Consider the following 72,089-nt stretch of genomic DNA (forward strand, 5'->3'; position numbering starts at 1 on the left):
GGGTATTGTTACATAAGTTCTGCCCTTTAATAACACCACAACTGTGATTCAGTTTATTTAATCTATACCCTGAATAAAACTATATGACATTCATAAGGACATCCAAACAAAACCAGTACTCCGCTCCCCCCAGGTATTAGTCTATAATAAACAACTTGGAAAAGAAACCTTGCTTTATTTTGTAAGCTCCTTAGCGTCAATGAATAGAAGAGCTTTGTACAAGCTTTCTTCCTCCTCCCTCACCTCCATATTTTATCTGTGTCTAAGGCTTCTGTATTCACTACCATCATCCAATTGGTTCCCACTTGTAAACATCATACAGTCCTCATTTTAGCTTGACCTCAAGTTGACTTTTACATGACAAATGCAAGGAGAGAGAAGCTGAACTAGGAACACAGTGATTTACTTAACTTAATGCATACTTCACTGCCTGTTTAAACTAGCACACTGCAGTGTTTACAGTGCTTCACTAATACATTTTAAAAAGTAATTGGCTAGTTCTAACTACATGAAATTGCTTATACAAGTGTAACAATGCAGTACATTGCTATAAGCATGTTTTAATCAACCCTACGTAGAGTTCATGTGGTAACTAATCTCAGAAGAATATGCTTCATTTTTTATACTATAGGGGGAAGGTTTCCCATAAAGATTCAAGACATACTACCTAAAAGAATTTATTTAGAGCTTAACTGAAGCAATCAAACAAAATGCCATATGACCTGAAATAGAGATTTTATTTAAAGGAACTACTATGTAAGTTAGCTTTACAAGAAAGCTGTGAATCATCATTGTTTATATGAAAGCAAGACAGTATATTTGTTTATATGCATCCTCCAAGCAGTCACCTTGTACAAAATGGAGGTGAGTTTAATTACAATAAAACATCTGCTCCTCTTATAAAATGAGAGGCAGCTTCTAACAAATTGTGCTTTCTTCCCACACGCTGTAAAGAGGTTTAGAATTTTAGAAACAATGGATTCCAAAAAGGATGTGGAGAATTCATATTTTTTTATTGGCATTATTTACAAACTGTAGTTCCTCTTTTGCAAATGGCTTAATAATAATAATGCCTACTTCTTATACAGTGCTTTTCAGCAGTAGATCTCAAAGAACTTCACAATCTTTAATATGTTTAAATGAATGTTTGACCTTGTCTGAAAGAATTTGATGCAGAGGAAGTCTGCCTTTAGGGCAGAGTTCAAGACCACTTATTTCAAGGACACTTTTTTGACCAATTTGGGGCTCCATCACTCTGTTGTTTGCATCTGTTTTCCACATCTCTCTTACTAGCCAGATATTGACTCTTCTGAGGATGGGTTGTTTTTTTTAAGGTCCTTGGATAGGATGTTTTCTAAATGGACACGCTTTGAGAGTTTGGTTCTTTTCTTTTGTATTTTGTAATGCTTTGAGTCAGTTTAGTGCTCATGAAAGGTGGCGGCCTAGTGTTGACATCTGGCGCCCTCTGTTTATCTCTGTGAACAGGTACAATGGCAATACAAACTTCTCCATGCCACCCTGCTAATATAGCCCAACAATGTGATCAGGCACCATTGTAATTCAGTCTTTGGTCTCTCTTTCAAGAATGCCAACCAGTGTGCCAGTTGTGACATTGGTTTTTGTGATGTGAACATACTTCTCCTGATGGTCATGTAGCTCAGATGGTCATAACTTTCATGCACCACCAGCAACCAAGAGGTGAAAGATTCCACAGCCTGTTGCCAGTTCCCCTCAATCTGTAACCAAAGAGATGCAGAACCTTTGAGATTTACTCCCATAAATCCTCCCATAACACATTGTTGCAACTGGGCCATGTCCAGGCATCTGTTAATGGATATTCTCACAAGGCTCCACTGTTTTGGAACCCTTACTTTGTCAGCAACTCATTTCCATCAGGCTCATCCAACATCTGCATCCTTCTCAACACCCCCAACTATCCATATGGGAAAAAAAAAACCTGAGGGCATTCAAGTGGTCCCTCCAGGATTCAGGCCCATTGACATGGAAGTGTGTTGCATGTACTGCACCTAAAGAGACGATTTCTAACTCCAGGGCTGTCAATCTAGCACCTTTCCCAATAGATAAATTCACTACAAGAACTGAATAAATGATTAAAAATGTGATTAAGTACATACATATCATTCTTCGTCTCTAAAAGGCAAGATACATCATCAAGGTACATGAAATGTGGTAAGTCGAGCTGGTAAATCACATACCTACACACTGCTGGAGATAAAAGGGGAAAACCAGGGGTAATGTGATGGTAGGGTGTACTATACAGCACCAAATCAGGAGAAGGAAGCAGATAAGGCATTTCTAAAACAAATAACAGAAATACCCAAAACACAAGACTTTATCCAGATATCTGCTGAAAATGTAACATGACAAAACAGAAAATGTCCAATGAATTCTTGGAATATAATGAGAACAACTTTTGTTTCAGAAGGTGGAGGAAGTAATTGGGGGCACAGTCATTTTACATTTGATTATGACTAACAGGGAGGAATTGGTTAAAGGTGAAAGGTAACTTGAGTGAAAATAATCATTCAATGATAGATTTTATGATTCTAAGGAAAAGAAGGAATGAAAGCTGCAGAATAAGGACAATGGATTTTTAAAAAAAGCGGGCTTTAACAAACTCCGAGAACTGGAAGATAAGGTCCCATAGGAAGACAATCTAAGAGAAGGAGTTCAGGGGAGCTGGCAGTTTTTCAAAGAGACTTTGTTAAAGGCACAACAGGAATTATCCTGATGTAAAGGAAAGATAGGAAGAATAGGAAGAGGCCAATATGGCTGCACCAGAAGCTATTTACAGTAAAAGCTTTTTTATCTGGCATGTTGGGGGTTGCCAGTAAGTGAAAAATTCCAGTTAACTAATAGGGAGTGAGTTTGGGTGCAGGAGGGGGGTTGGGGTGCGGGAGAGGGTACGGGATCAGGGCGGCACTCACCTCGGGTGGCTCCCTGCAAGTGGCGACCTATCCCTGCCTCCGCCCACAAGCACCACCCCTGCATCTCCCATTGGCCGTGGTTTCCAGCCAATGGGAACTGCAGAGAGGGGGCAGTTCGCAGAGCCACTTAGCCGTGCCTTCACCTAGGAGCAGCAGGGACAGGTCAGTGTTTGCAGGGAACCGTCCTAGATGAGTGCTGCCTGAATCCAGCACCCCAAAACACCTCCCATATCCCAACTCCGTGCCCCGACCCCCTCCTACACCCCAAACTTCCTCCCAGAGCCCACAACTCATCTCACGCCCCATCCCCTAGCCCCTCAGCCCTCCTGCACTCCAAACCCCTTGTGGCTGTTCCTCCATCTAGGAGCAGCAGGGAAATGTTGCCGCTTCTGGGGAGCCATACAGAGTCAGGCAGGGAGCCTGCCCAACCCCACGCCTACCAGCCTACCAACCAGACTTGCAATGAAGATCAGAAATGCCAGTTTATAGAACCTTCTGGTTGGTAAAATGCTTGGTAACACAGCTTTCACTGTAATTACCTGAAAATAAAAAAGGAATTGTACACAAAGTGGAATCATGAACAAATTCCTAAGGATGAGTACAAAAGAATAGCACAAGCATTTAGGGACAAAATCAGAAGGCTAAGGCACAACATGAGTTACACCTAGGACATGACATAAAAAGCAATAAGAAGAAACTGTAAATATAGTAGGAGTGAGAGAAAGACAAAGGAATATGTAGGTCCACAACTTACTTGGAAAGTGGAACAAATAATTGATGACACTGAGAAGGCTGACGTATTTAATGCCTATTTTGCTTCAGTTTTCACTAAAGAGGTTAATTTTGACTGGGTGCTTAACACAATTAATGTTAACAAAAAAGGGGAAGAAATACAAACCAGAATAGAGAGGCAACAGATTAAAGAATATTTGGGCAAATTAGAAGTATTCAAATTGAAAATCACCCTAATAAATGTAAGGAACTACCTGAAGCAATCTTGGAACATTAGGGTTATAAATAATAGCCAACATGGGAGTGTCAAGAACAAATCATGCTAAACAGACCTAATTTCATTCTTTGACAGGTTCGCTGGCCTAGAGGCTGGGGAGAAAGCTGTAGCCATGATATAATCTTGATTTTAATAAGACTTTTGACACACTCTCATATGCTTGCTCAAAAGTAAACTAGGGAAATGTGGTCTAGATGAAATTACTATACGGTGGGTACAAAACTGGTTGACAGACCATACTCAGAACACTTATAAATAGGTTTGCTGGGGAGATCTATCAAGTGGGGTTCTGCAGGGGTCCAGTACTATTCAATATTTTCATAAACAACTTGTATAAGGAGTAGAGTGTATGCTTATAAAATTTGCAGGTCATATCAAGCTGGGAGGGGCTGATAGATGGAAGAAAGGCTGAGAATTCAAAATGACCTCGACAAATTGGAGAATTGTTCTAAAATGAACAGGTCAATAAAAACAAGTACAAAGGACTACACTTAGGAAAGAAAAATCAAAGGCATAACTACAAAATGGGGACTAACTGGCTAGGCAAGAGTACTGCTGAGAAGGATCTGGTGGTTTTAGTGAATCACAAATTGAATATGAGTCAACAATGTGATGCAGTTGCAAAAGAAGCTAATATCATTCCATGATACATTAACAGGAGTGTCATGTGTAAGAGCTAGGGAGTAATTGTTCTGCTCTAATTGGCTCTTTGTGAGACCTCAACGAGAGTATTATGTCCACTTCTGGGCACCATATTTTAAGAAAGATGTGGACACATTGAAGAGAGTCCAGAGGAGAGCAGCAAGAATGATAAGAGACATGTCTTATAAGAAAACATGTCTTATAAGGAAAGATTGAAAGAACTGGGTATGTTTAATCTAGAGAAGAGAAGACTGAGGGGGAGACATGGTAATAGTCATCAAATATGTAAAATATTTCTATAAAGAGAAAGATGGTCAATCGTTGTCCATGGTCCTTGATGATAGGACAAGAAGTGATTGGCTTAGTTTGAAATGAGAGATTTAGGTTGAATATTAGGAAAGAAAACCTTTCTGACGATAAGGATAGTTAAGTACTGGAAATGGTAATCAAGGGAAGTTGTAGACTTCCATCACAGGTTAGACAACAGGTTACACAAACACCTTTCAGGGATGTCTAAGTATATACCTAGTCCTGCCTCAGTGCAGGGGGCTGGACTAGATGACTGCTGAAGGTCCATTCCAGCACTATATTTCTATCATTCTATGATTTAAGGCAATATCATGTTCTCAGTTGGTATCACTAGGAACTGGTGATGTGGATTGAGCATTTTATGGCTGTTAGTGATGAAACGGTTACTGACAAACTTGAGCTAACTTTTCTGAGCACCTTTCTCCACATCACCACAAATATGATGAATCTTTGGTCTTTGTTTCAGGACCAATGCTGGGTGACTTTTTTATCATTTTTTTTTCAGTGAAAAATGAAGATTCAGTAACAAAGCATTTTGTGAATTTCTGATGATTTCTCTGAATTTTGTCTTGGTCTGAAAACAAAAACAAAATCTGGAAAAAATCTAACTATTTCATTTTGACATTTTTTACAGGAACTATTTTAATTTTTCCTTTCAAACCTACTCTTTGTTTAGACTTTTCCTTTAATTTTATATTTTTAAAATAAAAAATGCTAAAAATCAAAACGATCTGTTTAGTTTTGGGTTGAACAAAACAGTTTATTTTAGCAAATAGAAAAATTTAAACAAATGTTTTAAGTCAAACAATTTTAAAAATTCAATTTTGATTCAATCCAAAATTATTTTTTTCCCACTTTTTGGAATTGCCAGTAAGCTGAAAAATCTGTTGTTCACCTGGTTCTAATCAGGACCAAAAATAATTTTGTATTCGGTTGAATGTGCCTTTTGACTTTCCCTTGTTTTTCATCCTCCCTAAAAGATAAATGTAAAGTCTTATTGTTGCAAAGTAAAAAGTAGCAGAACTCAACTGGAGAATGAAAGGTTTAATCTTTTGCTTTATTGCAAAATTTAGCTACTTCTCTAAAGTCTCTTATTGTGCTTTGTGTGTGAAAATTTTTGTACTGCTCCGTTGAAAACTATCTTTACAGTACCCTGTTTAATTTACCATGTCTTTCATTTCCTTCCCTTCCTTCCCCACTATAATTTCTTTCCTTCAGCTAGTGAAGATGCAACATTATTTTACTGACCCCAAATCAGCCCCCGAGGTTGACAGGCGTTCCTAAAGGGTGAATCTCTGTTTGCACAGTCTTTTGGTAAATGCTTCTCTGGAAGTCTGACAGATTTGCTGGTTTTGCCTTTTTGCTCTGTTCTTGTCTCAGGGTTTTTTCTCATCCGGCATCGTGGTAATTAAAGACAAGAAAGTCATGCCTTAAGTTGGATGAGAGAAGATGAGAGAGTGGGGAAGGAAGCACAGTCTTTAAGCCCTTGCTTTGTTCCCGTCTATCAAAGAAGAAATTGCCATATGTTTTCCACTTATTTGTTGCTTTGTATATATTTTTAAATATGTGGCATACATTAAAATATATAATGCATAAAAAGAAAATATATTTTTCTCATTTAAAAATCGGTGAATATTTATATCCTCTATAATTCCTATGGTATTTCACAATATAGTAAAAGCATACATGATTTCATAATCAGACCATATATTTTACACTATATTTACATTAAGTGAATAGTGAATATTTTACATATAAAGTAAATGAAAGACATTATGGTAAAGGTAGAACAAATAAATTGAGCCACATCCTCAAGTGGTGTGAACTAAGGTAGTTTCATTAAAGTCAGTGGAGTTTTGCTCATTTACACCAGTGGAGTGTGAGAGAGAGACCTAAGGATTGGGCAGGTTTCAAAGGCAAGTCTGAGATGTTTTTTGAGCTGTGCCAGATGCTATGGGTGCATGGGTACTCAGACTATTATCTATAACTGTGATATTGGGGTTGTGGTCCAGTTCTATGGGGAAGGGTTATGGAGCTTCTTTCCACCCACTCTCTGACAGAATCAAAGCCTAATGACTTATTCAGGCCCTCTTACAGGCTACAGAAGTCAGTCACTCATTCAATCAGAGAACAAAACCTTTAACATGTGACTTAGATGACCTATCAGATCTCCAGTACAGAACTGAAAATAACCAACATCCACGGCAATTCTCACAAGAGACAATCTGCAATCATCAGTAGTCTGAAGTACATTCCAACAAGATAGTGTTTGAATAAATGTGAGCCTAGGACAAATCTGCAAACTCTCTTGCCTGTTCAGGACAATACACAAATAGAAAAATGGACCAAATTTTTGAAAGTTATGTTTTACCCACAACTGAATTTTTAACACTTTGGTTCCTTCTAGGAACAGAAGTGCATGGATGAGTGAAAATGAAAAATAATATAAAAAAAACCCTTTTTGAACATGTAAAAAATGGGTTAGATTCAACTTCTCAGTGAATGGGTTGCTCCTTATTTTATCCAAACAGATCCCCCCCCCCCTTGCCCCCCCAATTCTGTTCTATTCAGATTTTTATACCATGCTATCACCAGGCAGTCTGTGTGTCTTCTTATCCCTCCTTCTGTCATTACCTAGTAGGCATGCAAGTTGTGCATTGACACCCCATTTCCTTTTTCCTTGCATGGTGATTACAGAATCACTCAGCTTCTCTTTTGTTATATTAATTTGGAGGATGGGGTTCATTGTATTTGTTTTCTCTATCTGCTTGATGCAGTTAATTTGAGATTCATCTGGGTATATTTTGAGACACTATAATTGTCTTGCTTGGTTTCATTTTTTTTTTTTTTTAATTTCTTCATGGGTGATTGGCGGGTTCTTCATGCCACCATATGCTTTTCATGTTAGCTCTGCACTACACTTGACAGGTTTAACTAACATTTTTCTCCCCTGTGGTTCCTGCATGTTAGGTTACAGTGGGGATTCAAAAGACTAATTTATGTCTATTGTATCATATTTAAACAGACTAAATTGTCTGTTCAGCTAACTCATGAGATTCAGACAGAAATGATAATTTTGGTGCTTGGTGATATGTATTGTATCTGATTAACTAATGTTACCGGTATATTAATAGTACAGATATTTACTGCTTTTCCAACCGGTTCAATTGAACCTATTCCTCTTGGTCAAACCTTTTGTAGATATTAGATGTTAATGTTGTGAAATAATATCAACTGATATGAATTATGTAATGTAGAGAAGATCCTTTAGCATTTTCATCTCACGCATTAACAGTGAGTAAAATCATGTGTTCCCAAGATGACCAGCATATTATTGTGCATCGAGCGCAAATTAGTGAATCCACTTTGCTACTGAATTTTCTTTGTGAGGGCTTGCTTCTGAAAGTGCTGAGTGCTTGGATCCTGATCCAGCAAAGGATTAAAGCACATGGTTATTATTCACTAGTTCTATTGACCTTTGAGAATATGCAAATGCTTAAAGTTAAACATATGCTTTGCTGGTTTGGGACTTGAGTGACCAACACCTTGTGTCATTGAGCCCTGAGTAGCCATGGATTCACTTCTCTGGCTTGTTGAGGCCTTGAAACTTATCAATGAGGTCTGACCCTTACCATTCATTGTAGTCAGCTAGTCTCAGCCAGTCTGAATCTGCTTTCAGGGCTGAGACTTAATTCTGTGGTCTTGGCTCCTTTTCACTTTCAAAGTAAGTCAGAGAGTATTTAGATCAAACAAACCAGCAGAAACCAGCATAAAACAAAGGTGCCATTTAGAGTTGAAAAATGTCTTCTGATCTTTCAAATTCTTTTATGACCAACAATCATTCAGAGGCCTTTTAAAAAGACATTTGCTCTCCTTTATATTTGTATCTTAATGAAAATAACCTGATGCTTTTTAAAAAAGGGAGTCACATACTTAAGCAGATACCTGTTTAGAGTAATGTTTGAGGAGATTTATTTTAGTTGGGAGTTCATCCATAATACATTATCTCTTTCCCATTAACAGTGGAGATTTTCAGTAAGTGAAGTATACTTGGGTTCACAATTCCAGTTTATTCAAGTTTCATCTACATTTCATTTGAGACCTACTGCATCTGCAATCACTTTTAAAATGGATTCATGCAGAATTGATTGCAGGTTTCCACTGTTGCTCATTATACTCTTTACATTTTTTGCCACTTTCTAAGTTTATGGACTGCATAGTGAGGTAATCTGTTACACTTGCTTTAGGGTAGAACAGGTAAATAAGTTATGGATAGTAAAAATTAAAGAATAAATAAGGTAGAGATTGGATATCTCTGTACACAGTAGCAGCTGCTGTCACCCACCCACACTCAGTCCTCATATGCATTGGAATCAAGTGAGAGCAGGATTTGAGGAGCCTTCATGGAGCAGAGATTGTGCATGGTTGAATATATAACATGTTGCCACTTGGGACTGGGGTGGCTGTTTGAAGGTGGGGCTATTCTGGTTGAGCCATCACTGCACAGATCTATCAGACATTCTCCTTTATTGCAGCCTCAAGGTGTCAGTATCAGGTACATACTGACTGCTGAAGTTCCATAGCCCTGGGATAGGGAGGAAGGAATCTCCCAAAGCATGGCCTGGTCACTTCATGTTCAAAGTCAACATAGAGTTTGTTTACATGGGAATACTCAGGAAAATTAATCCAAATTAACTAAAGGCGTGAATTTAAAGTGGATTAATTAAACTGCATGAAAACCCTTTAATTAAGCTAATCTGAATAAAGGCCACTGAATGAGTGTGTCCATTCATGGGTTTCATGCAGTTTAATTAAACCAATTTAAATTCACACTTAATTTAGATTAATTTTCCAGATGTCCCTATGTAGACATGGCTATATGGTAATACTTTCTTTACTATCCTCCAATCTAGCAGGAATCACCACCCGGAATTTTTAATCTTCAAAATCTTCATTTTTACTACACAGTGCTCGTGGGCCAGAGCTCTTCTTGGGAATGATCTAAAACAGTGGCTCCCAAACTAGGGGCGCTGCTTGTTCAGGGCAAGCCCCTGGCGGGCCAGGCCAGTTTGTTTACCTGCCGCTTCCACTGGTTCTGCTGATTGCAGTTCACCGCTCCAGGCCAATGGGGGCTGCGGGAAGCAGCGCAGGCTGAGCGATGTGCTGGCCGCTGCTTCCCGCAGCTCCCATTGGCCGAGAACGACGAACCATGACCACTGCGATCAGCCGAACCTGTGGACGCGGCAGGTAAACAAACAGGCCCAGCCTGCCAGGGGCTTGCCCTGAACAAGCAGCGCCCCTAGTTTGGGAGCCACTGATCTAAAATAATGGTAACTCCTAGTGTGATATATGAGGTATATGCAAAAGCTGGTACCTCTGCATAGTAGACCCCAGCGAGGGGGCGTTTGCTTGCAGTTGCTCCTGGAGACTTACTTTACTCTCACTAGTGTGTCCAAGCAGCTGTGCGGGCTCTGCCGTGCCCCTGCCACACTCTGGGACCTTGCCTCAGCTGGCCTGCTGAACCTAGAGAGAGTAGCGAAAGGCAGCCATGAGTGAAAAGGCACATCTGGTCTCCAAGTGCACAAAAGCCTCCCAGGGCAAAGGCAGCAAAAGGATTTCCAAAATATAATATTGGCAGAAATAGTGCCGAAGCAAGCTAGCGAATAGCTTAGAGCAGTGTTGTGATGGATTATTACACATTGTTGTTTGCAGTGTTGTTGTAGCCGTGTTTGTCCCAGGATATTAGAGAGACAAAGCGTGTGAGGTAACATCTTTCATTTGACCAACTTCTGTTGATTTTTTCGCTAACAGAAGTTGGTTCAATAAAAGGTATTGCCTCAATGATTTAATTGGGGATCGGTCCTGCTTTGAGCAAGGGGTTGGACTAGATGATCTCCTGAGGTCCCTTCCAACCCTGATATTCTATGATTCTTTGATCCACCTTAACATATTTTTATACACAGTAACATTGCCTACATCTGGTTGATTAAATTGCTTAATTTCGGGGGGCGGAGGTCTTCAGACCCCTCTATTCTTCCCTTGGGATGCCTGGACTTGATTGTCACACAAAAAATGGACAAAATGCTTACAGCAAAACATCATGAGATGCCCATTTTACGGCTCTAAACTCTATTTCGTATTTTAATAAAATGACAGGAGTCACTATTTTGAAACTATGCTTTAGTGGTAAGGGCTGAAGTGCATTTGAAAATTTTGGAAACGTATGTTAATAAAACAAAACTACTAAACAGAAATGGCCAAAATGTTCAAATCTGGATGCTTAGAGCCATATTTAGGCACTTAAGCAAGCAGTCTGATTTTTTCAGATGTGCCGAGTCTTCACAGCTCCCAGTGACATCTGCCATAAGAGCTCAACACAGCTCTGAAAGTCAAGCCAAATGTATGTGTGTATAAATATGGACCTAGGTACCTAACTTTAGGCACCCAAGATTGAACAGTTTGGCTTCTATATACAATAGAAAAAGTTTCTATAATCTTCCATCCAGCAATAAGCTGCCAGAAGGTTCCTTCAGTCGCTATGGGTCTTCGGCGGCACTTCGGTGGCACGTCCTTCAGTCACTCCGGGTCTTCGGTGGCACTGAAGGGCGAGTGAAGGACCCGCTGCCGAAGTGCTGCTGAAGGCCCGGAGTGCCACCAGGTGAGTTAAAGTTAAAAAGGGATTCTCAGGGGAGCCTCCCCAGCCAAGAGCTCAGGCAGGCAGGACAGGATGGTCTCGCGGGCCGGAGTTAGCCCACCCCTTTAACAACCGGTTCTAAACCGGCTTCAAAATTTAACAACCAGTTCGTGCAAACCGGTGCGAACCGGCTCCAGCTCAGCACTCCTTCCATCTTCATCCTGCAAGCACTCGTCTCATGGATTACATTTTGATATTGTGACAGTTTTTAAAACACATTTATATCCCTAATGAAGCTGTTGGAGAATCTTTAGCCTTTGCCTAGCAATTTTGCTGTATACAATGCTTCTGAATTCCAGTCTTGCCAAAACCCCGTTTTCTTTACGTGTGCAACAAGTAAAACCAATTGCAATCTGCTCTGGCTAGACTCACAGGGATTTGTTACATTTACAGCTGGGACACTGCACTGTCTGAGAGTGCATTTTTTGAATGAAAGGGTATAATCTGTACAAAAAGCAGTTACCCAAGAGTCATTATAAATTTTCCCAGATGCATTGGTTTCATTTAACAAACAATGAGAATGCTAAAAGAAAGTGGCATTTATTTACTTAATATATAGACCCTATTAAGCTGTTCGCCAGCCAAATGCTGAAATCACACAATGAAGGCACTCGTGCTCATTAATATTGCTAGTCTCTCCCAGAAAAAGTGATTTTAAGATTTCCCAAAGCTACAGCAAAACAAAACAAAAAACCCTTCCTACAACCAGTTTCCCAGTTATTTTATTTCCACTTGCATATTTTCTACCCGAACATATCCCTATAAATCACCTCATGAACAGCAAATGCTTTGAAGGTCATTTGATAAAGACAGAGATTACAATGGAGTAGCCTAGTCAGAACAGGGTTAACATTTCACAGAGAGACTATGCTTTTTATGAAGGAAACATTTCTGTAGCTGTTTGAATGAAGGAGTCATATTTAGTTTATAACCTTGCTGACACTTGCCTGGTGTTGGTAGACTCCGTTTTTGTTGCAAGCTTTAATGAACCCACTGGGCTCATGATGAAAAGTGAACAGGCAAGCAAAGTGGTAAGGCTTGGGCTACAGAGGTGCTTGTACAGTTAAACGTTCAACCCCCTGGAGCCATCTCTGCTGGAACATTAAGGTCATGTTCAGAATGAGAGCAGTTTATCATGATCTAATGGTGACTGGGTATGAGAGGTGAACAGCATGAGACCAGACTGATGACTGTGTCAGACAGACAGAGAAGGAGAAAAATCGAGGTAGGTGTGACCTGAGCATAAAAATATTAAAACAGCACTTCTAAGTGTCTTGGGCACCAAAAACACAAAAGAGAGAAAAGCAGAAACAGGATGAATCTTTGATCTGTAGTTTTTTGAGGTAAATGAATACATACACAAATGGACAGACAATGGGCAGTCTCACCGACCAGTGAGAATGTGTCGGGAATGCAGTATTTCAGTGAGGTAAAGTAGATAGTCTGACATGGCCATGTACAGCATGCAATTGGTGGTTTATTTATACAGTTTGAGTTAATTGTTTTGATTTCTTTAGAAGCACTGGGCCAGATCTTAGCTTCTCTAAGTTCCCATTGCACCACGGAGGTAGTAGAAAAGGAACTAAAAGCTGCTTAGAGAGGGTTGCTGTGGATTTAACTGACATGAGTGAATCCTCCATACAGCTCTGTTGTCATTGCTTGCTCCCTGGAGGAGAGAGGGCGAGAGCCTAGAGAGGGTGCATTGTGGTGATCTCTGGATGGCATAACAAGCCTATGGGGCTGTTACACGCAGGTGCAATTTGGAGCAGTCCTGTGGTTTCACTAAGTTATCCTGGGAGCCAAATCAGCCCCTCATGGCACCTTAAGTCTGGAGAGACAAAATTGTTGGGAAGCCATCTTTTTCCTCTCCCCATCAGGTAAACTGTGTGTGCTGCTCCAGTTCACCTGAAGATTCAATCCGTACGGTCTAAGCAAAGTCTAGGACTCCAGGTCTGAAAAGCAACTTTTAAAGGAGGAGGAGATGAGGTCTAGCAGATGGCATCAGGTATAGAGTTTCAGACTTCGAGGAGGTCTTTAAAAAGATGTGGTGGTGTGCGTGGGAGAAGTACACAAAACAGGTGGTGCCCTGGATGACCAGCTTGGGCTGAATGAAGAGGCCAGGGAAAATAGGTAGGAGGGAGCTAAGTTGTGGAGGGCATGGGAGACAAGAACAAGCAGCATTGAATATGTTGCAGGATAGAACAGGGAGCCAACAGAGAGATTGTGGGGCGGGGTTCAATGTGACTGTAATGCCAGGAAAGTTAAATGATTTTCTCAGCCTAGTTTTCAGCAGACTGGAGAGTGAAGAACTGAGTTTCAGGTAGAGCAGAGAGGAGAATGCTATATAGCAGAGGCATGAAATGTTGTGAGCAAAAAGTAAAGTTGAAGAACTATATATTAAGTAGTTCATCAAAAGTGGTTTGTTCAGCCCTATGTTATCACTCCTCCTTGCCTCTTATCTGCTTTTGTCCATTTTTGAAAGGACTAAGAGGACTACACCTAAAGAAATCAAGAAAATATAAAAAAGAACTCCCTTACAGTCCATCAGATCTTTTGTCTTTCACCTTCTTCCACAAAGACAAGTCAATGATGCCTAGAATTAACTGATGTGGACATAGCAGTGAAATGCAATTGATGGGGATGGATTTAAGAGGCAGGCCACAACTTGTACTAAACTTTAACACAGGGGAAGGAGTTCCTAGCACTCTAACCCCAGGAGGAGAGGCAGAAGGTGCAAAAGGATTCGGACTTTGGCCCACAAAGACCACAAGGACTGACCTCAGCCTGCAAAGACCACAAGGTCTCACACTATCCCATGAGCCCAAGGTTCTTCATTGAAATCCTAGGTCTTCTGGGAATCATTTATTTTATCCCTTTAACCACAATGGAAGTTGTGACAACTTGATCAAGCACTTCAATTAGGTACTAAGCACATTCCTACTTAACCCCCTGTGGCTTGAATATGCTGTGAGGAAGGTGGGGGAAATACTCGCTGATCTTCTGCCAATTGACCTATGGGAGAAAAAATTCCTTCCTGACCCCCAAATGGGCAATTGGCTATACCTGCAACACCTGTCCCATTCCTAGCTCAGGGTGCTTAGGATGGAATGGAGCAGAGCCAAAAGAGGCTCCACATGGTGTCTGCATCAGGTTAAATCCTGGGAGCTGGGGAATGCTGGCCAGTCAGCACTTCTCACCCCCAGCTGGCCAGTGCGTGCCAGAGACTCCCAAGGAGGAAGAGTACCTATCTTGTGTCCCTCAGGGAGTGTTTCTCTCCCTTGCTGTTGTGACTGTCCTTTTTCACCACTGGCCCCACCAAGTTTCCCAGCCCATTGAGTCAGATGGGTGGCATTTTTCAGTAACAGAAAAGCAGCTTTTCTAGCAAAAAGCCTGGTTTTCACCTATGCTCCACACATCTGTTGTGTAAACAGCCAAAATTGCTCACTTTTAAATCTTGCACAATTCTAAACACCAGTGCTTTCTCTTAGGAGAAAGACTCTCCCAGTCTCCCTAGCTCCTCATTTGTTTGTATTTAGACTTTCAAATTACTCAAATCTACAAAGAAGTGGGAAGACTATCTTTAAAATTATAGCATCATCTTCATGCTACTGTGACTAAGATTGTGTCAGCATTTCTATTATAAACTTATCTTTTTCAGTTCAATGATCCATGAACTAGGAAGGGTTTACAAATAAGCCGGTAATAGGTCCAAATAAGCTGTTGACTTCTATTGTATCAAAAATCCTCTTTCAAAAGTGCCTCAAGCTAGTTGGGTGTTAAATATGCTGTTTTATAATATGCATACTGTATCTAGAGATAATTTCTTTCGATTCAATTTATTTCAATGGAGTTCCATCCCCTGTTGCCCATTCCTAGTCTCTGGCAAACAGAAGCTAGGGACACCATCCCTACCCATCCTGGATAGTAGCCGTTGATGGACCAATTTTTTCCATGAATTTATCTAGTTCTTCTTTGAACCCTGTCATAGTCTTGGCCTTCACAACATCCTCTCGCAAAGAGTTCCACAGGTTCACTCTGGATTTTCACCAGGGTAATTGAGAAGACAATTTGCCATGTCACTTAGCTGACCAACAGCAAATAGTGAAGTTAAAATAAGTACTTCTCAACACTATGGGCTGAAAATTGTGCATCCAGACTGTTTGGTGACCATGTGTAACCTTGTGGATACAAATCAGACTAGTGAATGGTTGTGTCATCGCTTGACCTGTAACCCTCCATGCTTTAAATGCTCCGTTACTGCAGCTCCCTGCCTGGGATGCTTAGAGTCAGCAATAAACATATACTCCATCTGTTCGCTGTGCAACACTGATCTAATACTTTGACATCAGCACTTTGCCTCCTGCAACAAAGGAGACATGCCCTGGTTTTCACAAGCTTTGATTACACTTGGCAAGATGACTCCCAACACTCCTTAGTCCCAAATTTTCCTCAAACTGTGTGCTTTGCAATGTCCGGTCCCTTCCTGAAATTGTCAGAGTAATCGTAAGGTTTGTCTGCTCCTCTAAAGAGACAATCTGCATATTTTATCACTTTTACTGCAGTGAACTATCACTTTAATTCAAACACCACACTGGGATGGTTCAGGTAAAACATAAAACAAGTTGAATAACAAAAGGAGGTAGGATTTAAGTGATACCAGGTAGAAGGGATAAAGCTAGAAAGTCCAATAAACAAAATTAAAAAATATGCTTTCTAGTGACTATGAGTCAACAAAACTACAATCCTGGTTCAAGGCAAGATTCTGACCCCACTACCTTCTATCAAGATTGTCAGGATCTCCCACAAAGTTCAAAGTGCTTGGTTTCTTTATTGTCTTAGGTGAAACATAACTTGGTGCTCTTTGTCCCTCGTTTATAGTACAATGGTCATTTGAAATACATTCTTCTGAAGTTACCTCCCAAAATAAAGTTTATTCAATCAGGAAGGAGACATGGAGTCTGGTGGTGAAGGAAGTTCCATGGTGGTTTCTTCCCCTGCTGGTGTTTCCTACAATGCAAATTGATCTGTTTCTGCCCCCTCTGATGTAAATAAATGGGCACTTGACATATGATTGCTAGTTGACTCTAAAGACACCTGGCTGGAGGCATCAGCTTGTCCTTTGTCTGGAAGAACCCAATTTACCCACTTCCCAGACTTATTTGGTAAACACATTTTAGTCCCATATTTCCTTCAGTTTTGTATGATCCTTTGGGCATTTACTGTATACACACCATACAAGAATATTAATGATCAGTGTGTTAGTTTTACATGCCACATATCAGATACAGTTTATGATGTTAATGAATTGTGGTACACTAAACTGGTCAGGCCAGCAGAAACTCTCTACCAGATATCAGGGAGCACTCTGCCCTCAGAAATTGGGGTGCTTTTAAGTAACACCATAATAAAACAAGCTTTCAAAAGGGGAGAAAAACACATCTCACAGAAGGCTTGACATTCGATGCCAAAGTTCATATACAAGTGTAAGTAAAATGCTATAAAAAACCTCTTGCTTAGAACAGCAGCCTGCCCATCCAGTCCCAACCCAGCTAAGATTGACCATAAGTATTTTAATAATTTAGAATTTTTTATTTAGTTTTTAAGTTTTATTGTAATGCTTTTTGTTTTCTGCGCATTGGCTCAAGGCTAAGTTGCTATTAATAAACTATTACTATTCTTCACCTGGAGAACCAACTGCCATTTTATCCCTAGTTTGCACTGTGTGCTCCTTTTTTTTTTTTTTTTTGGCTCCTTTTTACTGTTCAGAAAAAGTAACATTTGAAAGCTTGAATGCAAACAGGTAAACATGCCCGTGATCAGGATATGTAGTTCATAAACTTACCCATACATCTATTATCTCTGCACTACCTAACTCATAATAGGTCAGCGATACTGGACCAGGATACAATTCTAGCTTTAACGTGCAGTTATAAACATTTTCAGTTAATGATATAACTTTAGGCCCTGATCCTGCACTGACCCTGTGCAGGTGGGTCCTTGTACCCATGCACAGCAGGCTGCAGAATCAGGGCTTTAGTCTATTTGGTATGGTTTAGTGAATCTCTTACTTTTAATGTGTGATGATAATTCTGTTAGGGTTTAACAAAAAGGGGACAGTAATGCATAAATAAGTCTCTGGCTTTGAGAATATTAGTAAAAGCTTTTTGCACCGTTGTGCCAGGGGGTGCATTTATTTTTCTTTGTTGTGATTGGCCAAACTGGGGAAAAAACAGAAAAGACTGGAAGATTGCTGTGCCTATTTTGTTTCTCTCTCACACAATTTTCATATCATTATCAGTCCTTTTGGGATATGTAACCATAGTAATGAGGAATGTGTTTCCGGATATCAGTGTGGGAATCACTTATTGAAAAGGATGCTCCCTTTGGGGAAAGTAGATGGAGGAGGGAAAGGTTGTATGAAACTAGATTAATGGCCAGTGCTGGGAGGACTAGACTGCGGAACTGAAATCTAATGACTAAAAGTGGGCGTAATTGGTATCAATGTTAATGAACCAAGGAGGAAGTGAAACATATTAGGGTAAAAATATAGTACCATTACATGCATTTTAACCCATTTTAAAAACATTTCTGGCTTAGAAATCTTGTCTATCCATAAAATTTGTTGATGCTTCTAATTGTTTAAAATCCCAACAAGGCCTCTAATAGCAATGGGAATGCTTACTCTCATCAGATATAGTCCAATAACACACACACGCGCGTGTGTGTGCACACACACACACACACACAGATTTAATCACAATGGTTCCTTAGCAGAGAACTGCTAATGCGGTGTTAGTCTAGATTGCATAAATCGTATTCACCCAAGTACTGCAAATGGGAAAGTACTTAATTCTATTATTATTATTTTTTCTATTTAATTGAAACAGAACCACTTAAATAGCACAATTAGAGTGTTCTCTGGCAGCCTAAGTACAGTTAAGGTTATCAGATTTTATTTTGATTGCTTTTAGATCCAGCATTGCTAATGCAGATGACAGGTTTAGAGTTATTTCCTTTATTCTATTGAATGTTAGCTGCATATGAAATAATTCTTTACATGTGTGAAGTGCACTTATTACAAATTCCATACGGCACTGTCTGTTATGAATTAGCCTTTCTAAGAAATGTTTAATATTCTTACATAGAACAACAATAATTTCGCAATTGGGCAGTTTGGATAAAATGGATCTTTCCCCTTCTTCCCCTCCCTCCTCTCCACACTTGAAGGCATTTGTGGTAATTGCTGAATGAACAAGCTGAGCATGTACACCATACAGCTGCCTGTCACATAGGTGGTGTGGTATGAAAGCTTTCACTGATCTACTTCTCTTCTTAATAGGTCTTGTTAGGGTGACCGTGGAATGACAGTTATTAATGCTTTTTCAGATAAGTCTAACGGCTAGAAAATGCAACTGTATTTTCTAATGTCATTCTTAAAAAAAACCAAACATACATCAGGTGTTGTGTTAGTGTTCAAACTTCTTAATTGTAAAGAGAAAATGATAAACAGTAACAAACCTGGTAAAATTACATTGCCAAAACCTGAAGGAGGGGCACTTCCTAGATATTATGATGGAGTAAAAATATAGAAGGCAGCATCTATCAAATACATTTCCAAGACTTCCATCAGTGTAGTATCAAGATACCAGTATGCAATTAGAATGTATATCAGTGAGACTTCAGGTTTCTTTCCCTCCTCCCTTTTTTTAAAGGTATTTACTTATCGGTAACTAGGTTTAGGTTCAAAGAAACATACCATTGAGGTTATTGGGTAGCTTAGCTCTTAAGGGAGGCAAGTTTTGAACTGTGTTCTAAGGTCTGCCAGACTTTGGGCTCAACATAACGTGTGATGGGAGTGAGTTTCTACATCAAAAGTCCTCCATCAAAGGCCCAAATTGGAGTTATTTGTTCAAGGGAACATGATTCAGAAGGCAGCTGTCTCCAGCTCTGACCCTGTCCCCATCTGCCCTTAAAGCTGGTTAGAAAATGCCGGGAATGGGTGAAATCACAACAATTCTCATGGAATTTCATTTCCTTCAAAGTATTAAAACCAGCTCTGCATCCCAGGCTTCCCTTTGGGCCTCTGCAGACTGACTTTGGCAGACAGGATGGTGACAGCTATTCAGTGCTTTCATTTGGAAAGATATTTCCAGCAGATGCTTCAGCTTTATTTCTCCCCTTTTCTTCCAGTAACAATGAGAAGACTATATATGGTATAATGACTTGTATCTGCTCACTCCAGCTTAAGTACTGTGACTTCTGTATGTACTAGGGGATACTAATTGGGGATTAAATCCCCTTTGTGACCCTGAAAATTTGATCCTAAAATTAATAATGACAGAAAATGTAATTGCAAATCGGTCTGTGGAATTATTTATTTGTATATAAAATAAAGAAAGAAATAAAATAAAACCTATGTTTAAAAGAATGTTAAGGTTGCAAACTCAAGCACTCAAAAGTTAGGAAATGTCAGAATTAAGGTTGTGTGTGCAACCCTAATTTGGCCTTTTCTGCATGTATGCATGATGATTATCTTTAATTACATAATCATATACTATTTTTATACAATGAACCTAATCATAATCTTACTGAAGTCGAAAGCAAAATTTACAATAACTTCAACAGGAACAATGGCATAGTTTAGATATATGCAGTGATGACAGAATCCCATTGACTTCACTGGGCTTTGTATTGGACCCATAAGAAGCATGTTTGTATTAATTTAATTCATTGGGGTATGGTTTGTAACATTAATTTGGGAGTCGGCAGATTTTGTGTAGTAGTAACTCTTGGTGAATAAATAGTATTGTTAGATACTTTGGGTATATTTGAATGCAAAGGCCTAATCATTTCTCTGTCTCCCAATTGGTTCTCTAAAAATGTGTATACTTTATTGATCAGATAATTATCATTTTTGGAAGTTAGTCCTTTTAAAAATCTGATCTTATTAAACAATTCATCTGAGGATGGTAATTGTGGGCTAAGTAGATTGGTACCCAGTACTTTTTAGAAAAAATAAAACAAAACAAACCCTTTGTCATGAAGATATTCACAAAAATACCTTGCCTGGCAATATGCATAATTAATTGTAGGTTTTCAGTGCTTAATCTGTGTTTAAACAGACCTAAAATAAACTTTATACCTTGTTTCAGTCCAATCTGGCTAATATAGTAATTTATTTTTTTTACATTACGAGTTGTGAATTGCATCAGAAATATATTTCATTGCACAAACCAGTTTTTTTGAGTTATAAGTTTTGAAGATCACCTGACATATTGTCTCTACAGGTTGCATATTTAGGTTTTAGTTCTGCTGATAAATAACTGCCACATTTCTACAACTTCTTACTTTGTAGGTGAGTGCAAACAAAGAAAACATTATTTTTTCTCTGGAACCCAATGAGTGTTAAACTACCACAGCCTGGAAATCTTCTGGTAGATGGCACTTTCAGGCAGGTTTGTTGCTCTGTTTACTGGAGGTTGTGATTTTGCAAATTTAATTGAGGTCTTTTTAGCTCTTCTGTATAGAATACCCTGTCCTATTTGGGCATACTTAAAGGAATCACCTGAGACTATAATTAAGTTGAAAGAAAAGTATAATTTTAGCGAGACAAGGTGGGTGGGGCAGTACCTTTTATTGGACCAACTTCTGTTGGTGAGAGAGACAAGCTTGTCTCTCTTTTTCTCTCTAATATCATGGGAAACAACATGGCTACAACAACACTGCATACAGTAATATATACTTTTAGTAACAGATCTGTCACCATCGGCTAAGATTTAAGGATTGATTAATGTGCTAAATCTCAAGCTTTATGACAGATTAATCATATGCTAAATGATGAAGCCTTTAGACAAAAGTTTAAATTAGCCAAAGATACTAAATTAATGAATGCTCAATAAGTTAACACATCATCTACATTAAAGGTATTGATTGGGCTTTAAGGATTCTGCTCACAGAATAAAAGAATCAGTTTTGGGTACCTGGTCTTTGCCCAGTACTAGAAATAGATCAGTGACCAAAGACAATAGTTCAAGTTCTGTTACACCCAGGCCTAAAACCAGATTGAAAGTGGCCAAGGAAATCCAAGGATTCAAACAGAGCAAAACATGCCTCACCACACCTTTTTGAGTAATTGTCCCCTCTCCAGGGGGATCAGAGACAAATCAGTAACTGGCAAGACTGTGCACAAGTTGAAATGTTATTTGAGCAGTTGTCTAGTTGTTATTTGTGAAACGCTGAAAACGCACCTGACATTGCGTAACACACAAAGAATGTTTCTGCCCCAAATTGCCTACATTTGAACAAGACCCTTAGAAAGATTGGGGAACCTCAAATGTTATGTCAACTTAGAATGCATATATTTTAAATTATCACCTCCAGTTCCTGCTCTTGTCAACATTCTCCGTAGCAGTGCCTTAAAAATCCTCACAACGCGAAACACTCATGTCTGCATCCAAGCACAGAAAGATGGTGGGACCAGTCTCTATGTACCACTTGGAATAGTGCTGATGATTGGAACTTTCTGGATGTTATGGGGAAGATAGGGGCTAAGAACTATCCATCTTACCCCTATAACAATCACATCCTAAAAGCCCTGATCCTGAAATGAAATGTGCACAGGTTGAGAAGTCTGCTTGTGTGTATCTCATTGCAAGTTAGAGTCCTTAATTATGATCCAATGCCCATGGTGGTCCTGCTTGCAGTCCCAGAACAAATCCTTCATTGCTGTTCCAAGCAACATTAGCTTCCAAAGCTATTTTCAGCATGTCTTACATTGATGCATGAGGCAAATAAGCTCCTTCTCTCTCAGCACCAGACAGTCCTTTTGAATATATGATGCAGTCAAACTAGAAACAGTCAAACTAGAAATATGATTTTGCTATAGGTGTCCTTTGCTGCTTCCTTCCCACTTCATCTGCATGTGTCATTTGTGTACCAAGATGACCTCTGAGGATAGTATAAAAATTTTGTTTCCAGACCCACAATACTAGATAGCCAAAGACAAAAGATAAATTTGTCCCACCAAGCAATGTATAGCATGGTCCATTGACCACGCACCATGCTACCTGTTCCACTGATGTCAGGCACTGACAGAAGCAAAGGAGAGCTCCAACCTCAAAGCAGAAGTGGCTAAACATAACTCTAGAACTGTGTTTCTCTCTTTCATGTGAACTGAATATTTTTTAATTGAAAATAATGTAGATTTCTTAAAACTTGTAGCTAAACACCAAAGAACATCTAAGGTATTCAAGATTTTTTGTAAGCATTCTGTGGAAAAAAGTGGATTTGAACTGTTTGCAGATCCAATCTTCTCTGCTAACAAGCAATTATATGAAAGATGTGGGTATATTTCAACTCCTGTACCCATAGGGAGAGAAGCAGATACAAAGATTAAATGCTGATCTAAAGGCACGTACTGTAGCATTCTGCATCATCTTCAAGAAATCTACTCTCTTTATTTTTATTTACCCACATTAAATCCCCTGACTAAACTCTTTCCCCCTCCAGGCAACACACTGAATGATGAAAGCTGCTTGTTGTCACCTTTGGTGCATGGGGATTCTACTGATGATCAGATCAGAGCTGGGCATTAAATAAATTGCTAGATTTTAAAGTTTTATGTTCTCATTTGTTAGATCAAATTGTCTGACTGTGGTTCTCTGCTCCTTGTTGGTTAAATTAATGGAGCTCTAAAAATAATTCATGATGAATACTTAAAATATACAACTGTGTACCTCCCAGTTCCCACAGTTTATCTGAAAGGCTCAAGATTCTGACTCAAACAGTATTTATTTTCTTTGTCTTCTAGACAAAAATTCCTGTTAAGTTCCAATGGATAACTTTCCCATTTTGTGTTTTTATTGCTAGGAATTTCAAGATTTTTCACTGTTTGAACTTGAATAATATGCAATTTTATTAAAGAATGCATCTCAAAGCCTTCATCTTTACCATCAGTTGTCATCAGTTTTATTTCTGCAGACATGCAATATTTGTGTACAAATTTGCATGTATAAAAATAAGGAAACCACAGAGAAAAGAGAGACCTTTTGAGAGTGATATATGTCTTGTAGCCTGTAAATACAACAGCTGATGTTGCATAGATGATGCAGGATTGACCAATGAATCTGACAGCTGCTTTGTTTCTTTCTTCCTGTCCCTCAGAAACCTAGATGTGTGTTTCTGAACCTGGAAGAAGATGTCAGGTGAATTAATCAGTTAAAACCCAAGTATTAAAACTAGATATAACGAGAGGGCAAGGACTGAATGGGCTGGAGGCTGAACTACACTCTCAGGATCACACCTCTCAACTCTTCTGCATTAAACAAAGTTTTCTGATTGTGGCTGTGGTTTTGAAAGATATCTTCCATTCCACCGAACACATTCCCATCTTTTCATGCTCAACATTGTTCACATTTCTGTGGGCTTTCCTGGCTCTCCTTCCAAGTACTGTGTTGTTGTTGTAGTATGTGGGTCCCTGCCCAAATGGGGCTTGCAATCTAAGGAAGCTACCCATGACTTAAGGTGAGAATTCCTCTGGAGGGTAAGCAAGGCAGTGGGAAAAATCTACAAATTAAGTATTAAATCTTTCAACCTTCTCATCAGAGGAAAATATTCTAATGAAAGAAAGATTGCCATGTGAGTTGGCTCAGTCCTTTAAGAAAAGTTCTAGAATGTGCATCCTGATAGCTGCCTTGCCAACTGGCATTTGGACAAGAGAACAGGCATAGTCTGCATCAAAGTCAGTTACATTGAATTCCATTTCTCCCATCTTGTTCATGTATTTTACTGCAATTAGAGCAGAGGAGCAACTTCCACCAGGTAGTGGAATATATATTTTATTTACAGAATCTAGCAGTAGTAAAGGCTGCATAGAAATAACAGAAAAGGCCAATTCAATTATTCATACAAGCATAACAAAAAAATGTACTAAGAATTCCAACCACTTAAGTATAATGCATTCAGGAATACTACCCAAGAATAATTTTGTAATTTAAATAATAGCCATGTCCCTATCTAAAATCATAAAATAGATTCTCTTCTTCTCACTCCATTACCCCTTCTGGAGATACTATTCCTTCTGTCCCTTGCTCCACTCTTTTCACTCTTCTGTTTCTTTTTCACCAGCGCAGTTTCTGTCCTCATCATCCTTGTGCACTCTTGTGTGGAGCATCAATCAAACCTTACTCCTGCAAGCTGGCTCCTTATAACTGCTTGTGCATTCTGAACATGGAGCTGCTTTGGGCTGCATGCCAGATTCTCCTCCCTTGGCTGCCATCCCTTTGTGCATTGTCTCTGGGACTTTCCTATCCTGTGAGGATCTAGGAAATGCAAACAAGGAGGGTTTTCAATAGCTGAAAACTTCTCCCATGAAGGGGAGAGACAACTCTCATAGCCAGAAACTAATCCTTACCACAAGACAACCCTTGCAGTTCCCCCTAAAGAATCTGGCCCTCCTTCAAAACAATTACTACTTTATTACTGGCCAATGCCATAAGGGCTCAATTTGGTTTCTCTCATCCTTAGATACTGCATTTATGCCATACTGCACCATAATCATAAAACTTTATATACCTGAATGCTAAAAAGAAGAATGTGCTTTTTCAAGTTATGCCACCATGTGATAACTTGGGTTGTACTGCGTTACATCTTAGTAGTTCTATCAGAGGGAACTAAAATGACAACACAAGCCACAGTATTGGACAATATCACTTCTAGGAGTGTTGAAACGACCCAAGGAGGCTAATCTTACGTCCACTGATCCCAGTTGAAAAGTTCCCATTGATTCCAATAAGAGTAAGATTGGGACTACAGTAAATTGTACACATGTGGAAGCAATATAGGTGTGGAAATAGAGCATTTTCTGTGAACCAGCAATATTCAGATCAGATTGTTTTGCCCTATCTCCATTATCTTATTTCATAAGCTCTGTGCATTGTTCCCTGCTGAATGTACTCAGGGAGTTAAATGTAGTTTACTTCAGAGATACAGCTTTCATTGTGATGGGGAAAAAAGACTAAAAAAAGAAGCCCAAAAATCAGGGTTAGTATACTAAACAAAACCCCAGAGCAGTCTTTCCTTGTGAAGCATTATCCTTTTCAGTCACTGTGGGCTATTTTCAAATTTCTCACCCTTGTCCTGTACTGTATTGTAACTCAGTAACCGTATTCTTAAATACTTCAGTTAACTTATCTTAACATTTTTATTAGTATTAGAGTTGTGGAAATAAATCAATAGCACTTTTGTTCAATTCTTTTGTGGATATCCATTGTTGAATTTGTACAACAAAGATTATTCTGTGTTTAAGAGTCAGTGATCTTGGGTGAATGTGCGTATTTTGTGTAGTTTTCAGTGTCTTCAAATATGTCAACAAATATATCAGCAAAAAACATAGAAAAACATAAACAAATAGCATTACATTACACGGATTACAAGTCAGAGTGCTATATGCTGCTTTGATTTCCATTTTCATCATAGGGAAGTGTTTGTAATGTGTGTGCTTGTCATGGTGGAATTTACTCTGGGAAACAGTAAAAAGGTCCTTTAAAAAGATAAGATTTTAGTATTGTAATACAGAACCTAGGTATTATAGTAATAAGGGCTTGAGAAATGCCTCAGTAATACACCAAAGGCTTCACAATTTTCCTTCTACTGGGAATGTATGAGAGGGCCACTGCAGTCCAGAGAATGGGAGTATGGCTAACGAGGATGTCTGACCAAGATATGCTCGTTCAGCACATCCCCTAAGGAGTCTCCAATGGAGTCCATAGCAAAAAGCTAAAGTTGCCTTCCCTTAGGTTGGATTCTTAGGGTACAGAAGAATTAACTGACAGACAGGGATGTGACTTACTTATCTCTCTCTGAGAGGCTGGGTAAAACTGGTGCAACATGTAGACATTAGTACATCCCCTATTACATGGCAAAGCTGTTACTAATTTTACTCCAGGAAGCACCTCATGTCCCTGAATGTTTTTTCTCATCTCTCGCCATTTAGTGTTTGCCATAAATATTTGCCTACTAGAGCCGTGCAAACCTATGAAATCTTGTGACCAGCATCATTTCTGAATTTGAATTCTGAATTTCCCAAGAACCCAAATGGAAAAAATGTGTTGTCTACACCCAGAAATATAATCAGGGCCCTTGTGTCTGTGTTTCCTTCTGACCAAAAATCCTGAGTAAGTTTAACTCTGAACATCCTGTGTTGGCATAACATCATTCAAGACAATGGAATTATTCCAGCAGGGAATTTGGCCTCTTTTCTCCATTTAGTGCTGTGTCCTTTTGAAAATCTGGATCCAAATGTGGGCTTAGCTCCTTTGGAAATTCTGGTCTATGCCAACCTGAACTAAATAATGCTAGAATGATTGTTGTGGATAAATGTTGCTTCCCATAAGTATTGTATCTATAGTACTATATATTTATAGACTATAGGGCCAGAAGGCCCATTGTGATCAAGTAATCTAGCCTCCTGTATAGCACACAGGCCATAGGACTTCCCTGAATTAATTCCTGTTTGAACTAGAACATATCTTTTAAAAAAACATCCAACCTTAATTTAAAAATTTCTAGTGATGGAGAATCTAAAACAACCCCTTTGGAAGTTGGTCCAATAGTTAATTACGTTCAGTGTTAATAATAGGTTTCAGAGTAGCAGCCGTGTTAGTCTGTATTCGCAAAAAGAAAAGGAGTACTAGTGGCACCTTAGAGACTAACCAATTTATTTGAGCATAAGCTTTTGTGAGCTACAGCTCACTTCATTGGATGCATAAAGTGGAAAATGCAGTGAGGATGTTTTATGCACACAGACCATGAAAAAATGGGTGTTTATCACTTCAAAAGGTTTTCTCTCCCCCCACCCCACTCTCCTGCTGGTAATAACTTATCTGAAGTGATCACTCTCCTTACAATGTGTATGATAATCAAGGTGGGCCATTTCCAGCACAAATCCAGGGTTTAACAAGAACGTCTGAGGAACAGTGGGGGGGAAGGGGGGGAGGAAAAAAGAAGGGGAAATAGGTTACCTTGCATAATGACTTAGCCACTCCCAGTCTCTATTCAAGCCTAAGTTAATTGTATCCAATTTGCAAATGAATTCCACTTCAGCAGTCTCTCGCTGGAGTCTGGTTTTGAAGTTTTTCTGTTGTAATATCGCAACTTTCATGTCTGTAATCGCATGACCAGAGAGATTGAAGTGTTCTCCGACTGGTTTATGAATGTTATAATTCTTGACATCTGATTTGTGTCCATTTATTCTTTTACATAGAAACTGTCCAGTTTGACCAGTGTACATGGCAGAGGGGCATTGCTTGCATTGAAGTTTTCCAGTCTGAATTTGTCTAGCTTCAGTATCTTGTCACTGGATCCTGTTATACCTGTTGTCTGCTAGATTGAAGAGCCTTTTTTGTTGTTGATGTAAGTATTTATAAACTGTGATCAAGTTACACTTCAGCCACCAATTTGTTCAGACTGAGATATTTATTCATTGCTCTAAAATAGCTATTTTAAGTCTATTCAAATAACCTTTGTTTCTAATAAGTGTCTTAAATATTATTTTAGAGGCTACATTTTGAATTAATTGCTTCTTTAGCAGAAATTATCAAAGACCAAGTGCTTTGAACAATAAGGGTTTCCTTTGGCTACATCGCTGTTGATTTTGGTCCAATTTATAACATGAAGTGAAATGAAAAATTTGCTGTACTGATTCTATTGTGGTGAGAAACATACAACGAGGGATCAAGGTTTACAGATGGCAACACAATACTCATATCAGGTTTGATTGTCATTGAGTCAAGCTGTCCAATTTAAAGCATACTCTCATGCCAAGCACGGAAAAGAATGCTATGCATTAGCTCTCTTTGTCTTATTACTACAGGAATAATGTTCATATACCATACTAATCTCAGAACATGGCAATATGTTCAAATAAATCCAGAAGACTAATGTAACTTCCCCTTTATATAAACTATAAATATATAGAAGGATGCTGCAGAAGATGTAGGTCATTGCTTTGTACAATTACCCTTGCTTTACTCTTGCCCAAGGGAGAATTTTCTTATCAGTTATAAATACATAAGTGAGATTTATTTTGTGTTCAACAGAACCCTAACCCACTTCTCTTTTATTAATGTGTATTTGATACCAGCATGTTCATGAAGTTCTTTCACAAGTATGGAATGTCAAAACACCACTGTAAAGATCCTGTCACTCCTTTATATGTAAAGTACTAATTAAAAAAGACAACTCATCATGTAGTTAAAAAGTCATCTTTTGGAAAACATTGCTTCTTTACACTTGACATTTGTATAGGATTTAAGAATATTCACCGTTACACATTCTCTTTGGAAATGTGTTTTACCCTGTGGTATTTCCCCTCTCCCCCCAACAGTCACAACATGGAGCCATCTTGATTTTAGATGAATACAGATATTGATATTTTATTTTTCCTACATAAGTTAATCAATCTAAGAATGAGAGGTCTAATTTTACCTATTTTTCTCTATTGGTATAAGTTTTTATAAGAGTATGTAGGCACACTTCAACATTTTCAGAATTTCCTTGGTCTGAAAATCTGGGCTGGAAGAATTTTGAGAACACGCTTTCTCACTAGTTTTCTAGAACATTCTAGTGTTCATTTTGGCCATATCCCACACAACAGTGTGCCCTTCTGTAGCACAATATTTTCATATATATGCTGTTTACACTTCACCTTGAGCATCTCCAAATGATTTATTAAGACTCACAATTCCTCTCTGAGGTCAGTTAGTATTATTATACACCCATTTTTAGAGATGGAGGAGAAGATCAAGCCATGGAGAAATGAAATGACTTTCTTTGAAAATAACAATGAGGCAGTGGTACAACCATGAATGGACCTTAAGAGTACATTTGGAGCTTGCAGTAGTTTGGAGCACGCCTCCCAGGTTAGTAGGGTGGACACTCTAAACATAGCTATCTAGACTGTGCTTGGAAGCTGCAGCTTGGACTATGAAGGCTGCGGGGGCGGAGGGCGGGTTGCAGAACCATAGTTCTAGGTAAGCCTCAACTTCCAAGTGCTGTGTGAACACTTGTTTTTAGAGAGTCAGTGTGAGCCCACTAGCCCAAATCTGTCAACCTTGCCTAGGAGACTTGCTTCAAAATAGCCTCAGAATTCTGACTCTAATCTCCCTGCCCTTACCACTGAATAAAACTATATTGTATTTTTTCTTTGTTAATTTGTAGAATTATGTTAGTACAGTATATTTGAAGGGTTTTTTCCACAAGGTTTTCCTCTCTGAACTTCAGGCCTCATGTCAAGGCAAACATGCCTACAGTGGATCTCCAGGAAAATTCATCCAAACTAACTGAAGGTAAGAATTTTAGTAGATTTAAACCCTTGCATGAACACTCATTCGGAATTCAGTCTGACCTTTATTCACAAACTTCAGTTTAAGTAATCACTTCAGATTTTCCTGGATGTCCTTAAGATGCCATAAGATTCTACTACATGTTGGTCGACTGGGCCTAAAGGGGTTTAAAGTGTAAAGAGGCTTTTTTGCATGTTAGAGTAGTCCAGAAAATGACAATTCTGTTTTGTAGCTACTTTCAAGGCTTTTTAAAAAAACTGTTCAACAGTGGCAGAAACAAAACCTTTTGAACGTTTTCACAAAAATAGAAGACTGTTGAAATGTGCAGTGTGTTTTTTGTTGGTTCCAGGGCTCTCTGGTGAGAAAGGGAGGGTATCTCACACTTTGAAATGTGGTGGGTAAAGCACTGACCTGGGACATGCGAGACCCAGATTCAAGTCCCTAATTTGGCAAAAATTCTGCTCTGTCACTGGTCTACTGTCCATGATATAGAATATAACACATACTTCCTCATTTTGAAAAGCTCAGGTTTCAATTAAAGGCAAACTTTGAACTCAACTTTGTGGTGATTTATTTTGTCTATCGTGGTAGTTGTTTTCTCTAATAAATCCCTCGTTTAATACAGACTGTGATTTCCTGTATCATCATGACATTTGTTACTTCTGAATTTCACCCAGGTGAATGAATCCAAATTAAAAAAAAAAAAACAGATTTAGTTTACATTGCTGGGTGTAGATAATCAGGAGACTAAGAAGCAATCTTATATGAATGAGTTTCAGTTTGTGTAAAAGCTAAGTAATGTGTTCTCAGAGATAAGAGAGTTGGGAATTAAGATAACCTTTGATTCTGCTCATAACACCAGTAAAAGGTAAGAGAACATTCCCTTTGATTTGTTTTTCATTGCTCACACTGGAAGTAAAGTTCCTTTCTTTTTTATATCTGAAAGAGAAAAATATGGTATTTGGAAAGAGGTTAGGTTTAAAAATAGACACAAGACCTTAAGGAAAGGGGAGTGCTTTTCTGTAACCTAGAAACTGAAATCCCTGAAGACGTCTATTGCAGCAAGACCTGGAAGGAGAGAGAATTTTAAAAAGCCAGGGGGGAAAAAAAAATCTGTTGAAGGTAGAAATAATGACAAATAAAATCATAATTGTGGAGCAGTGCTCGTGCTCAATTTTTCTACTGCATTATGGTCCTTTGTAATACGGCAATCTCTTTGAAGACAGTTATTCCATGATCCAAAACAACTTCCTGTCTCCATATACTACTGAAAATATAATAAATGTAATTAGATTTATAAACTCTTAAAGCACAACTAAATTGCTCACATATCAGAAGGGTTTGAACTCGAACTAGATGGTTCTGGGGCTTAGTTCATGTTAGAAACTAGGTCATCCCAGTACTGTTCCCATTAAAATACTTCAGGATGTCTAAATCTTTAGTTACAAGTATAAGAACCAAATTCTCTTCAGATGTGAGCACATAGTTCACATTAGTGGTCATTTGTGGAATTTTGCAATAATATTTGGCCAGAGGCTAGCTGGTGCTCACATGGCCATGTGGGAGAGTGCAAGGATCCTTCCCCTTCCCTCAGTTTCCATAAGGTTCAGCTAAAATGGCTGTCTGTTCACTGCTCTTTCAGTACAACTCAGTAGGAGGCAAGATACATGTTGGGGGATGGGTAAGGGTGGAGAGTGGACACCCCTTCAAACCACTCTGCAAAGCAAATTGGATATATCAAGGGAGCCAGGTTCACTATCTTAGTAAATCGTCCAGTCTGCTTACTTGCAGATGCCAGGGAGGTCAGGAAGGAATTATACCACCATGGGTTTGGCTTGGCATTCCCAGATACAACAACTTGTACTTTACTGAGTAGCAGGAAATAACCTGGCCACTAAGTTTCCATTGTCCAGCTATACCAAAAGAAGGACAGGAGACACTTGATATCCAGGTCACACATCCAGGTCACACAGCCAACCCAGGGCTTGGGACCTTAACATCCACCCACCCCCATAACAGGTGGGCTATAAAAAGTGGGCTTTAATCAGCACCTAGATTTTAAGTCCTTTACCAGGCCATTTATCTGGTCACTGGAAACCTTCCCTATAGACTGCTGAATTGAATCTTTTTATGGATACAGACTAACACGGCTGCTACTCTGAAACCTTCCCTATGGAGTACCTGCACTGGACATCCACACTTACAAAATGAGTTGCGTCTTATGGCCTATCCCCCTTTCCTCCTCACCGTAAAAGGTCCTCCGACACCTGCTGTGGGGAAGGCAAAAAAACAAACAAAAAATAACAAAAAACAAATACTACCCCCCTCCACACACAAACACACTACATCTAAGCCAATATGGGGGTGAGGGAAAAATTCCTTCCTAGCCCTCCTAAACTAGCGCAGTGCCTACAGCAGGTCCTAATTCAACCTGATATTCCCACCTCATGTGGAGGAAGAATGGGGTTACCTTGCCTGCTGCCTGGAAAAAGGGCTTCTAACGCTAGGGCTTTCAGCTTTTAAAGCCTTCTACCTGTACATTCCCAGGGGTGGAAAGTGTTGCCACGCTGACCACTACCCACCTTTTTGCAACAGTTTCTGACCTCCTTCCCTCCATCATAAAACACTGCCACCTTCCTCAGCCAGCCAGGACAATGTCCTCCCCCCCACACCCCACTTCAGGTGCAGTGCAGTCATTGACCTGCTTGTGTGCAGCACTGGACATAATAAGCAAAACCCCGATACATACAGACTGGTTGCTGTCTGGATAGAATGAACCACAGAAGAGTTGTAAGGTTGATGGAAATGACAAGTGTGGCCAGGGTCAGGTAACTGCAGCTCAAATAGTACACAATGTGGAATCTATCATAGTAGTGTTTTCTGTATGAATATTTTCCCTACCCTTTTGTGGTGTATTTATATACAACTTGTTTTTCTCCCAGAATGATCAGAGATATTGTCTGATGTAAAGGGTTAGTTTTCTTCATTGTTTCTCTGAAGCATTTATTACATGCACAAGTTTACTAGCAAGATGCTTTTCAGACTCTGGTTTCTTGTGAGAATGCTCATGTAGCTGAAATCTGAATTAAAATAGGCTAACAGTTACACTCAGCCAATCAAAGAACACAAACAATACCAAGTGGGGTCTGTCTCCAATCAAAATGAATCAATTGTGCAGGACTTTTAGATCTTGAATGCACATAGTGAACTGATCATGAACAAACAGACCAGTATTAATATTCATTGGAAAATCATTTCAAATGGCTATATCTTGAGAAACCCTTCCAGACAATTTATGAACACAAAAGACGACTAAATGTTTCAACAAGCTTACTAATGAACAAACCTTCTTAAGGAGCTTTGTCACTCACACAGCTTCTCACAAGGCAGTTTTTACATATTTTCAACGAAGTGTTATTCAAGCTGACTTATATACAGCAACCAAGTTAAGCTTGGAAGGGAGTGCAGTTGAACTTATGCACATGATCAAAAATAGTTGGCGAAGAAATGACAGCACCAGATTGTTAATTAATCCTGCAACTGAGTGCCAGTGTTCCCAACTCCCGCAATTTTATTGTGAGTCTTATGATATTAATTATTTGTTAAAGCTTCATCTCCTTAAACCATGTGATAAAGTCCATCTCTTTGAGTCATGCAATAAGGTGAAAAAAATCTCTGCTTTCATTTAAAAAAAAATGGTTCTAACCTTCATTGTTGCAGAGGAAAGCTTGAAAACCCCAAACCTCAAGGCTGCAACACCAGAAGGTAAATCATCTGAAGCTTGAATTTATGAATTATTTTAACATACTATCTCACATACTGTGTTTAAATATGTACTGTAAATAAGCATCTCCCTGCTACTGCAAAAGGCATGCTGAAAATTTTTAAAAATTAGCATTTCACATGGTGTGTAATCTTCAGGGAAAATGTAGGCAAGTAGGTCCATATTTTTTCTTCATTTATGTGTTTATGCACACACAAATCACATGTTTCTACATACACATAGCAAGTTTGGCACACTCAGTGGGTATCTGTAAACAAATTTCACACAAATACATGCATATGCTTAATTTTGAAAATCTGGTCCTATATTTATTATACTCTATTATTTATTTGCATTTGCCTTATTTTGTTACATTTGTCTGGACTAAAAATCTGGAATAAAATGAAATAAAGAATACGATCATGCCTAGTAAAAAAAAAAATCTACCCAGTAATAATACTGTAAATATTATTTAGTAAAATGTGGGTTTCCACAACAATGTATTTTTGATCTCCTAATTTAAGGAAGATATGAAATTCCAGCATAGGAAGATAGGGCCATAGGCTTACTTTTTATGATCTGAACACAGAAAAAAATATTGTTGGCTATACAATTTTAATACTATATTAAAAACCTGAAGGGTCTGGAGAGGAAATATGCAATACAATGTGTTAAACAATAACAGTCAGATAACATACCCTGTAAGACTCTATTGTCTTATAGCAAATGTGACTATTAGGTGATTTGATTAATGTTTGAAAACAGGATTGCAAACTTCTTAAGAGATTTGATATTAATAAAGCCTTGGACTGTGTTAACATTCCTCATTGTATAGTTTGAATTAGGAGTCTCAGAAGTTTTCAAATAGGTCACAGACTGTTCCAGTTAAAGAACTAGACTATTAGATTTAAAATTACTATGGGTCAAGTGGGGAGATGACGGCTAACAATGACCTGATTCATATGTTAGCTCCTAGTAATCTGAATTTCTGTTCAGATTACTCAACTGCTATAGGCATCAGATTCAGACTGAAAATGCACCAGTGTTCTGACTGACAATAACAAAAATCTCATGACATGTTTACTACGGAACATGCGTTTTCACCTGAACCAGTGTGACGTTCTGAGCAGCATCAAGAAGCCGAATTAAAATATGTCCATACTTAACCACATGCAATATATCTGAAACATACATATTTTTATTAAAAGTAAGGAACCATAAAATTTGCAGTAAACACCACTGCAAATGTATTTATTCTTGACACTGAAGATTAACTTGTATATGGTGACAGATGCTACAGGAGTCCTACAAGGAAAAGTGATCAGAAAAACAGATGGACTCCTTGGGTGAAATTCTGGCGCCACAGAAACCTATGGAGAAACTCTTATTGATGTCAATGGGGGCCAAGATTCTATCCCTTGTATCTATAGCAAATTGCCAAACTCCATGACAGAGTACCAATGGCTAAGGGAAAAATATTTGTTTCCCTATAGGATATTGTATGACAACTCAAGCAAGAAGGAAATTCCTCTCAAGCCTTTCAATGCCTTTGAAGCTTTACCATATCCCAGAAAAATCACAGGTCATGAATTGTAATAAAATGAATAACTTCTTGGGATGATTTCTGCTACAAAACTTTTGACCGACATTCAACCAAGGACACAGGTGTGCTGGAACAAATTTATAGTTGGGGGGGCTGAAAGTGGAAACCATGTATTTGGTTGTTATTACTACTTCAAGCCAAGGGATGCTGTTGGATCTCCAGCATCCCTATTTCCAGCACCCTTGCAAGGATAACAGAAGGTAACAGTTGCAATGTGTGTTTATTAGATCAAGTTTTGAATAAGCTAGAACACACAATTGTTTGTTTGCACTTATCCTTATAAATGCTCATATTAATATTCCTTTATCCACAGTATGTGACTCTAGGCCGTATGTGGTACTTTTTCCAAATAGAATCAATGAGTTCTGTGCAAGGATCAAGGACCCATGCTATAGAGAAAGATGAGGGATGAGAGATCTTCATGATGGATCCACGAGTGGAATTTTGTCCTTTGATTTCATGATCTTAATTTTATGTCTGTAAATAACTGCATAAACATTTTCTAATGTATCTAATTTGGAATTAGATTTGCATAGAGAACAGGTAGGACTATGATCTTTTCTGTACTCCCACCATTTCTGCTCCCATGTGACTGGCAGACTCACTTTCTCCTCCACCTTACCATCATCAATCCTGCTTGAGGGTGAGCCCACAAAAATGAGGCCCCTTTTCAAATTAAAGTCTCTATATTGTACTGGTTTCCCATGTTGTATTTTGATTTTTTGTTTTTTGCAATGTAGATACTTGAGCCTGTATGCTATACTGGCTAGAGGAAAAAGCTGGGAGATGTCCTTTGAGACATAGTTCAATAATATCCCACAGGTGCTTCTGTACATCTCCAACCTGAATTTTATCCCATGCAACCATTGAGATTATCGCCTATATAAAACAAGATGAAAAGACCTCCAAAACTGAGCAAAACAAAGAGTTTACCACATTTCTCTTTCTATGATTCAGAAAGGGACTTGGTCCATTTAAAAAAAAATTAAACCTACCAGCATCGAAATCAATGCACAATGGATATCACTGAAGAGTGGGAACACTGGGCGATTTTTGTGTTTGTCTGTCAAAATACGTCTGTTTAATCTCTAACAGCTAGTACATTGGTTAGCTTGAATAGCCACAGAGCACAACTTCAGGGCCACAAAGAATAAATAGAAATCAATGTTAAAAGGAGTAAAAATACTGACTTGAATTCCTTTTTGCTTGTTGACTTAAGCATGGGTTATAAGTAGAACCCCTGTCAAACACAACCTACTAGCCTCAGGTCAATACAAATAAATAAATAAAGGCAAATAGCCTGGTAGATATGCCAAGGTAGCAGGCATCTGGATTTAGGCTCTGTTTAAGTGACTTTTATCTAATAATGAAGACCAGGCAGAATGATGAATGTGCTTCACTGTGCCTGTGCAGAAATGGGTTTATAAACAAGCACCTGCCATAAATCACAAAAACAGCTTTGTCAAAATTAACTAGGGACCAGATGCATCTTTATAATTACCTGTGACACCTTTTGTCCTGCTTTCATATCCTCCTTTCTTCATTTAGATTATCTGTTTTATTTTACTTGTGGTTTGAATGATTTGCATTCTATTTTGAAACATGGGTTTATGTCTGGGAAGCTTATAGGGCAAGTCTGTAACAATTGCATTAGAGTCAGAAAAAATTCCTGAGGTTCAATGGCCAAATGCCAGAAAACATTTATTCAGGAGAGAAGACAGAGCTACCCAACCATTCCCACCCCCCTCCGCCACTAACGACTGGACAAATATCCGCCCCCACCCCCATTTTTCCCCCTGACTGGTTTCGTGATGCCTTTAGTGGCTATGAAAAATGAAAAATGGATAGTTCTGAAAACTGGGATTTGTCCACTCCAGTTCCTGCGTTTCCTGTTAGCTTCAGCATAGAAAGGATAGCTTCAGCTGCATGAAGCTAATTTTCATACACAAAGAGGAATCTTGTTTAGTGTAACTGTGAGAAGAATATTTGTTTTTCTTTTGAAAGGTTAGAAAATAATAACCTCACACTGCTTCTAGCCAAAAGGTGGTATCAGTTTTGGGCTGCACAAGGCTAGAGTATTAGTCCAGTGGCCCACTTAATCTTGGGTAATTTTTCTACTTTATCATCATCATCAGGCACCAAGAAATGGCCTTAGTGCAAACAAGGTTAGGCTTAAAGTAGGCAGCACGCAGGAAAAGAGATTAAAATAAAAGAGAATGTAACAGCTTGGAGATAAAAGCTGATTGAATTGGACTTTTTAAAACGTATTTCCTACTGCGGTTACCATCCTTAACTGATGCACAAGCACAATAGTGTTCCTTCATATTGGCTTACAAAAGAGCTTTGCAGTAATCATGGAATAGAAAACACAGAGCTAGACAATAAATGACTCGGCACTCAGGTCAGCCCATTTAATTTCCCTTTCAAATCCAATTGTTCACCCGCTGTGCTTATTAAATACAAGCAGACTGTCTGTATTTGAATGTGCTGGCTGTGCCACTTTGGCATTGTCTACCTACTGCCTTTGCCATTACTGAAGCAAGTTGTCTCTGCTGAGGAGGACTGTAAGAATCTGAATGAAACGCACAGGCTTTTACTTATGTTTTAGACTGTTTTTTTATAGCCACTCTCTGGAGATCAGGCCATTTCATTTGGAGGCTTTAAATTTTAACTGTGTGTTTAACCTCTTTATGCCCAGGATACTTCATCTATAATAATGTCAGTGATTAGGGGTAAATGTAGAGGGTCATTTTATGCCAAGCAGCTCCACATTTTGAAAACATATTTCGTAATTAGATTGGTGCTTCTGGTCCTGTCAAGGGCCTACCTGTAAGCCAAATAGTTCATTATCCTCTATGGCCCTTCTCGGGTGATTTAATTTTAGATGGTAATGGGATTATGGATATTTTATGCTTCCCAAATCTGACAAAAACCAGAAATAACGAGAGACAGAACCTCAAGCATTGGCAGTGGAAAACATGATCTGATATAAACAAACTCAGTCATAGGAATTGCTACAAACATATGTCACTGCCATGGAGAAAACATAGAAGATCCTAGTTTTCTTCTGTAATGGAGACAATAAAGTCACAGAACTTTACCAGGTCATAAATTGCTTCATAAGCACAGACTGTTCCTGGCTCCCAGTCCTTTGTTCAGAACACTAGAGGACGCCCATCTCTCAATACCATTTTGTACTTTTTCCTTCTGAGAAACCATGCAGCTGCCTTCTGTACAGGAGGTGAGAAAAGTTAACTATGTTAATGCAATCAACAATCCATTAATTTTTGGAATGGACTAGATGCTGATGTAGTAAAACCACAAAGACTCACTGCCCTTTTATTTCTGCCCTTCATGAATTAATGCTGTCTGGAATTAACTTTAACTTGAATGTCCATTACAGAGGCATATGCAGAGCTCAGAGTTACCAATGATTAGCTTCTCCTGCAAGTTTCAACAGTGGACAAGGGGAATGAAAGGCTAAGTATAACAACGTAAATGGCTGTAAATTAAATTAACATAAATAGGTTGTATGGCCTATTCAGTAACCCAACAACACATCAGGTACTATGCATCCTTTTGGTACTTCTGGCCTGGCACATGATATTGTGGACTGAAAAATGTTTAAAAATTATTTGAATCTTGAATATGGTTTTGAATCTTGCAGTGGGCTTTCACCTTAAGTTTGGCTTCCTTACAGAAATGCAGCTGTGTTCCAAAGTTTGCATATATGTCAAATGCAGTGTCAAAATGACTACACATACAGTAGAAAACGTGCAGTGTGCATACTCTGAACTTGCACAACAAAATGAACACGGTAGTCTCGGTCTCACTTTTGTTCAGTGCACAAGATTAGCCATGTGATGAAAGTTCCACTCTGTCAGCCCATGTTCTGTCAGATTTGATCCAGCACTACCAATAGATCATTCTACCACTAAAATACTCCAAAGTCACTGAAAAATGGTTGGAAAAGTGTCTATGCACACTTACATAAGTGACATCTCCCACACAGGTCATCATAGGAACAACCATTCAGTGTATGGAATTAACTGGAGCTGCTTTGTAATTTTCTGTTGAAATGTGGTTTCTGCAGAATCAAAATTTTTTATGGGAACAATTTGATTTTAATGTCATGGTCAGTTTTAGTTCAACATTCATCTGCTCTTGGATAGATCAGTACCCCACGGCTCCCTCCCTGGAGACAGTGTCTTCACCCTCTTGGGGCTTCCTGGCTACAGCTCTCCAGCTGGGTCACTATAGTTCAGTTCCTCCTCTGGGGTGTCTCAATGTCCAGGCTACTTCCCCCCAGTGGCTAATGGGGAGACCCAAGCCCACCCACTACTATGGGTCCCAGCCCAGGGACCCTGTGGATCACAGCCATCTGCTCTGTCCCTTTAACTATGTCACACAGCTTCTCTGATTCCCTGGGCCACTTCCTTATGCCGTCTTCATCCTCACCTCAAGGCCTTGTCCTAATGGAGTCCCAGCAACCAGCTCAGGACTCCTTCTCAATCTCCCCAGCTTCTGGCAGTGATGCCTTGTCCAGGGGTTCTGTAGCTCCGCCAGCCAGCCATGCTCTTCCAGCTCCAGCAAAGAACTGAACTTCTGCTGGCCCTGCAGCTCTTCTTATACTAGGCTGCTGAACCCTGATTGGCTGTGTCCCGCATAGGAGGACCCTCTCCACTGCCCTTTTTTGGAGTGGGGTGTGGCAGGACTATGAGGCCTCCAGCAAGGGGCCTCTCAGAGGGTCTAGTATACCCCGTCACACCATAGGCTGATAAAACCTTTACACGACCCAACACTTTATTTTACTTTATTAATGTTTTAGTAATGCAAAGGTCCAGTGTGACTATTTTTCATGTTCCTCCATCTGTAATACCAAGTACCTCAACTAGTATGAGTTCAACTGTACCAGAGATCGGAAGGACCCAAATAAAACCTCTTAAAAAAAAAGTTTATCTACACTTAAAAATGTTACCATTTGAAAACCTGATCTCCCCGGCTCTTTCAGGGCTAGAAGCAAGGGTTTGGTGCCACTAGGAAGCGAGGAACCTCCCCTTTCCAGTGGCATATTGCTCCCAGCTGTAACCCTGGAGGGCAGCAAGGTAGTGAATGGTGATATTTTTAGGTATAGAAAAGCTGTCACTAGCTCAGGAATGAAAACATGTCTGTCCTGGGAAAACATGTCCTGTCCTGTCTGTTTCAGGAAGGTGCTATTTTCGGTGGAACTAAGAAAGATTCCTCTGGGAGGTTGATTTTTTAAAAAAGTGTCTGTTTGAAACTGTTCAGGGGGCGGGAATGTCAGAAAAAGACCGAGGGGAGATGGATTACTGGATGAAGGGTAGAGGAGGAAGGTCCAAGGTGTATGATAAATTCATTTATCACATGGATCTATAACTTATCCTTTGGCATTAATCTCCATATATGTGGTCAGTATATCTAGCTATCTCTGCACATATATATCACATAAATCAACACAAAACAAAACTACATGGTAAGAGAATGATACTTAGGTCGTAAAGTTAGCAACTGACTTATTTACCATTGCCCACGCAGTTACTTCTGCCCTCTTTTCATTTGGTCTGTGCACTGAATGAGCAGGGATCCACTGGAAAAACTAGTATGTGATCTGTAACTAAAGATTATATTATAATGCACAAGGGTTCCACAGGCAACCTTAATTCTGTCATTGCCTAATTTCTGAGGGCTTGGCTTTGCAACCTAAATAACATTCTTTTAATTTTTTAAATAAATATTTAATTCCCTGTTATTTTTAAAAGGAAAAAAGATTTTGAAAAAATCTATTAAGTACAGCAAAAGTGACTCTCCCCACATCATGCACCAAATCATCAGGGTTTGAACCAGAAACACTGAGCGCTGATTGCTATTATGAAGCTACAGGACTAGCTGCATTATAGACTGGCTGCTATCCTAGAGAGGAATAGACCATTGGTACCGTATTTTACTGTACTGAGGGGTGGTCATTGGGGAGGGGCTCGTTCCACTCTTTGGCACCATAGAAGCTGGAGAAACTCTATTGGCATTTGATGCTCTGAGAGCAGGGAGGATGATCTTCTGGGGTCGGGTGTTGGGTCCACAGATAGGCGTGGAGCTACATGCCAGATCCAGGAGAGACAGCCCAGTGTGATTTCTCACTACTTGCTGCAGTTACACTGGCTGCTCCCAGGTAGTCCAAGAAAGTGTCTTTTGATGCTTCATCATCCTCATAAGCCAAACCTTAGAATATAATGTTTAGATATATGTTTGTTCAGTTACTATTTTAGAGCTGACAAAATGTACTTGAGGAACACAAGTGAGAGAAAGGGAATGTCAATGTTTAACACTTTGTATTTCAACTAAATCTGAATGGAATCTCATAAGACAAAGAAAAGGCACTAATGTAGCCGGAGGGCTTTTTTTTCCCTGTCAAATATGAAACGCCTCCTACAAACAATGCAGATCTCTGTTGGTCTGTTCTGGCAAGATTCTGCTCTCAATTACACTAGCATAAATCCATAAATCTGGATTTACAACACTATAAACAACTAAGTAACTGAAAGCAGAATGTAGCTCTATTTCTTTACCTTACCTCTTAGCCTTTTTGTTTTAATATTTCTTTTGCCTTTGAAATGATTAATACCTTTAAAATGTACACCCATAAGGACTTGACAATGTTTCATTGATGAAGTCATCCAAATTCAACTGGCTATCTGTATAAAATTATTCTCCCTTGTCTAATTCCAAGAATATGTCAATAAATCCACACCAAAGAAAAAAATAATCTATACATGTTTTTTTCCCTGCAGATAATTGCAGAATAGCAAAGGCATTATATATTTATTGTAGAAGTCACTGCAATTTATTTCCTGCAGTAAATTCCAATCCGATGAAACACATGCTTAACAGAAATACAAATCATTTTTGCAATAACTAGTCTATGTGAGCATGCAGAGATAACATGTTTATATTGAGCTGGTGCACTTACTGGAAATGTTGTAACATTGACAGACTTATGCTTCCTGGAACTTTGACTCTTCCCTGGAAAGACAGATGCATTTTAAAAATTATCTGAGATTTTTTTAAAGTGATGATTGTTGGTGCTCAACAGGTGAGGAACTAGAATATACTAGCAAAGAACAGGATTTTGTGCTAAAATTTAGTGCCTTTGATAGTGAAGTGGATGCAAGAAATTGCCATTTTGGAATATTCTTGGCTCATTCTCTGAAAACAATTCATATGCCAACACCTTTCCATGTGATTGTCTCAGGCAAATTCCTATGGTTATCTTTTCCATACCAAATAGTTCCTTGTAGGTCCCTTTCTAAACAGCAAAACATCTGGGCCATATATGGTAGTTATATGACTTGTTCACTGAAAATTGATGCAATTTGTTAACGTGTCTCAAAACTCTACTCACAACCAACATTTCTTATTGTACACGTTGACGTGGAAATAAGCAATACAAAACTGGTTTCACACACAAGAATTGGGGGAGGGGGTGTCTGACCTGAAGAAATGTGTAAGGTATAGAGTGAAACCAAAATACTGTATATACTAATCCAGAAATCCAACATAATTTACAACAGAAAACTGGCAGTTTTCCTAAGCAGCACATACTTGCTCTCATCACACCTCAATGTAGCAAAATATAAACATTTCAACTGAAGTCTAAGCATATGGGAAGTGATCTGCAAACAGTTGGCATGTACGATTTTTTTCAGACAGCAGAAGAGCTCATTGCATGTTTCTACAGTTGGGCCTCCTAATACATGCTGTCATGTGTGCAGTAACACAGTGTTCTTCCATCTGCCTCGGCATGTTGTCCTGAGCTTTTTAATCTCATCTGTGGGTTATGTCCTCTGCTGGATATTAAACAATTTTTCACATGGCTGGATAGATAATACATATTAAAATAAAGTGGCTAATGCACACTGAATGGAATATGAACTGTTCAGTTGCGTGACAGAAGCCCTGTACTTCTAACACCTAAACAAGAGTGCCCTATAGTTCAAGTTGTAAAGGGTGGTACATTTAGAGCACCAGGTTCTGAGTTCATCAGCTTACACGTTTGATGTACATATGCTGTGAAGTTCAGAATGACTGTGTTGTTCAGTCTATTAACCTTTCAGGTGCCCACAGATTTTTTACAATATCCTCAGACACCTTCTTTCTATAGTAAACATTGTCAGGTCTCAGATCTCTCCTCACTTTTGTAGTTGTTGTTGTTGTTGCTGATTTTGCAAAGTGTTCAGGTTAGTAACTCCCTCAGCACCACAAAACTGGTTGAAAATGATAGTAATGTGGAAATGTAATGACAGTAGTAGGTTGGTAGAATTTTTGTAAACTGAACTCTGTGAGCCACATTATGAACTAACCAACACCATGTGCAACCACGTAGAAGTCAATGGAGATTCCTGAACTGTTAGATAGAAGGGGTTTGACCCTATGGGAACAAATTACCTGTGATTTGAGCATGTAACAACATTGCAGTAGGTTATATCGGATTCATTGTGCCAAGTGCAATGGCAATATTTTGCCATATACAAATATACTGTGTTTCAGCAGGTATTGCCTATATATACATCTGAAATAAGTTCACCAGTCCAATCATTGAAGAACCATTCTCTCCAGGGAAAGGGCTACTTTCAGATTGCATGCTAGATTTCTATTATAAAGTGCCTCCTAGTTTGAACAAATATATACAGTATCTGGTATAGTTGTGATTGTAGATTGTTGTCAAGGATATTTTAGCTGGGTTAACAATTTAAAAATGATGCTTTTTTTTTTTTTTAAAAAAGAATGACGTTGGTTAACCATTGGAACAATTTACCTAGAGAGGTGGTGGATTTTCTATTGAAGTCTTTAAATAAAGACTGGGTGTCTTTCTAAAAGAGATGTTCTAGCTCATCTGCAGGTTATGGGCTCTATACAGGATTTATGGGATGAGGTTCTATGGCCTGAGTTATACAGCAGGTTAGATTATCCTAATGACCAGCTGTGGCCTTAAAAATCGATGGATCTATGAAATCTATGGATTTATGAAAAACGTCAGCATAAACCACCATTTCAGTGAGGGCCATGTGGTTCATTGGGCAGGACCTTGCATTGGAACTAAGGAAAATTGGGTTCTATTCCCAATCCTCACCACTTTAATGACTTTGGGCAAAACATGGATAAAGATCTCTATGACTGTTATTCCCAGGCATAAGGATTATGGTAAAATGCAGTCCCTAATCAAAAGTAAACGATAACAAGTGCAGCAGTGGAAGCATACTCTAATAGGGAACATTTTCTCTTATGTCAGGGAGACAAATATATTATTTATTCAAGCTGATGAATAGCAAACTGCGTGCCACTGGGATTTGCAGCCTCTCTTCTATATCAATAACTTGTCAAAAGAATGGGCTTTTGTTGTTGTTGTTGTTTTTTGTCAGTTTTTCCCTTATGTAAACATTTTCATTAAGACACAGATTCATCTAAGATTTGCCTAGGCCTTTGGTACTGCTTGACCCTGTGAATGTCTGTCATAAAATAAAGCAAATTAGTATCCATATCAGGGGCTATTTAATAAAATTATATTCACTGAGCCTCTGTTATGCATCATAATTCTAGGCAGTTGTCTGTGGAATGAGTCCCCATTAAAACTAAGGGATAGCAACAGCCACTTTTTAATTCTGTTGTACTATAGCAATCAAGAGTCTCTTGCTGATCTCTTAAGTGGTATGTTCTTTTATTTATGCAAGAGTCTGTTATATCCCAGCTGTGGCATTCCTAACCCATTCTTCCCCCTCACAGCGCCCACACAAACACAAAAGGCCTGCTATTTTGGAAACTGTTACCTAGCTAACTTATGATAGTTAAAGATATTTATTTGTCAGGCAGGAAGGAGGATTCTCTGGGGGTAAATTGCAGGTTTTGATGGGTTTTTAAGAGATTCCAAGAAGTGGTTTCCATCAGCAAGTACAACACTGTAAATAGACTTTGGGATCTATTTGTGATGCTTTTTTGGGATGTCCAGAACTGTAAGTCACCCTGTTAACCTTCTGCCTCAGCGAAGGGATCTTCTGCTTCTAAAATGAGTGACCATTCCTAGCCACTCCAGGTTGTTAGCCTGTCCAACAGATTGTCAGGCTCAGCCGGTCCTGACTTTGCCTTGCAGGTTAACCGTTGGCATACTTCAGTTCCCAAACTCTTCAGAAGCATCCCCTCAGCATCCTGCCCCTGACACCGGACACTCACTCCAAAAAGAGAGAATACACACCAGCCTGTCAGCTCACCAGAGGATGTACATCTCACTTTAATAAAACAGCACTGACATGGATTCATAATAAAATTAATACATTTATTAATAAAGAACAGAGATTTACATGATCCTAAGCAGAGATAATAAAAAACAAATGTATAATCGTATAATCACACTTTCTAGTGACTAAAACTTGATCAACAGGCTACAGTCCTTGACTAAGATATGCTTTTACTTGAAGCAATCATTCAGTGTCACACAGCCCATATGGCCGGGGATTGACCATTCATGAAATTCACAGAGTGCTGACCCTTTGTCCCCTAAGTGACGGATAACAAATGTGTTCTTTCCCCTTTCTTCTCATAGACCGGTAACCCTTTGAACTGTGTTCTTTTGAAGTGTATCCCCAGATAAAGTTCTTCTCCCCTACTGTTCCTGCTCTAGAGAGCTGATGCCATGCTGTTTTCTCACCCTCCTGGTAACTTGCTTTTTCTGTTGACTTAAAATGCAAATGAAGCATCCTTTGTGTTGGCTTCACAGTACTTCATTCAGGAGAGATCCATGGGCAGACAGGTACAGCAACATTCTTTTGTCTGAGGAAGATTTGTTTATCAAACCTGTCTGGTTACTTGAATTTAAACACATTTTTAGTATACATAGAAAACTTTTTAATGAGCACCCACCTGTACATCATGCAACACCTATGCTGACCTGTATGGCATAAGTTTCCAACTGATATCTTAAACTTCATTCTTTATAGATAAATATCATGACAACAATGTGTTAGGTGTAATGAATTTCTCATCCGATGAAGTGAGCTGTAGCTCACGAAAGCTTATGCTCAAATAAATTGGTTAGTCTCTAAGGTGCCACAAGACCTCCTTTTCTTTTTGCAAATACAGACTAACACGGCTGTTACTCTGAAATCAGGCTTAACAGGAATTGCTGTTACATTGCATTGAATCCTTTGACAGTGGGCACTGAGGGGCTTTTAGGGTTACACTATTCTCCCGAATAAATAAATGGGAGGATTTGCATGATTAACTCCCATTATCGTTAATGGGCACAGTAACTACTTTCTGCCTCAATGGGATAACAGACCCCTATTATGCCAAAATACCTGTGAACTTCTAGTGGATATCCAGCATGCCAGCTTGTTAAATTATTTTTAATTGGTACAGCACATCATTCAGTTATATTAACAACTATGATGTCTAGTTTCCCTGAAGTCCTGCTGCTGATGCTCACCTTTCTCTTCAGCAAAGTACAAGTTCATTGACAGCAGCCTTCTGTATTCTATTTATCATAAATAGCTGCAAATCAAGATAATTCCTCTGGGAAACTCTGCAATTAAATTTCACTGTTTGAATGTGAATACATTAGGTTTGCATCCATCAAAACCCAACTCTGATTAGGAACTCTTCATGGCAATTCCTTCATTTTCTGATATCATGATGAGTAACGTGAGGTTATAAAACAGTATTTATGATTACATTAACTAATCAGCAGGTATAATATATAATCTAATAAAACTCTTAAAATAGCAAAATATTAGATTAAAAATCCAAAAAATTTCAAAATATAAATATCACGTTTACATACACACCGACTAAACACTGTCCAGACTGCTATTTCTTAATTCTGTACGAGAGGGCATCTTTGAAATATCTATTATAGACAGAAAGAAAGACAGACGTTTGGTTTGCTTCCACCTAAAATTGCCGTGCATCCTTGCTATTTTTCCTGTGGCTGTGTTCCTGTACGATAACTCCCAATCTTGTGAAGCCAGACCATATAATTTAAAGCCTTATCTAAAAAAAGGTGCTTTTTTTTTCTTTTTTTTACCTCCAGGTACCTGGCATGCATGAGCTATCCCAAGGCAAAACCACAGTGAAGACAGGGTACTTTAGTTTTACCTGGAGGTAAACTCAGTGAGGTCAGCTCTATAGCCCCACCGTTACCTTGCCCAAAAAAGAAGGTTTCATTCAAAAAATTTCATCCAGCTCTACTTGGATGTTTTCTTCCATTTATTTCATGTTATACAGGTATGGGTTTACTGATTAGCAAGTGGACAGCCTTCTGTATCAATGTATTGTGTGTATCAGGGAGGAGGATGATATACAAGTTTCGGTGTCATATTTTGCTGTTTCTTCACACAAATGAATCTTTCAGTGAATTGAAATAGAAATTACTTGTATTTGTGAAAGGATGATGAAGCATAGCAGAGGGGCAACTGAAAATGAATAAGAGCCACAATAAGAGAGCCAAAATACAAAATAACTATATTTTAAAAATGGAGGCCTATACGTTACCCTTTTTGATGGTTACAAGCATTGCTTCTAAAAACAGAAGTGACCCTGTATTGCTTGCTGAAGTCTCATGAACACTCTACCAGTTTTTTACTCATATACCCAGACTTCTCCATTTGCATCCACAAAGTCTTCACAGACTGCGAGCTTACAAATAGTTTTACAAGTTCAGAGCTTTAATCAAGGCCCAGTGGACCTACAAGCTGAGCACACATTCTGCAGGAAGCCCCCTGGAGTCTGCAGTGCTCTGGTTCTTCTGTTGGAAATTCTGCAGCAGCTTCCTTCTTATTAAAAAAAGGGAGATTTTGTAATGAATGATATACGAAAATTAATAATGTACTCGGCCAGTAATCCTGGTGTTATTTATTCTTCCATTGAATTTCCCACCTGGGGAGCCATGGAAGGAAGTTTGGGTTGTGGGATAAGCACATTTGTTGGACTTTTTGTTAAAATAGTCTGCAGTGGAAGAGTTGGTATTTGTGACATTTAAACTGGCATTTGTAGGTCTCACACTTAACCTATTGAGATATATGAGGCAGGTGACATCTCAGAGCATTTTTGTTCAGGAGGAGGACTGCATTGGTTTACATTCAATTCACATTTTCAAGACTATCTTCACAATCTATGAGGACTAGAAATATATATTTTAAAAAAAAATGAAAGATTGTTGAGATCCAGATAAATCATGGATAATATAATATTTAACAGGTTTCAGAGTAGCAGCCGTGTTAGTCTGTATCCACAAAAAGAAAAGGAGGACTTGTGGCACCTGAGAGACTAACAAATTTATCTGAGCATAAGCTTTCGTGAGCTACAGCTCACTTCATTGGATGCATTCAGTGGAAAATACAGTGGGGAGATTGATATACATAGAGAACATGAAACAATGGGTGTTACCATACACACTGTAACCAGAGTGATCACTTAAGGTGAGCTATTACCAGCAGGAGGGCGGGGGAACCTTTTGTAGTGATAATCAAGGTGGGCCATTTCCAGTAGTTGATAAGAACCTCTGAGGAACAGTGGGGTTGGGGGGTGGGAATAAACATGGGGAAATAGTTTTACTTTGTGTAATGACCCATCCACTCCCAGTCTCTATTCAAGCCTAAGTTAAATTGTATCCAGTTTGCAAATTAATTCCAATTCAGCAGTCTCTCGTTGGAGTCCGTTTTTGAAGTTTTTTTGTTGAAGAATTGCCACTTTTAGGTCTGTAATAGAGTGACCAAAGAGATTGAAGTGTTCTCTGACTGGTTTTTGAATGTTATAATTCTTGACATCTGATTTGTGTCCATTTATTCTTTTATGTAGAGACTGTCCAGTTTGACCAGTGTACATGGCAGAGGGGCAAAAAAACTTCAAAAACAGACTCCAACGAGAGACTGCTGAATTGGAATTAATTTGCAAACTGGATACAGTTTAACTTAGGCTTGAATAGAGACTGGGAGTGGATGGGTCATTACACAAAGTAAAACTATTTCCCCATGTTTATTCCCCCCCCCCCCACTGTTCCTCAGACGTTCTTGTCAACTGCTAGAAATGGCCCACCTTGATTATCACTAGAAAAGGTTCCCCCTGCCCTCCTGCTGGTAATAGCTCACCTTAAGTGATCACTCTGGTTACAGTGTGTATGGTAATACCCATTGTTTCATGTTCTCTGTGTATATAAATCTCCCCACTGTATTTTCCACTGAATGCATCCGATGAAGTGAGCTGTAGCTCACAAAAGCTTATGCTCAAATCAATTTGTTAGTCTCTAAGGTGCCACAAGTCCTCCTTTTCTTTTTGATAATATTTAACACTTTCCCAGTCAGTGCCCTTGGAGATAGACTAGGATTTAAATAATCTAGATTCTACTCTTGGCTTTGAAATTGACTTGCTCTGACACTGAGGGTCATGCACTTAAACTCAATTTCCCTCTCTGTAAAAAAGGATAACATTGTTTACCCACTCTTTCAAATGCTGTGAAATCTATGGATAAAAAAGCATTCTGCAAGTGCTAAATACTATTAACTACCCACGAGTATCCATTTCAGCCACAAATGACTAGTGTGGTTGTATGCTAAAAGGAAAATCTGTGCATTAGAAGATTGGTTTGAGTGTGGGTTTATGCTTCGAGTGTGGGTTTATACTTCATATTCAGCATATATTTTAGGACATTTTCACTTGAAACAGTGTTAGGTACAAGGTGAAGCCACTACGAGAAATCACACCAAATGACAAAAGAACAACATTTAGTAACTTAATTAAAAGTAAGCAATTAAAAGGAAGCAAATTTATTTTTTAAACATTTTGCAGCTTAAAGCTGTGAAAGTCCTTGTCACCCTATAATGACAACTTCATAAACCAGACCAAAATTAGACAATATTTTCCCAACAACAGATTGTTCCTTTTGCAGGCCACATGGTCAGTATTGTTATCTTTCAACATTAATTCAAAGTAGGCCTTCGTGCAAGCATTTTTAAACAAGAGTCAACACGAGCTGCTAAAAAATTCCCATCTGACTTCATTTGCATGGGATTTTTCTACTGTATTTCCATAGGATGCATATGTATTAATTAGGGAAAAGTGTTTGGTTTTGCTTTCTTTTTAAAAGCAAAACAATGTGATGAAATACTATGCACAGTGCACTGGTTTCCCTAAATATCTTTATCTTTATGTGACTAAACTAGACCCTGATCCTGCAAGCTGTTGTACATGGTCAGACTCCTTCCTCGGCCCAAAGCTTGACTGGGATTGAACGGGAGCCAGGTGTGTGCGTGCACAGAGCAGCTGCCATGTTTGGGATTATGTTAATTGCAAGACTACAGCCAAACGTATAGTAAAATGATGCCTTTGCCTATAACCCGATATTTCCCCCTTCCATTGAATACCTTGAGAAGTTATGCTGAAACTCAACATATTTCCCTTCCAGGGGAGGAATTAGTTGCCAATGTGTTTGCAGAGTGGATTGTACTATCATGGCAAACCCAAGTTCCAGCCCTAATTACGTGCAATGTCTGCCCAATTATGCACTGTCATTGACTATTTGGCCTCCTGGTCTGTCTGTCAATGCTAATTCTGTCAGTGTCTGTCCTCACTCTATACTGCTTCCCCCTGGGGTATAGGAGCAAGATTTTAGTGGTATTAATTTCAAAGTAGTTTTGAGGTATACAATCTGCACGTTCTGAGGCAAACATGACATCCACAGTCACTGGTTTCTGGCTCTGTCCCACTCTACCTTGAAACTACTCTATCTAATATTGTGCAAAGACACCGATGTGCGGTGTTCATGCAGACAGGATTACCAATGGTTCAGGACAAGGGGCTGTATGCTTCATAGTCTCCCCTCTCATTCCCTCCTTCCTTGATTTTCTGACTCATTTCAGACAATTACTATGCTTTTGCTTCCCTTCATTTTGGACTGGAGATGGCAGCACAGGACCCTTAGTAAATGCATGTGAAAGCATTCTTTAGATGGCTGTACATGATACAGCTTAAAGATGGCGGTAGCTGAGTACCTCTACTTTCATTCTTGAGGGTTCATTCTCGCACTCACAAAGAAGCCATGACTTTTTTCTGCCATTTCCCAAGATATAAGAAGTGAATTTCTTCTAAAGGGTAAACAAAGTGGCAGACTTGTTCCACAGACAGCACTAGCCCCATTACACAAGTGGTTCCTTTAAATGCTTTCATCAGTTTATTCTATGAATGCGAAGTCCAGGCCAGGACTGCATGGCGATACTACACAGCACAGGCTGTGCTAATCCATCTCAGAGCTAGAGAGTCAGGGTGAACCAAGACTGAATATACAGTTCCGAAACTAGGTATTGTGGACTTTTCAGTGAGAAGGGGAGACACTCGTTAGCTACGATCTCTTGGTGGTCATGTAAAAGAACAATTAAATTCTTTACAGAGGACCCCCTCTCTTGGCTCTTTGTGGGAATTTTATTGTGGGGTCATAAATCAAAGGGACTAAGCTTATGATGGAGCCTAAGTGGAAAAGATTTTGAAAGCGATGGATCACACAGCTGCTTAGCATCTACTGTTTGGTTCTGGGACTTCCACATTTTCTTCTGCCACTTCTGACAGCAGCACAACATGAAGTCTCAGAAGTGAAGCTTGCTGTTGCTTGACATTAAATCAAAGCCCTTTGTTTCTGATTCATGCTCTTATGATGAGTTAAGGAGCTGAGCTATGTCACTGTTGCACTCAATTATATGTGTGCACATGCGTGCATGCACCAACGTGCAGAGGCTACTGTACTTTCAAGATTCAGATTTGTGCTCTGCTGCTGACATTGAGAGGTGACTTTATTCATTCTAACATGTCATTCCTAAAAATGGCGTAACCATTCGCTAAATGGCAATGACAATAGACCCCGTAACCATTCGCTAAATGGCAATGACAATAGACCCCAAACATAAAAGATAGGCTGCCTCTGATACACCTAAACTGTGCTCCTGAACTGTCTGTGTTACCGTAATGCATTCTTTTTTGTTGGGTATGTATTTAAGACTAAAATTAGGAATCGGAGAGGTTGCATGCATTTGAGACGACTGGGGAGGGGAATTAGAGAATTACTGTTAGGAACTTTTGCTTCTTGTTCTGTTTTGACACATCTCATTTTGCTTTTATTTTATTTTTTTGAGCTATTTGCTGACAAACAGGGTGTTCCTTGTGAAGATAGCATGAACGTGCAAATGGTATTTATTAGCTATTTGTATTATTGTAGCACCTAGGAGCCCCCATTATGAACCAGGACCCTTATGCTTGGCACTGGACAAACCAGAACAAAATTATTGTCCCTGCCCCAGGCAGTTTACAATCTAAGTATATAACTAGAGACAACAGATGGGTACAGACAGATGGGAGTTAACAGGGAAACAATGAGACAATACTGGTCATCATGATAAGTAATGGTCTTAGCACACTGGTGGCCTAGCTGTTGTCAAGTTTTTTGTAGGTTTCATGGGCAAGTTTAAAGGAGAGTTTTGAGAAGGATAATGAGGTAGCTTTGAGGATGTTTATGGGAAACAAACTCCCAAGTCTCTGGAGCAGCATGGGGAAAAGCTTGTTTGAAAATTTAACAAACGGGTGACAGAGGCTGGCATCATAGGCTGATTGGAGGCATCTTGATAGCGAATGAGAGATGATAGATAGGATAGCCCATGAAAGGCATTGGAAGTGAAGACAAACAGCTTGTGTTTGATGCTATAGAGAAGAGGACAGTGGAAGAGGGAGCCAAGAGAGAAGAGACCTGGTCAAAGTGACAGACTAGAAAAGTTAACTTTACAGCAGCCTTCTGAATGGATGTGAGCTGCACAAGACAGCATTTGTTGAGGGGAGAGAAAAAGACGTTGGCATAATCAAAACATGAGATGATGACAGCTTGGACAAGAGTTTTAGCTGTGAGATGGATAGAAAAAGGCCATATCTTAGAGATGTGATGCAGAGAGAATTGGCAAGATGTAGACATAGACTGGATGTAAGGATTTGAGAGAGGTTCAGATCACACGTGATGCCCAGGTTATGTGTCTTAGTGCTGGACAGGATGGTGTATTGTCCACAGTGATCGACAAAGAAAGTAGAGGGAAAACCTTGGGGAGTAAGATAAGGAGCTCTGTTTTAGCCATGTTAACTTTGAGCTGACAGCTTGACATCCAGAAGAAGATGTCAGACAGACACGACATGATTTAGTTTGGACAGCAGGAGGCCCAGGTCTGGAGTAAAGTGGGGATAAAGAGGCTTCTCTGAAGGACATGCTAAAGCAGCGACTTGAAAGACAGGAGGAGAAACAAGAGAGGAAAAAAATTCCATAAGCCAAGGGAGGACAAAATTTGAAGGAAAAGAGCGTGGCTGATGGCTTGCAGGCAATGAGGAGGAGGATGGAGTACTAATTCTGAGCTTTGGCTAAGACAAGGTCATTAGAGACTTTGGCAAAAGTGGTTTCAGTTAAGTGCAAGGGGTGGAAGCCATAGTGCAGAGTTATTTTTAGCTGTGCTACCACAGGTAAATCTAGCAGGTGTGTTTACCCACGCTGCACTCCCACTGCCGATTGTATCCGATGAAGTGAGCTGTAGCTCACGAAAGCTCATGCTCAAATAAATTGGTTAGTCTCTAAGGTGCCACAAGCACTCCTTTTCTTTATGCTTTGCTGTGTTCCCCTTGCTGTGCTTGGAAGCCTTAAATCAAAGTTACATTAAATTATCTTAGCCTAAGGTCAGGTCTACACTAGGAGCACTTTGCTGGTATGGAATACTAGTATAGCTATATGGTCAAAGTGCTCTTATGTGGATGCAGCCAAAATCTGTGCTTTTGACAGGATAGATTATTCCAGCCTCCCTAAACAAGACAAACCACCTTGCCAAAGAAGTGGAATTGTGCTGGTCTAACAGAATCCACACACTGTGATGGCTAATGTCACTATGCCGGCAGAAGTCTGTATTGCATAACTGGCCGAAGTAAAAGCTTCTTAGAACTCTGCCACTGAAACATTTATACCATTTTAACCGTCCTCCAGGAAATTAATGGTGTCTTTCAAAACTAATTTTAAAGAAATGGCTATCAGTAGCATTTAAATGCAAACTTGTCTTTTCAGAAGGCTGCATAAGAACTTGAGGAGGGACTTTGTATAAATGCAGCTTATTTCAAAGGGAAATATCCAAACATTTCAGATCTCCTTGAGCTGAGCTGAGGGAATTATTTCTGGACCACTGGACAAATTTAACTTCTTTTCTGTTCACATATTATCCCCCAAAAGACTGTGAACTACATTAATTAGTTTGAGGTTAAGTTATTTGACCAGTCGAGTTTAGAAGGTAACTGCAGAGTGAGCAAAATCAGAAATCTCTTCGGGGCTAGGAACTCGTGCTCGATCCTATGGGATTCAGGGTTTGCTAAAGACATAAAGCTCCCATTTCTAATCATTGTCACAAGATGCTAGACTACATATTTGCCATCTTGTCTCTCTGGTTGTGTGGTTTGGGAAGAAATACCATATTTGGGGAAAATGAGGAAACATTTAGTTGGCTGTTTTTTGTTGTTTTTTTATATTGTTTTCTTTTTGGGAAATGGCAACTTTTTGAAGCTTCCGAGAAGTTTGGAATGTTGGAAGAAGTTCCTGGGGGAGATGGACTGTTGAGCAGAATGCAAGTGAAGTAGTCAAAGGTGCATGATAAATGCATTTTATCATGCAACTTTGAAATGTATCACCTGTCACCACCTTATATAGTAAGTGCTATTAATATAGATGCAATTTTCTAGTCTGAGATTGATGTATTTGGCTTTTTACACTTTATTTGCAACAGTAGGATATTGACGCAAACACTTGAAAAAAAACCCCAAACTCCTATCTATCTAACCTCCCTTTAGGAAATGAAGGAAATTACCATGGAAAGAAATGCTGAGGGAATCCATGTGCTCATCCATTCCATATTAAATTCTATTTGATACTCTCGTTTCAGCTACTTACCTTGACAACGAAGCCTGTACTCCAATAAACATTTGAATGAAAATCTAATAATAATAAAAGTAATTAGTGCCTAGCTAGTAATGTACATGATGGAATAATTATTAATTAAAATATAATCTTTCCATTTACAACTTAGTCCTTTATAAGCATGCCTAATTCTAGTCTCATACTTAGCCTCCTCCTTATTTGTGTCATTCACTGGTACCCTTAGGTCTCTTTCTTCATTTGTTTCCTGTAGTTCTACTCCATTAAGTGTCATTCTGAGATATTAAATTCCATTTGTCACAGTTTTGCTCCTTTCCTCAAGCTATCTAGATCCTCTATAATATTTCTTCTGCCCTTCCAGTCTGTGTCCTCATTGAATTTTGACATTCAATAACTCATATTAGTTGCAAAATCATATGTATAAATATTAAATACAATTGGTTCCAACACACAGTCTTGTATAATTGCAGTGATTGCATCCTTCCATATTGATCAGTTTATCAGTTATACACCACCAATCCGGACTTTCTCCCAGGCATGACTCCCATCTAGCATAAATAACTCAGTTTTGAGCTTTTTTATTAGAATAATGTTTTCTTCCTTGTAAACTTTTCTCCAAACATTTGGTATCTTAGAAAGTCACCTCCTAGCACTTTCACCTTTCTCTGGCTATTGAATTTGCCCTTTACCCAGCTCTATAAAGTTATCTACTCCTAATGAAACTCTCATATAGAGCTCTCTTTTCAAAAACATCTCCCCAGATATCTTTGTGCTGGTAGACTGAGGACTAGTCTAGTATGCCTCAATAAATTTGCACTATCCTGCTTCCATGATCTACTGTTTGTAGAACACTTCTCTAGGGCTCTCTGAAAAGTCATCACATAGGTTTTTTGAATCCCCATTCTGAGCCAAATGATATGCAGCAAATCTGATATGCTTTAGCACATTGTCGAAGAAATAGTTCTTGTCTTGCGGATGTAAACGTAAAGCCATTGTGTGAGAGATCCATGTATAAGACTGAAACACCTAAAACATGTTACTCAATTGTTATTACTTTATTAGTAGAATTAATTGACATTTGAATTACTTTGGGCTATCTGGGCGAGAACAAAGAAAAGCATCTATCACAGTTTAATATGGTAATTTATTTTTCCCTGAAGAATCAAAATGGAGTCTACAGATACACTTTTAACCTGATCTGCATACATCAGCAGTTGCACTGAAGCTGAATGGATCTACTCTTGTAAATATGAGTAGGAAGGATCAGTCTCTTGGTATAATACAATTTCAAGATGGTACTAGTACTAGCAATAACAATTCCCTGATGACTTTGACATGTAACATTAATCAAGAAAGAGATTTGGTCACTGAAAAGAAATCTGCATTAGATCTTTTATTTTAGTGGTGATTTGGTGGTTTTCATGTGATTTTCATTACTTGCAAAGCATTGAAGTCACAGTGATGAGCTTTCAAAGCAGGCAGTCCATTTGCACTGTAGAAAACTTTTTAAGTTTTTTTTCTCAGAGAAACTGAGCTTCTGCCAAGGAATGCTCTCCAGATTCTGGGGTTATTGCCAGGGTGGCTCCCGAGCAATGTATCAACAGCCCAGGATGACTGTTATGTCAGGTATTCCCAACCATTCTTACCAAGCTGTCTGAGGAGTGGTGGCTACCCTAACAGAGAGCAGGATATGGGCCAGACTTTTAGATTGTCACAAATAGTCTGGCCAATTTGACAAGTCATGATGCATCACTAAACAAAATATGCCCTTTCCCCCTTACTTTTAAATAGATTTAAACACTTATTGCATGGTTACATACCTGAGTATACAGAAAATTCATTATGGGCTATTCCCTGAAATGAAGAGCTTCATTGTCTTTCAGAACACAATCTTTTAGTGCCTGTGTAACACATACATTAACAGTTGCAGTTTGCCCTTACAAGGGGCAAAGAACTGCAGACATTTTCAGATACCATTTTTTTTTAAATGAGTGATAAAAATGACCTGTGTCCATAACAGCTACTGTAAATCCTTCCTCGAGGCTGGGGTACAAATGGACCTGTCATGACGGTAGAATACAAAAAAAAGAGTGCAGTTCTACAGATGGCCATATACTCTACTGTGGGTTCCTCTTTCTTCAGCTCTGCAGCTCTTCTATTTGCTGAAACTGAAGTAGATGAACAAGGTGTTGCTTCTACTACACCTACCATTATCTCTACTGCTGTGTGGCCAAATTTGCCAGTGTCATTGGGGTATATCCCACCAAAACAACACACACTGAAGTGCAGGATAGTATCAGCACTGACTGTCATCTAATTAACGAGAGATTTGCACACTTTGTTGCTTCTGTAGGCTGCGCTCTTGCATACACTCGGGGGGCTGGGAGAAATGCATCCTGACCGCAATCTCACTGTGTGCCACCCTCCAACCCCCTTTTCTTTCAGGGACAAATTGCAAACCCCGCCCCCCCCCCCCCCCCCCGCCTGGGACTATGTGTGTCCTCCATTCTCCCTTCATGTCATAGCATGCTCAGACAAAAAGTATATAAATAACACAAGTCATCCTGTGTTTGTCTATTCTCATCCGTTACACAACCTTGTACAATACAAAGGGCCTGTTCCTGATCTCATTTGCCTTGGTTCCCCAATGATGAAACTCCATTAATGCAGATCAAATTACTCCTAATTTACACCAATTTAATTAAGAAGAGAATTTGATCCACAGACTTGTTATACTATTAGAAAGAACTAAATAATTTTCAGGTGTGTTTATTCAGAGAAGTGCTGATTTCCTTGGCACATATACCTATCTACTTCTGTCCCAACTAATATTTCACTGTGTTTCAAAGAAGGGTAGATTAGGATTTGCAAATGCATATTGCCTCTGAGGACGAGAGCATAGAATCTGGTAAATAATGATATTGCTAGCAGAAAAAACTAGGAGATGAAACTATTGAAGGGAACAATAAAAATTGACTACTTAGCGAAAAGAAGCTACTGGTACAAGTGGATAAAGAATGTAATTAATACATTTTGTGATGAATGGGATGTCTTTTTATGGCAGGTAGTTACCTAGAAATGGTGGTCTCTTGTGTTGTAGTGATTAAAATGAGTTTTGAATTTGGAAGTTTGCTGGAAGAGTCTGTGGGAAAAGATCATTGTGTAGTGTGAGAAACGTGGGCAAAAAACAATAGCGTCACACTACAAAGTCGCAATCAATTACCTAGAATATTTAGTCAGTAGTTTCATGAAGTCACACTCATACTCATACTCAGCCTGCACAGAATATAAAAAAAAAAATCTTTACAGAACATCTTATTTTGTTATTCCAACGAATATAATGTACGATCTGTGAAGTGATTGTCTTTGTGACTGCTGAAGTGCACCCGAATTTTTTATGAATGGAAAATTTTGTTGTTAGACACTATGGTAATCGCAATGCCACCCCCAGCCCTAATAGGTAACTAACTCTAGGGCCCAAACTACAGCTTTTTGGCCTAAGTTTCAAGGAAGCTGGATGCATTGGCTGACTCCCGAATTAATGAATTACATGACAAAGAAGATAAAAAAAAAAGTATCAGGCTTGTTAGCATTCTTCTCTTTCTCCACAGCTTCTTTGTGCAGGCTGACCTAGTACATTTCATAAAACAAAATGTTTTTTTCTGGATCATATCCCAGAGTATAAAAGAGACTAAGGCAACAGTAATAGTCACAGTGATGCCTCACAGCAGTAGTAGAAACATGGCTATCAGCAACAAGGTGAGTTGAAAAAAAATTGAGATCTTATGAATGCAATGGAGCATATATCTTATTGGAGCCATTTTTTATTTCCCTCCTACATCAGCCCAGAGGCAGGCAATAGTGTCTAGACAAATATGATTAGCATCTATTTTAGGGGAGAATATTGCCATGATGGAAAACCCAAATGTGTCAGTGAAGAAGTGTTCATATATTGGAAACTGAGTTATTGAGTCAGATTCTCCATTTCTGTGCAACTTCAAATAGGCTGAAATTCTCCCCCACTCCCTGGGGAATAGTTTTAGTATAAAGGGGATCCCTACTGAAACTTTGGCTGGCCCTGATTGCAGCCTGCTCATTCCATGTCTCAGAGGACATGCTACTGAGGAAATGAGGCATACTGTGAGCAGCAGGGGTGTGGCCGGATAATGCTACACAATGGCTCTTCTGGTGGCAGAGCAGTGCATGAGGATATGTGTGGAACTAAATCAGACTGCCAGCTGCTCTTGTAAATTAGGGCAAGCCCCTGGCAGAGCCCTAACTTTTGTAGGTGCAAAAGTGACTTAAAGTCAGCTGTGCCATGGAAGCAAGAAGGAACTAATGCAAAATCTCCCCCACTGGTTGTATTCAATACAGGCACCATATTGTAGTTGTCTTGAGTTGTCTACCATCCATCATGGTAAAGACTATCCCCCCCATTGCTAGTGACTGTGAGAGCCTGAAGAGCTATCCTTTCTGTAGGCACCACAGAACACTTTGTGTGATGGAAATAATTCTGGAAGACTTCAGAGTTTAGAGATAGTATTTTCAAAAGTGTTAGCATTAGCCTAAATTTGATTATTGACTTGAGTGGAAGCAAAGTTAGGCCAACGCTGAGCACTTTTACAAATTCCATGTTAAATATCTGCACCTCTTACTTACGCTTTGGAAAGAGGAGGCTGAATGAATAAGCACTGAACATTGGACTCCTTTTGCCTTTCAGGCAAGCATCTCAGAATGTCTTACTTAGGTTAATGAAGCAAAGCCCCTCTGTACCACCTTATTTACAGATGGGGAAACTAAGATATAGAGAAACTAATTCACCTACTCAAGGTCACTCAGACTGAAAGCTAGGAATAAAAAATAAATATACTAACTCTGTACTAAGAACATAAGAATGCTCAGACTGGGCCAGACGAATGGCCCATCTAGCTATGTATCCTGTTTTCTGACAGTGGCCAGTGTCAGATGCTTTGGAGGGAATGATCAGAACAGGGTAATCTGAGTGATCCATCCCCTATTATGCAATCCCAGCTTCTGGCAGTCAGAGGTTTAGGTATACCCAGAGAACGGAGTTGCATTCCTGAGCATCTTGGCTAATTGATGGACTTATCCTCCATGAACTTATTTAATTCTTTTTTTTTAACCCAGTTACACTTTTAGCCTTCAAAAACATCTCTTGACAATGAGTTCCACAGGCTGATTGTGCACTGTGTGAGGAAGTACTTCCTTGTGCTTATTTTAAACTTGCTATCAATTTAATTGGGTGACCCCTAGTTCTTGTGTTATGTGAAGGGGTAAATAACACTTCCTTATTTACTTTCTCCACAATATTCCTGATTTTACAGTCCTCTACCGCAACTCTCTTCAGTTTTCTCTTTTCCAAGCTGAAGAGTCCCAATCTTTTTAATCTCTACTCCTATGGAAGTTGTTCCATACCTCTAATCCTTGTTGCCCTTATCTATACCTTTCCCAATTCTAATATATATTTTATGAGATGGGGTGACCAGAAGTGCGTTCAAGGTGCATTCAAGGCATTCAAGCAGTATTCAAGGTGTGAGCATACCATGTATTTATCGCTTGGCATTGTTATATTTACTGTTTTATTATCAATCCCTTTCCTAATAGTTCCTAATATTCTGTTAGCTTTTTTTCACTGCTGCTGCACATTGAGCAAATGTTTTCAGAGAACCATCCACAATGACTCCAAGATCTCTTTCTTAAGTGATAACACCTAATTTAAACCCCATCATTATGTATTACTTTGCATTTATCAATATTGAATTTCATCTGCCTTTTTTTTTTGTCCAGTCACCCACTTTAGAAATCCCTTTGTAACTCTTCACAGCCTGCTTTGGACTTAACTATCATGAATAATTTTTAGGGCTGTCGAGCTATTAAAAATATTAATCATGATTAATGACAGTGTTAAACAGAATGGAATACCATTTAGTTGGATATTTTTCTACATTTTCAAATATATTGATTTCATTTACAACACAAAATACAAAGTGTACAGTGCTCATTTTATATTTATTTTTGATTACAAACATTTGTGGTGTAAAAAAACAAAAGAAATATTATTTTTCAATTCACCTCCTACAAGTACTGTAATGCAATCTCTTTATCAAGAAAGTTGAACTTACAAATGTAGAATTATGTACAAAAAATAACTTCATTCAAAAATAAAACAATGTAAAACTTTAGAGCTTACAAGTCCACTCAGTCCTACTTCTTGTTCAGCCAGTCACTCAGACAAACAGGTCTGTTTACATTTGCAGGAGATAATGCTACCCAATTCTTGTTTGCAATATCACCTGAAAGTGAAAACAGACATTCGCATGGCACCGTTGTAGCCGTCCTCGCAAGATATTTACGTGCCAGATGCTCTAAAGATTCGTATGTCCCTTCATGCTTCAACCACTATTCCAGAGGACAAGTTCCAGAGACGGGTTCTGCTCGATAACAATCCAGAGCAGTGCAGACCGCTGCATGTTCACTTTCATCATCTGCCACCAGCAGAAGGTTGATTTTCTTTTTTGATGTTTTGGGTTCTGTAGTTTCTGAATCAGAGTGTGGCTCTTTGAAGACTTCTGAAAGCGTACTCCACACCTCGTTCCTCTCAGGTTTTGGAAGGCACTTCAGATTCTTAAACCTTGGGTCAAGTGCTGTGGCTATCTTTAGAAATCTCATGTTCTTTGCGTTTTGTGAAATCTGCATCAAAAGTGTTGTTAAAACAAACAACATGTGCTGGGTCATCATTCAAGAGTGCTATAATATGAAATATATGGCAGAATGCAGGTAAAACAGAGCAGGAGACATACTATTCTCCCCCAAAGAGTTCAGTCAAAATTTAATTCACACATTTTTTAAAAAAAAGCATCAGTAGCATGGAAGCATGTCCTCTGGAATGATGGCCAAAGCATGAAGGGGCATACAAATGTTTAGCATATCTGGCATGTAAATACCTTGCAATGCCGGGTACAAAAGTGCCATGTGAACGCCTATTCTCACTTTCAGATGACATTGTAAATAAGAAGCCAGCAGCATTATCTTCCGTAAATGTAAACAAAGTTGTTTGTCTTAGCGATTGTCTGAATACGAAGTAGGACTGAGTGGACTTGTAGGCTCTAAAGTTTTACATTGTTTTGTTTTTGAGTGAACTTATGTAACAAAAAAAATTCACATTTGTAAATTTAACTTTCATGATAAAGAGATTGCATTATGGTACTAGTATGAGGTGAATTGAAATACTATTTGTTTATCATTTTACAGTGCAAATATTTGTAATAACAATAATAATATAAAGTGAGCACTGTACACTTTGTATTCCGTGTTGTAATTTAAATCAATATATTTGAAAATGTAGAAGAAATCCAAAAATAGTTAATACATTTCAATTGATATTCTATTTTTTGACAGTGCGATTAAAACCACGATTAATTTTTTTTAGTTAATTGTGTGAGTTAACTGCGATTAATTGACAGCCCTAATAATTTTGTATCATTTGCAAACTTTGTCACCTCACTGTTCACCCCTTTTTTCCAGATAATTTATTAATATTTTGAACAGCACTGCTCCCAGTACAAATTCTTGGGGACAACACAATTTATCACTCTACACTGTGAAAACTGACCATTTATTCCAACCCTTTTTTTCCTATCTTTTAACCAGTTACTGATCCATGAAAGTACCTTGCTTCTTATCCCATGGCTTCTGCGTTTGCTTCAGAGCCTTTGGTGAGAGATCATGTATGCTATATCCACTGGATTACTTTTGACATGTTTGTTGACCCCTTCAAAGAATTCTAATAGATTGGTCAGTCAGGATTTCCCTTTACAAAAGCCATGTTCACTCTTCTGCAACATATTGTGTTCCTCTCTGTGTCTGGTAATTCTTTTCTTTAATATAGTTTAAATCAATTTGCCTGGAACTGAAGTTAGGCTTACCAGCCCATAATTGCCAGGATCTCATCTGGAGCCTTTTTTAAAAAATCAGCACTACATTTCCTTTTGTCATCCAGTTTCTTCAAAACTCTTGGGAGAATATCATCTTGTCCTAGTGACTTACTGTTGTTTAATTTACAGATTTGTTCCAAAATCTTCTAAATTGACATCTCAGCCTGGGACAGTTCCTCAGATTTGTTACCAAACTAATGGCTCCAATGTGGGAATATCCCTCACATCCTCTGCAGAGAAGACAGATCAAGAGTTCATTTAGTTTCTCCGCAATGGCTTCATCTTTCTTAAGTGCTCCTGTAGCACCTTGATCATCCAGTGGTCTCATTGATTTTGCCAGGTTTTCTGCTTTGATGTAGTTTAAAAATATGTTACTGTTGTGGACCCATGAGCAAAAAGATCCAAGCCAAAAACTGAGATAATTTCCTGATCCATGATCTCCTTTTAGCTAATCTCTTTTGGAATAATCTTTTTTTACTCTGCTATCCTATGCTATTAGTGCTGAATAGGACTCACTCACTATCAAACAGTGCTTGATAAAATCCCAAACATTTTTTATTGAATAAAGTTTTTTGCTATATATTGTATAAATGTCTATTCTAAAATGCTGTATTTTCTCCACCTCAATATTAAACACTTGCTATTGATTTATTACAACAAATACAAATTCTGGGTTCCTTAATTCCCTCTTCTTCCTTGCATAAAGGAACACTGCATCTATGGATATGGTTAGTGAGTGTGGAAGTGGTGGGGAGCATTATCTCCATGGCATGCTCCTCTCTTCCTCACAATTCTGCTGTCACCCCTCCATGGATGTTCTGCAGGGTTCCACCTCCATGGATGAAAGGGGTGGGATACAGTCAACCTTCACTGGCTTCTTCCCCAAATCTACATCAAAACCCAATTAGGGGAAGTCAAAATTGTCTACTTCAGGCAATGACTCCAGTAACTGACTTTGTCCCTCTCCATGGTTTGGAATGTCTCTCATCTGCCTGGATCATGGGGGATCTGCAAGAATCCTGGAATTCTAACAAAGGTTATTACTGGAGAACTGAAAGTCTTCACTGTAAATTAGTTTAGCTGTATTTAATTACTATAAATATCAGAAAAAATAAATTCTGGAGAGTATTTGTAGCTAGGAGTGTGAAAACACAAATGTGACAAGATTCTTGTCTACTAACGTAAACAATTTTAGAGTATATTCTGTCTCCTTAAAATCCTTCATTTCAAATTGAATATTGTATTCTTTTTCACTTTTTGTCCTAAATGTTGGGCAGGGTTTCTATAAATCATTTTACAGCTGTTGTACTCTACTCTAGTGGCTGTTGCATTTGAATGAAGAATATTATTATGTTAGATTCATCACATAGTTTAAAAAAGTGAATACTTTGTAAAATGAATTTGCTGAATTCTCTTAGTTATGGTTTGTGGAATCAAATGATTTTTTTATTCATGAATATATTCACCACCACTATGCATTCATAGAAAGATTTATTAACCCTGAAAGTCTCACTTAATTTTAGCATAGTTGTATGCCCAAATAGTTATATGCAAGCCTGGGGGCTTTTTTAGTTTGTGGTTTTTTGCAATATGTTGTTCTCTCATTTAAAAAGTTTGCCATGCAACCAGAGAGCAGAAACAATATCACATGATTTAGGTGACCAGTGACTCAGTACAAATAACTAATAATGAATGGTCAAAAAGAACAGTCCCAAACAACTCAGTCCGAAAATTATTCATCCAGGGTGTTCAGCTGATACTATGAATAGTAACAACATTCACAGAAAATCAGGATCAGTCCACACATTATTTGTTTACTAAAATAGAGGTTAAAATCATTAAAAAAATATTCTAAATGAATAGCTCAGCATGCTGTGGTCGCTGGGCATTACAGCTATAGCTGCAAAGGGACAAATGTGTATTTTTTGTTCTCTTCAATAAGTTTATGATAGTGGGTACTGTAAAAATATATCTCAAAAAAGAAAGTGTTTGGTATCCAGTGGAAGAGTTGGCAAGTTAATATGGAGAATTTTGGAAAAAGGAAGAAATTCAGAAACAGAACATCCACCTGGTAAGACTGAGAAGATGCCTGGACCCGTATGAATGCTTCCTGTAGCTGATGGCATCAGTCCTCTTAAAACATAATACAAAGTGTTAGTCAAGGTTGGATTTCACTTTCTTTAAAAAATATAAATATGAAATGGAAGTCCTGATTGCCTTACTGACAGCTTCTTTGTCATTTGACTTGAGCATCTTTTAGAATTTTTGTTTTAAGTTTCTTCAAGTAGAAATAAAAAGGATGGCTCTTTATTTAGAACATATCTTTAAAAGCTAAGAATGACTATTACCCTCTTACTAATAAGGCTGAAGTCATTAGAAACATTCAGGTGAGCAGGATATGGTCCACTCTGCGGTGACAATATTTTAAGGATTTATAATCCTGTTGCCCTTTGTGTGCACAGACCCAATGTATGTATAGCCCTCACTAAGGGATCTAAGGGGAGTTTCTTATGCTCTTGCATAGTCCGAATCCCAATGTAGCCCTCAGGATTTAGGAAGAACCTAAAGAAGAACTGGAATGTTTAATGTGTATGTTACACGATATGTATGTGGTACCTAAGGGCTGAATAGAAGACAACTGTGATCCTTTTTTTTTTTTTTTTTTTTTTTAAGACAGAGAGGCCAGTCACTACCCACTGGTAAGTCTGACTAGAAAAAATGGTGCAACCATTCACTAGGGATGAAATGTTATGTCACTTAGATGAAAATGAAAGTTGTAGGTACTTCCCAGCATGGGTTCATTAAGAACAGATTGTGTGAAACAAAAATGATTGATTTATTTTTTTAGACGTAAAAGAACATAGATGAAGCTAGCTTAGCGGATGTGATTTGCTTAGACTGCAGTGTCTTATAAGTTACTACACCAACAGATGGTGAAAAAGATAAAATATACTCTTAATTGCTAATGTCAGAAGAGATTACTGGGAGTTGATTGGCAAGAAGAGCCCAGAGATGATTATTAGAGCTGATTAGAAACTAGATTTCTGTTACATGGGAAATTCTGACATTTCAAACAAAATAAAAAAACATGTTCTGAAAAATTCTGATTTGGGACCATCAAAATGTTTCATTTCAATATTGTGGTATCATATCACTTTGCTAATGTAAATATTTTGATTCCATATGGTATAAATGTGTCATTTTGATAAGGCACGTTATCATTTTAATTAAGTTCATATAGACTTTTATAGTAAAATATTAAATATAATCTATTACATAAATTTTAAGTATACTTGCTCTCATGGGGGGGGCCCAGTGTGTCAAGCAGGGCCACCCCATTGGCCCAGTACTGGGTTGGTATACCCCATCACATGATCATCAGGACTCCCTGTTGGATCAGGCAATTGCAATGAGGGGAAACACAGAGCCCCTGGCAGGGCCTGGGTAAACTCTGTCTATGCCTCCTGAGCCTCCTGGCTGGGGCAGTTGGGGCTTTGACCCTCTGGGCAGGGCAGAGCAAACAATCAGTCTATGGCTGGAGCCCTCCAGTATCCACACCTACTGGCAAGTCGGGACATAGGGAAACCCATGCCCACCCTATTCCACCAGATTTCAACCCTGGGCCATTTGAAGCTGGGAAATTCCCAGTTAATGGTTCAAGCATCAGTTTCTAATACATTCCCTGGGTCATTTTCTACCGCAAGGCTCACCTCCTCAGCTGACAGCAGCTCAGCATCCCAGTCAGACTCCATGGTCGGCTGGTTGTCTGCAGTGTAGTTTGGATCCACAGTTCCCACTACTTGGAGAGTCGCAGCTGCCTCTGCAGGAGTCTGCAGTACACATCCTTCCTCGTCCTGAACCAGCTGGAGCCGGGCTACCTCCTTTTATCTGTCCCTTTCACCTGGACCATGCACAGTAGGGATGAGGGGGCATGTCTCCTGGGCCCACAGTGATTGGTCAGGCCCTGTTGGCCCAGTGCAGGGTTGGTATGCTCTGTCACATTTACATATGTAATATTAAAATCAATAGTTTACTATAAAAGTAAAATGAAAATGAGCTGAAACAATAAAGTCAAAACAAATCAAGTTGTTGAAATACAAGAAAGTTGAAATGATTCATGGGGGGTGGGGGGTTCCCATCAAAAGTCTCATCCAAACTGACACATTCCCCAAAAAGGTTTTGATTTAGACAAAACTGTATTTTTTGACAGAAAACTATTTGTCAAAAAAAAAATTCAATCAGCTCTACTTACTGTACTTGCAGTGAAGAGTTGGGTCTTACAGGACTGATTGCTAAATTGTCTTATGGATGATCTCCCTTCCCATTTGTGATCACATGGACCACTTCCCCACCCATTTGTGAGCACATAATATAAACAGGCTTAGGGGAGAAAAAATATCTATTATGGACTTAGAATGAGGCATCTGATTTGGGTATGCACATTCATTACTGTGGGGTAAAGTGATGGACTAGCCTAGACCTTTGCTTCTGTCCATTCATAAATGCTGTTTCCTTTTATGGATTCTACTCAGATTATTAGGAATTAGTTAAATAAATAAACAAATAATATTGGCATTACCTATTCATATCTTTTCAGATATCACACTGCAGGTTAGTTGGTTATGTTGTCCATCATATATGCACAGTACATCCAGCAATCAAATCTGACTGCCTTTCTTTCACTTTGTTTAGCTATAAATAAAATCTCACACAATGGCAAAGTCAACAAAATTTATGTTCTTACCAAAAGCTCCTGGCATGTGGTGTCAGAAAGAATACTTATACTCTTAAAATTGCTTTTGGAGGCACTGTAGAAATAAGCTTGAATGTTTCAATTTTTTTCATCAGCTCTAAGAAAAAAAAAGGTTTCATAGTTGTGCCATTCATATTCACCACTTACAACTTCATAAAATGCTTTATTCTTCTTCTGCATATATGTCCCCATCCTAAAAAGCCAAAAACGTTAGCTCAACAAAGCAAAAGATATTAACAAAGTATTTCTAGACTTTATTTCCCCTCCTCGTGTAGGTTGTTAGCTAGTGTAAATCAGCATGGCGTCATTGATTTTAATGGGGCTATATTAACTTACACCTGCTGAGGATATGGCCCTAAATATTTCATAAGCAAATGATCCCTTTGATTACATTTTGCTTCTGTTAGGTAGAAGCATTGTTCCATTCAAACACAATCACCACCTATTGTTCTAGCTGTGTATTCCCTTTAAAGTAAGCAATCACCACATGGTTTTGAATGTTCCTTGCCTGTGTAAGCCATTAAAAAGGCATGTATTAAATCACTGATATTTAATAAGGCTTGAAGAGATACAAATGATAGAAATAAATCTGAAGACTGCACAAAAGCGGCTCCAGATTTTTCAAAACTTCTAAACTGTGATAAGACTCTACAAGGGTAAATTAAACTTAACAGTATTTATGAATATAGACTCCAGCCATATCTGGAGCAAGAATTGGGGCTGGGCCTTCCACAGAATTATAGATACACTCTGTTAAAGCTAGTTATAATTGAAGAAGTAATAATGATACTGAAAATAGAATTGCAATGAATTGCTTTGCAGTGTTACAAATCAGTCTTTCTGAGCTTGCATTACTACTCATTAACAATATTTGGCACTCATTAGGGTAGCAACCAGTATTGATCTACAATAGGATGGATAAAATAAAGAAAAAAGTGAAACCTTGTCACTGACAGATGAGAAAAATCTCCAAGTTCAGGAGCCACCAAGGAGAAGGAGATCACTCTCTTGTCATCTTGTTCATCTTATTAAAATACTACCTAGAGGTCCTAGCTGAGAATGGGGCCCCATTGTGTTAGGTACTGTTCAGACACATAGTAAGATATGGTACCTTCCCCAAAAACTTGAAATCTAAATATACAAGGGATGGGGAAAGGAAGAATGACTATCCCCACTTTACAGATCAGGACCTAAGAGAGATGAAGTGACTTCCCTTGTAACTCAGGAAGTCTGTAGAAGAGTCAGGAACTGACCCAAAATATCTTGGTTTCCAGTTGTGAGCCTTAACCACAAGACCATCTTTCCTCCTCTTATCTGTCAATCAGGGTGACACTTTGGGTGACCAGATGTCCCAATTTTATAGGGACAGTCCCGATTTTAGGGTCTTTTTCTTATATAGGATCCTATTACCCCCCAACCCCTGTCCCAATTTTTCACATTTGCTGTCTGGTCACCCTATGTGTCACCCTGATTGACAGATTCTCCGCAGTGCCCAATCTCTGATTTATCCACCAATTTCCCTGATGTTGAGGCAGCTAGAGGCTCATTTTCTCAGAGAAACAGAGGAGAAAACAAGGTGAAGGTGCATTCTAGTACATAACCCAACATTTAAAATAAAATTCCATAAATATCTGCAAGGCAGAGAAAAAGGAAAGCAGCACAGAGAAAGCCGCTATAGGACTTGTAAGGCATATATTTTTAATAGGGGTCAGAAAGACTAAGAGGCAGAACAAACATTTTCATGAAATATCAGGGGGGGTGTTCTTAACATTATCCAGTCAGTAGTTGGCTTCAGAAGTTTTTATGTTTTTAAGCTTCCTCCCTAGATAAAACAGTAGGCAAAGTTTGCATCAGCAGCTTTTATCTGTTATGTGCATTGCACAAAAGACTAACAAGAACTAAAAACTTACCATTATAATAATAAAATACACTTATAATTCCAAAGATCTCTATAGTCTTTACATTCAGGAATTACTTCACCCACCACTGAAAAGAAACCATGGGAAATTAATGACACTGTATCAAATTGAAACAGCAATGAGTTTAGGCAGCTGTAATTACCTATGGTGAAAGTTGGTCAGGACACTAATAACCCCTAATTTCATAAGTTTCTGTGGGATTGCTATTGACTGAAGGATCTGGTTTTTTGCTTCTTCCAAATGATGGCACCTCTTATAGATCAATGACTCAATGATTTTTGTTTTCATATTTAAATAATGACCTGGCTTGACTTTTCTTCGTGTGTGAGATCTGACAGGATTACAGCCACAGGTGAAGTGGTATGGCTGCAGGCTTGTAGCCAGAGAAGGGGATACAATACATTGTAGAGAAATCTAGCTTGAATAATTGGAAGCCCAGTTCCCTTACTGAAGAGAATCCTTAGTGTCTAGTTAATGCTTTATAGGATTTTTCCCTGCATTTGTGTGATTTTGTATGACCAGAGTTCCCACAAGAGTAAACCAATGGGAAAAGCAGTCCTGCTCTTATTAGTTTGGTCATTGCACAGAATTACAGGAAGGATTTTGCCTACAGGAGACAACAGTTTACACTCTACATGCCCTACAATCTATAAAAATATATGTTCTGTTAGCTATCTTGCAGACAACTGTGGGATTTTAAGATTTGCTGTACTCTGGAATTCAGCTGGTTTTTGGAGGACCTGCATTTTCCCATGAAATCTCCTTCCCTCTCTTTCAGAACTTGACTAACTAACTAGCAAATACTCAAGCTAAGTTTCAAGCTCAGGCTCTAGTATGTCATTAGTCATTGAAAATTATCTATTGACCTTCTTATCTATCCCCAATTTAGTGTGGGATTGCTCCCTTCACTACCTTCCCAAGTACTTTTTTTAGTCGAGTGTTAAATGAATCAAGTGTTGGGGCTTTTTCTCTATCCCTTAGGATGCTATTCTACAATATAATGCACTTTTCTGTCATAACATTTCCTGATATTCAGCCTAAATGATGTCTTGTTCATTTTTATCCCTTGATTCCTAGTCAGAGTCTTGGGGGACACTCTAAACAATTCTGGTCCCGTCTTTTTATTTCAACTCTTCAAATGTCAATAGGTAATCATCATATACCCTTATCCATTTTGTTTGGCCCTAATAAATACAAGGTATTTTTTTTAGTCTTTTCTTCTAAATCTATCCATCCGACCTTTTAATAATTTTGTTGCTGTCCTCTGAATGTACTTCAGCTTGTCAATATTCTTTGGCACTGAAGAGTGCAGATTGTATGATGTATTCTCCCCACCAGACTCATCAGGTTGATGCTTGAGACTCTCTGACTCTCATAGCTAGATCTGGTCCCGATGCCACTTGTGCTGGGCAGCTCTAAGTTACATCATTGGTGTGTGGTCTTTCAGTGGAGGATATGGAAAATAGAGCTCCCTACGTGCCCACCTGTATTTGTGGAAATTTATGCGAGACATTTGTGGTCACCTGCAAAGAAGAATTTATTGGATTAGGGACTTGGTGTTTGCATCACGTAAATATTGATAGACTACATTATCCCACACTTGGTCATTGCTTAGCCCAGCTAAAATAAAATACCATTCCTTTTTCAGTACAATGAAGTACTGTTTGTTAACAGAGAAAAGAGGAAAAACAAGTACTTCAGAGTTAGGAGAGCAATCCGGGGGCTGCAAAGCAACGGTGCTCAGGTAATCTGTTTTACCCAGCTAATACTTGGACTGTGACGAAGGGAATTAGGAAAGAGCATTGTGTGTGTGAAATCCCCCACACCAAACACAAAGGAAAAAGAAAGACTGTGAATACACAAATCCACAGTTACATGGAGATTGTTTAGCAACAGAGACACCATTGCCCTGCTAAAACATGATGCATGGGGAAGATCCTTTGAGCTTATAATTACTTCAAGATAAAGAAGATCTAGGAATTGAGGAGAAAATAGTAAAGCTGCTTTTTGAAAATCATAATTTTAAGTGTACTCTTATTCATAATCACTGGCTCTTAACAATCCATTTTGGCCCCCTTTTGTAATGATAATATGTAGAATTTACATTAACTTAACATCAGTCCGGTAAAGCACTTCAGTGGGTTCTTATTTTTAAACATGCGAGAC

The sequence above is a fragment of the Lepidochelys kempii genome, chromosome 11 (assembly GCF_965140285.1).
Source record: "Lepidochelys kempii isolate rLepKem1 chromosome 11, rLepKem1.hap1, whole genome shotgun sequence".
Classification (NCBI taxonomy): domain Eukaryota; kingdom Metazoa; phylum Chordata; order Testudines; family Cheloniidae; genus Lepidochelys; species Lepidochelys kempii.